The 60,948-nt window shown below is 34.0% G+C and overlaps 4 protein-coding genes across 10 annotated transcripts; 2 read left to right on the top strand and 2 right to left on the bottom strand.

Annotated features, from left to right (window-relative positions):
* Positions 1–220: 220 nt before the first annotated feature.
* Positions 221–6,726, bottom strand: LOC131661576 (calcium sensing receptor, chloroplastic). Of its 2 annotated transcripts, XM_058931164.1 has the most exons (14): positions 6,574–6,726; positions 6,348–6,470; positions 5,431–6,234; positions 5,056–5,156; positions 4,838–4,952; positions 4,505–4,582; positions 4,247–4,339; positions 3,700–3,783; positions 2,749–2,847; positions 2,329–2,391; positions 1,924–1,954; positions 1,649–1,695; positions 1,391–1,449; positions 221–797 (listed from the first exon to the last, which is right to left on the bottom strand). In XM_058931164.1, the coding sequence occupies exons 2-14, from the start codon at positions 6,393–6,395 to the stop codon at positions 578–580; spliced, it is 1,842 nt and encodes a 613-aa protein (XP_058787147.1). In that variant the 5' UTR covers positions 6,396–6,470; positions 6,574–6,726; the 3' UTR covers positions 221–577. The 2 variants fall into 2 exon arrangements, with proteins under 2 accessions (XP_058787147.1, XP_058787146.1); XM_058931163.1 differs by lacking the exon at positions 6,574–6,726 and having other exon boundaries at positions 6,348–6,567.
* A 513-nt stretch (positions 6,727–7,239) lies between these two features.
* On the bottom strand, positions 7,240–14,054 carry LOC131661575 (uncharacterized). 6 transcript variants are annotated; one of them, XM_058931161.1, is made up of 5 exons: positions 13,769–14,054; positions 13,535–13,655; positions 12,927–13,152; positions 8,794–10,387; positions 7,240–8,577 (listed from the first exon to the last, which is right to left on the bottom strand). In XM_058931161.1, the coding sequence occupies exons 3-5, from the start codon at positions 13,002–13,004 to the stop codon at positions 7,886–7,888; spliced, it is 2,364 nt and encodes a 787-aa protein (XP_058787144.1). In that variant the 5' UTR covers positions 13,005–13,152; positions 13,535–13,655; positions 13,769–14,054; the 3' UTR covers positions 7,240–7,885. The 6 variants fall into 6 exon arrangements, with proteins under 6 accessions (XP_058787144.1, XP_058787143.1, XP_058787142.1 ...); XM_058931160.1 differs by having other exon boundaries at positions 13,561–13,655; XM_058931159.1 differs by having other exon boundaries at positions 13,303–14,054.
* Positions 14,055–38,109: 24,055 nt separating this feature from the next.
* Positions 38,110–39,495, top strand: LOC131658146 (uncharacterized). The gene is made up of 3 exons (XM_058927476.1): positions 38,110–38,303; positions 38,430–38,577; positions 38,686–39,495. Exons 1-3 carry the CDS (start codon positions 38,110–38,112, stop codon positions 39,493–39,495), a joined length of 1,152 nt encoding a protein of 383 aa, XP_058783459.1.
* Positions 39,496–41,286: 1,791 nt separating this feature from the next.
* LOC131655845 (glycine-rich RNA-binding protein 4, mitochondrial-like) lies at positions 41,287–43,152 on the top strand. Its single transcript, XM_058925652.1, has 5 exons — positions 41,287–41,437; positions 41,842–41,999; positions 42,105–42,173; positions 42,614–42,720; positions 42,803–43,152. Exons 2-5 carry the CDS (start codon positions 41,876–41,878, stop codon positions 42,944–42,946), a joined length of 444 nt encoding a protein of 147 aa, XP_058781635.1. The 5' UTR covers positions 41,287–41,437; positions 41,842–41,875; the 3' UTR covers positions 42,947–43,152.
* The last annotated feature ends 17,796 nt before the right edge of the window (positions 43,153–60,948 follow it).

The raw sequence follows: 60,948 nt of genomic DNA, 5'->3' as shown, positions 1-60,948 counted from the left end.
TTCTTACTTGAGCTTCAAACTGCTTACAGGTACACCCCATACTTCATTGATTCAGCCAACTCCACGACGTCCGCCGGCCACTCTTTTATTCTTATCCCGGTAACACAAATATATTACGTGTCATTTCTTAACAAAAACTTGTTCACTAATTATTTTAGATTAACCATTAGGATAATAATGGGTGCTTGCTATTCTAACTCATTTTGCATTAGCAAACGGATTGTATTTGTAGAAGACCTAAACATCAAAGGAATTTTTTGAAGGGTATATAGTTTAGAAAACTATTAGTTGCAACACCACAAATTGTTAGTACAATTTTCATCATGCAAATAATAACTTATTTAACAATTACACTTATTATTTAGATGGTGGAAATTGTGCTAAACACCTGTGGCATTCTTGCAACGTGCGGCACTAAAAATAATGAAATACAATTATCCTTGTGTTGGCTGCATAGTGTTTAGAAATGGTTGGATACTGTCAACTTGCAAACTTCAAGTCATGTGAGTTAACGTGTTACCGTACTAATCTCTGCTCTTGTTTCCATGTTAGCACATGACAATCTGGAACAATATTCTCAAGCATTTTGGTTGAGAGTAACAGTGGATTCAGGATTTGGGTCTTGGTTACCTTCAGTATCAGATGGTTGGGATTCATGTTTGGCAGCAGCCTGTAGTACCCGGTTCTGAACATCCAATGATGAAGGTGATGTAGGTAACCCTATGCCATTTGATTCCAATTTTCCAGCAGCCCATGAAAATGCCTGGCCTCCAAGTTTAACAGGTGCAAGCAACAACCTTTAAAGAATAGAAAAAGACAGAAGTTAAATTTCATAATATATTCTCGAGTAAAAATGCCAAGAAAGGGTACACAAACTGATCGTTTTGTTAGTTGCTATTTGCTAATTGAAGAAATCATTTTTTTTTTCTTCTATGTATTGATAGGTTGTGATGTTTGTAACACTCAGTGAAGAAAATTCAAGATAACAAATGTTATGTCATAAGAGTTGGTTTATCTTGTATTCGCAAAAAAGACAGAGTTGGTTTAGCTTTTGGATGACACCCTGTTTTAGCAAACGTAAAAGTGTCACCAAAACGAAAAATTGAAACTGCATGTAGATTTGGATGACACTCTTTATGTCCACTTAAATCTTCTATTGATACACACAATTTTTTTATCCTTTTGCGCATCAAAATGATGAATTTTGTGTCTATGCAATGTCAAGTTTAGCACACACAATCACAGAAATGAAAAGCTTGTGTATAGCTACCATGACTTGAATATTAAGATAACTGAAGACATAAATAGCTATTGGATAATAACTAAATTATTCAAACATTGTCTAATTTAATGATTATATGACCAAATATCAATCAACGTGTATACTTACCTCACATCTTGCCTTAAATCTTCTGACTTTTCATATGAAGAAACCCGCAGATATATGGTCTGGTGATATACGTTAGGAGAAATATAAGGAAATAAAACATCACCAATACCTTAAAGCTAGTAAGAATATGAGAATTTCCCGGTATACAAAAGCTATGGACCCATCATGCTATTCCCAACATTAGTTAATATATTAACCATATTCTTTTAAAGAAACAATAATCAATTGAAGCTCTTGCTGAAAGGAAAATATACGTACCAAACTGAGGCCAAAAACACCAATTAACTGCAATGTTTTCTCCCACTCTGGCATAGTAATGATTGCACTTTGTCAGATCAGGACAGTCAAATAAGAGAATGGTTAACAAGTGGTTGAAACCATTAGGTTTTCATTAAAAAAACATAGAAAACCTCCAGTCACTCACGTGTGATGTTAAATGGAATAAGCCTTCTTTTTAAGCTACGTAATCAAAATAAATTTGCAAACACGATATAAGTTCTTAAAACATTTGGTGGAAGAGAACATGCACGCACCTACTAATGCATATGATCCCGCAAGTAGTGCCTGAATCAAAAGTATTTGCGATTATTATTAGATAATAACAATCAAATAAAATAATGTAAGCATTTCTAAATCAAAACAAAAGATGACAAGAATGGATGTTTTGGTGGTATCAAGGAAGAGAACAAGATATTTATGTAAGATAATTGTTGACGATAAAATAAATTTAATAGTTCGAAAGTGCTATCAATTCATTTTTTCTGCTTTACTTTTCTCAATATAAGTTGCTTGAGCGAAACCCTGATTTTTTTACCCTATGAAGTATACTCCATGCCATGTTATGAAATGACATGAACCTTATAAAATATAATTAGCCATTAGCATCTTGAGAATCCAACCAAAATGACAAATTAAAAAACTTGACAGTTGATACGTACCGTACCATAACCTAAAAGTTGCCAAGGAGAAGGTATAATATCTGCTAGAATTGCTTCAGCTTCCTGTGAAAGTACAAATGCACATTCATTGATGAAAAGACCAATATATATTCATTTGTGTGAGCTTAAAAATCAGTGGTCCAACAATGCAACGGTTTTTAGAGCTATTTTTTCAGAAGCCGCTATTTTGAACCTCTAAGAATCCCCCTCTAGCTATTACAAATTTTATTAATCATGTCTTTCGAATAAAATTGGATTTTTTTGAGAAAAAAAACAAGTTTCTCCTTACTCTTTTTTGCATGCATTAAAAATAAAGAACTGATAAGGTAGGAGGGGTAAGAAGAGGTATCATCCCAAATTGTTAGCAATGAAGAACCGAGGTTCATATTCATATAAATACACAAATAGTTTGACAAATACCTCATTAAGTATGGTAAGTGCTGTTTCAGGTTTGAGTTCCTTGATGCGGAGATTTTGTTTCACCCAAGACTGAAAGCCACCTTCAACCAAGTATGGATTCTGTAAAATATTGATATTGTTAGATTTTATTCAACTTCCATATATGAATCGAATTTCAAAGGTTGATGAATAAGTTGATTGTGCAGAGGGTAGAGTGTCTATTATTAGTGAACCACCACTGAAGCAAATGCACTCTAATATAAAGGATGTGTCTTAGAGTTTAAATCGAACTTCTTTGGCACTGATGTTGACACAAAAGGACTAAGTGCTGGTTTGAACATGAGTTAGGGGATCTAGAATTCCTCAAATTCTAGTTTTTGCCTTTTTCATTTATAATCCAAAATTCAAAGCATCAAAGTGTTTTGTCTAGTGCTGGGGAATTATGAACTGCAACTCGACATATATTAACATTTTTGCATGACTACAATGCATTCACACTCGTAACTGAGGTGAACATGTGCAATGCTTATCAGATAATATGATTAAGATACTGCTTGTAGAAAATCAAGACTTGATTCATAGAAATAGTAGGAGTAACGTTGCCTGGATTTTTCTCTAATATTAATATATTATCCTACTACTTTTTCACCATGTCAAAGCTTTTCAACCCTAACCTTAAAATACAATTACAAGTCTCAATGGTCCTATATCAGATATAGAAGCAGTACAAGTATTCTTTGCTATTTAGATACCATATCTCCTACTATAAAGCTAAACATTTTGCTATGCAGTCTTCAGGAAGAAAATAAGGTTTGGAAAGTGTTTAGAGTTTAGACGAATGAGTAAACAGTAGGACATGCAGCAGGTTCGATGGTTAACACAATGAGTTGCAGCAGTATATTTATGTTTTATAATATCACTATCACATCAAAAATTTGCAACAAATATCTCATTAGTTATTAACAGACTTGCCTTAATCCCAATTTTCTTCAAGGATCTTGCTATGCCTTTAGAACGAGTACCATCAGCATCCAACACAATAACCTTGGAACTGTCCTATAGACCATAGAAAATAAATATCTGATACATCATTTCTCATGCAAATAATCAGGTAAAAATAAAAAGGTATTCATAGACAAGCTTCAAATCATTGAATATATATTTCAATCTTAACACGGACTTTCACCTATCATGCAGGGTACAAAATAAAAATGCACTTTATAAAGCCAATAAATGTTCTCCCAAAATTAAAATAAAATGAGGAAACAGCCAAAGGACAATGTGGTGTTTTATAAAAACCACATAACTTTTAACATGCAGTTATCTTTCGAGGTTCAATAGCTTAATGTTATAAGATCAAAGTAAAAGGAATGAAATTGAAGGGCTTGTATAAAATACTGTTTATCCAAGAGTATCACATGGAAGAAAATTTTACTAAGTGTCTATGGGTTACTCCATACATTTCCAAGTAACTTTATTCGGTACAAAAGACCCTGTTTCGAGTTGCAAGGCTAAATACCTTAACAATTTTCAAATTTTGAATAACAACAGCAACCAAGGAGTCATCCAGGTCTCTACCACCCTTCAACAACTTGCGTATGGAGCCATCAACCTGAAAAGGACATAACATGTTTTTTATCAGTAGATAGATAACAAATTAATTACTAATCAATAGAACAGATGACCATGATTCTCGACCTGTTCCATTTAACATAGTTAAGGTATACCATAAACATACTCGTCACATTTTTTAAGTTTTATCATGTTTTAAACCAACCTCAATTGGAGTTACACTTGCATAGCGAAAGCGAGCTGCTCGTCGAATATCAGGAACACCATCTTTTTCTCGCAACTCCTGCATAAAGGAAAGAAGCAGCAACTTCATTGGTCAACATTGATGAGAAAATAGTAAGCCAAACAAATGCAAATACATTGGATACATCCATAATACCAAAAGACCATAACTTGAGTTTGAAAGGAGCGTGGAACAAACATAGAATGAGCATCAAAAGATTCAAAACACAATATTTATTGACTTAACTTTCATAAATTGTATGACTGTTTCTCCTGTTTCGAATTAAAAATGCCTGAAAAATTGACCATAACTTGCCTCAGAGCGGACATCTATGAGTACAGCATTTGAGTCCCCAGCCAAGAGCTCAAAAGCTGATTTGGAGGATAAATCTCCTGAGTAACCTCCATATTTCCACAACCAATAAATAGCCCTGCATATATCTGACATCTATTACAGATGGAATTGTGATGGAAATTCATTCTTCAATGCAGATAAATAACAATTTTTACTTTTGAGGAAACATAAATTCATACCATAATGTTGCTGAAGAGCCCACAAAAACAACAAATGGAATAATTGGGTCGTTTGGATCAAAGCCGAGACTCTTCTCCAATGAATAGAAAGCTGTGTATATCTGCTTATGGGGAATAATTTATCAACATATGCTAGCAAATTTAGGATAGTTGTGAAATGAAACACCATACTCCATACATCAAGAACAAGAACACATGATTTAATACATGAATCAAAGGAAACAACTTCTTATACTAGAGCTAAAGAAGAGCCACCCATATAGAAAATGTTTTTGACTCATTTGACAATTCTTATACAAGTCAAGTTTCAGAAAAACTAAACAAAATTGAAACCTGAGAGTAAAGAATTCTGTTGAATCTCAATTAATAGATTACCTGTTGAGTTCCAGATCCAACAGGCCTCAAGAATTGTGTCGCTTTATCTTCATATACTCCGACCGTATCCCTAATCTCTGCAGGAAGGAACTCCTTGGCCGACCCATATAGGTAAACAATATATGAAGCCCCAGTTGATAAAGAATTCTCTACCGCAACAATAGAGCGTCGCAACACATCAATAACCAAACCAGGTGCCTTACCTGTGGCTCCATTTATCTCACTTGAAAAGCCAGTAATTTTCTTATTCGCTAATCCCCCTGTTTGATCAACAGCAGAAAACACCTTGCTAAAAGCATTATCAGCAGACGTAGTAGCATTTTTAACAACGGAATCAACAAAATTAGTGACCGTATCCACCGAGCTTCGGAAAGCATTTTCTCCCTTATTAATAGAGGCACTGAATGAGTCATTGATTCCAGAAACAAGGTCACCGACACTTTCTTTTGTACCTTGAATCAAACTAGGCACAGATTCAAGCTTCCCCGGCGTTATATCAGTAGTACTTGATGGTATTAATGCATCAGAACCTTGAGCTGACTGTTTTGCAAAGTCTAGGAGATCATCCGGGACGGTAGATAAAGTATACCTTTGTTCACTATTACTAAGTAAATAGTCTCCATTTACTGTTAGTGGTGAATTTTCCAATGCTGAGACAGTTTTGATAGCTTGTGTTGCAAATGAATTTCTAAGTGAAGGTGTTCCATAATGCAAACCTAAATGTAGACTTTCTTCCAAAACACATCTAGTCTCAAGATCTTTTCGAATTGGATACAAGGATTGAAGTCCCCCAAATAACGGAATCTAGAATAACAACAAAAATTAACTATTCTAAGTGTTGTACCAATTTCAGCAAAGAACAACAAATTCATGGATATATATATGGTAAAGAAAGAGTGATGGAAAATTGAAAAGACCTGAGAAGAAGGGGAATAACACGGAGTGGCTGAGCAAAAAGGCAACATTCTGAAATTGAATTGAAGACGGTGATGAATGGATGAATCAATCAAACATTATCAAGCTCTCGCGTCAATCATCCTCTGCTTAAAATCAATACATGCAATTAAACTTAACTTACTACTTTAATCTATGTTTAGTTTAATTTAATTTTAATTTTAATGTTTAACAAAGCCACTCTCTCACCTTAGCTTCTTTGAGTGTGTGATGATGATGGTTGTTTTGGTTTGTAATTTTTTTATTTATTTATGTATTTTTAATTTAAAAAATTTATGTGGAACGTTTTTGGTAGATTATCCAGAAGGAAATAGAGGGTATGGTTCAACGCATTTTGCTCATCCTATTCGCTACCACAATTTTGTCTCAAATCACACATGGATCACTCGTTTTAATTTTCTGTGATTCTAATAAGACTTTTGAAAGACCGAATCGTTTCAACCACGATCAAATAAATCTTGACAAACTTTATGAAACCACATTCTGTTTGAAGCAATAGTGTTTTTTTTAAATAAGTCTTAATCGGACCACTAACTATACATCTAAGCCTCTCAAGTAGAGGACTTAATTAGGCTTACTTTAATTTTATTTTATTATATATGAACCAATCCAACTTAATTAGGCTTAGTTTAATTTTATTTTTTTATATATGAACCAATGACCAATCCAACTTTGATTCGCAACTCCCATATCATTGAATTTGGTAATCAACCCTACTTTATACAAAAATTACTATGTGCACCCTCTTTACAGACATTACTTATAGATGAAAAATGATGAATTAATCGAGATTATTCCGTGAGTAAATTTTGACATTAACCACCAAGAAACAAGTCAACCTGTATCATGTAATAATTTCAACTCAAACTTGACTTTTCTTATAGCCCAAGCTAAATAACGAATAAAATTTACAGAAAGCAAGAAGTCCGACTAATACTTTTCCCCTCTATCATACATATTCTTGTAAATAAAAGTTCTATGTTACAAATCAAAATTGTGTTGGGGTTGCATAAACCATATCTAATTTCTCTCAAATTCTCATTCTCAATTAGAAAAAAGCTAGCTGCCCAGGCTCAGCTCTAGGCAAAAATAATTTTTTAAGGAACAAAACAAAAGTTGCACAAGCTTGTACATCCCTTTTCCACAACCTCTGGTTACCTTTAGGAAGTCAACTTTGTGAATGAATTATTGCTATAATGCATCAAGTGAGAACTGTCACCCTCAACTTGGTCTGCAGCAATGCACCAAGCATGCAAATTATGCAATCACTTTTGTAGCATAAGTTTCCCTTCAAGTCAATTCAAGATCAAGGCAGTCTCGGCCAGAAATAAGTGCCCATCCAAGGAGCTTACGGCAGATGCTAGTTTGCACGTAAATGATAAAAGAATGAATCAGCAAGTGTGGAATAAATGTCTAGCCCATAGGCTGCTGTTCCTCCCAAATAGGTTAGGCAGGAGGTTTTGGGCAGATATTTTTCAAGTTTGGTATGCCGTGTGGCTGATCAATATGGAATGACATATGGTAGAGCAAAAACATCTGCAGTCTCTATATGCACAGCTTCTGCCCATACCTGCAGTGTATCCGCAACCTCTGAAGATTTCACCACGGGTTTTTTTTCTTGTGATTGATTGCTGTCAAACAGCCACTCTTGGTCAACAAAATCAGACCACTCATTTGCTTTTGGTACGGAATATACCTGACTTATGTACTTGGTATCTGGATGGGGTGGTTTGGTTGATACTTTAGTCACGGGGTCAGCTGGCACAGTAGCAGCGGGGATCTTGTTCGGGGAAACCACAGATGTTGATACTTTGGTGGAAGGATCAGCTGGCACAGTAGCAATGGGAATCTTGTTTGGGGAAACAACAGATGTCAATACTTTGGTGGAGGGAGCAGCTGGCACAGTAGCAGTGGGAATCTTGTTTGGGGAAACCACAGATGTCGTTACTTTAGTGGCGGGATCAGCTGGCACAACGGTGGTGGGAATCTTGTTTGGGAAAACCACAGATGTTGGAGCTTCAATGATGCCATTTTTCTTCCGTTCCTTGTTTTCTAGTTTACCATTAATGGGGCCTCTTGGCCCATCTGAAATACTTTGAAGGGAAATTTGGCAAGGTTCCAATGTCCTCCCATTTTCAGAGAAAGGGTGAGAAGAAGAGGGTCTTGGCAACTTAATGGGCCTACTGTCATTGGCTGAAAGAAAATTCGAAGAATAATAAAATCGTTAGCCAACCACAAAATAATGAGCATACAAACTCAAGAAAATTGAATACTGTAATTGAAAAAATTCCCCACTATAAATATCAAAATATTACTCTAGATGCAATAAGAAAAATATGTATCTACCGGCAACCTATTGGGATTCACTGACCAGCAACAAGAACATGATTCATTACATATGACACTCACCATGTAGAGCTCCATTTGAATCAATTTCCTTCCGTTTCTTGAGATTTTCCTCAAAGATAGAATTCTCATGGTAGTTCTTGGATACTTGTGTGGAAGAATTTGGGCCCACAGGGCTGGCTTTGTTGCTGTCTTTTAATTTATTCTGCTCTCCATTTCTATATTCAATCTTCTGCTTCGCTTTCTCCTCCTTTTTTTTCTCTTTATCCCTGTCTTTGTCCTTCCCGTGCCCTTTCTTCTCCTTATCTTTTTCTTTCCTTTTATCACCCTTTCTATCATCTTTCTTTTTATCTCTTCGTTTATCATCTTTTTTTTCCTTTGCCCGTTCTGTTCCTTCCAAATTTTTATCAAAATTATTCTCCAAAGGTCTGGGCTTTTCATCAACCCTAGGAAGACAGTTTCCAGCATGATTCTGAACTGTTGCATTCCCAATTGGTCGGGCCTCAGTCCAGATGCCTCTCCCATCAATCTTATTAGAATTGACACCCTTATCCTGGAACTTCTCCTTACCATCAGGCCAGGACCCAATCTTCTTACCATCAACATGATTCGGAACTGTTGTATTCCCAATTGGCCGGGCCTCAAACCGGATGCCTCTCCCATCATTCTTTTTGGATTCGGCACCCTTATCCTGGAACTTCTCCTTACCATCAGGCCAGGTGCCAATCTTTTTACCATCAACATGATTCTGAACTGTTGCATTCCCAATTGATCGGGCATCAATCCGGATGCCTCTCCCATCAAGCCTTTTACTGTCGACACCCTTATCCTGGAACTTCTCCTTACCATCAGGCCAGGTGCCAATCTTCTTACCGTCAACATGATTCTGAACTGTTGCATTACCAATTGGCCGGGCCTCAATCCGGATGCCTCTGCCATCAATCTTTTTAGTATCGACACCCTTATCCTGGAACTTCTCCTTACCATCAGGCCAGGTGTCAATCTTATTACCATCAACAATATGATTCTGAACTGTTGCATTTCCAATTGTTCGGGTCTCAGCCTGAATTCCTCTCCCAACAATCTTTTTAGCATTGACACCCCTGTCCTGGAACTTCTCCTTTCCATCAGGCCAGGTGCTACTGCTAGCGCCAATACTCTTAGCAACCAGCATAACAGTCTCCTCGTCCTTGCCACAGTATGCAGTTGAAAACTTTTGAGCCAAAGAATTCCCAGCTCCTCCATCACTGTCCCTAATCCTCCTGTCCAACTCCATGCGGAATTTAGAATCCCTATTCTCGTCAACCTGATGATTATTCTCTCTGGCCTTCTCTCCATTGTAACTGGCATACTGTTTGGTAAGTCTATCATCAAATAACAAAGCCTTGTCATTTTGTTTGATTTCCTTTTGATGTAGATTATCATCATTAAGACCTTGAGCTTGAGCTGGAAATCCTTTTCCATCTGTAGCACTGATTTTACTTTTATCCTTACCGCTGTCCTTGTCCTTGTCTTTATCCCTTTTTCTCTTTTTTTCTTTTTTGTCCTTTTTATCCTTATGTTTTCCATCCCTTCCTTCTTTCTCTCCATTTTCCTTTCTTTCTTTCTTCTCCTTTTCCTTTTCCTCTTTTTTACGTTTTTTTTCTCTGCGTCTTTCCTGGAAGTTTATAGTGAAAAATATATTAGGAATACTAATTAAATATATAAAAAAAAACAAAGAAAATGACTTCACATCCCCACTCCTTTCTTAAAACAGCATAAGAGAATAATATCCATATGATGCCCACTCAACATGATCCTTGAAGATCCAGCAAAAATAACAAAAAATTAAGACCTTTTAACTTCCACCCTATCAATATAACATTCAGTATGCAAAATTAATTGCTAGTTTATAACAAAACAAAAACAAAAAGTAATAATGAAAATGATTGCCAATATGCTTCTATGCTGCCAAAAAATTATACTGTGACAGACAAGGTTCTCCCCAAACAGATAATAAGTTTACTTGCAATAAAAAAAAAAAAACTGGCATAAAAATCCCATATCCAGTTGAACAATAGGATAACCAACAGTTTTATATCGGAGGCGAAATTTCATACAATACAACGGTTCTAATATGCAAGTAAATAATCCTACCAAATAAATGGAAGGGGCATTAATTCCGACAAAGAATTACCCGAATATTTTAGGAGCAGCTTAAAGCAAAATAGCAATAAGATGTTTGTGCAAGGATAATCATTTTTAAGATTAGCGTAGCCACAGTTCCAAATAGTGCTAGTGCACTTATAGTGACGTCTACTCCCAGACAGCATATCATAAGTATAATATCTTACCCTCAAGGTTTTAACTTTTATTCTGAATGAGAAGGCACGCCCATAAAGGCCAAATGTTATTATTTTACTTCAAAATCATGTTTTGTCCAACTGCCCGGGTAAGTTTAGCATCCATAAAGAGATGGCACACCACCATAACCAAATTTCCCAATGTCCAACAATATATATGTTGAATTTTCCACACATTCTCAACTCATACAAGACAATGGCACTAATATGCAAGTAAACAATGTCCACCAGCTTGTATATCAATTTTAAAATAACCCTACCAAAAAAATGGACAGGGCATTAATTCCAACAAAGAATTACCCGAATATTTTAGGAGCAACTTAATGCAAAATAGCACTAAGATGTTTGTGCAAGGATAACCATTTTAAAGATTAGCATAGCCAAACAGCTCCAAATAGTGCTAGTGCACTTATAGTGACATCTACTCCAGACAGCATACCATAAGTATAATATCTTATCCTCGAGGTTTCAACTTTTATTCTGAATGGGAAGGCACACCATAAAGCCCAAATGTTACTATTTTACATCAAAATCATGTTTAGTCCAACTGTCCGGGTGAGTTTATCAGCCATAAAGAGATGGCACACCACCATAACCAGATTTCCCAATGTCCAACAATATATATGTTGAATTTTCCACACATTCTCAACTCAGCATAACATATCCCCCATACTTGAATATGTGAATTATTTCTTTTTCCATCTATAGGGCTTATACTTTTATGACTACTAATTACTTATATATCTAATCATACACTATGTTTTGAACTTCCCCTATCCTACACCAGGCATGTCAGCACCACCGTTAGAAGGAAGAATGTAAGACCGACAAACAGGGCTTTAGTAATTTGTATTTTTCTTTTCCAAGGTTTCTATGCTATTACAAATTACTTTGAAATAAATGATAGATCAGTACTTTGACCATGTACCATTCTCAAATGACTGAAAACACTGATACCCCAATTGAGTGAAAAGATGGTTTGTTGGTTTGGGAGAAGGAACATTAAAGGTTAGAGAGATAAGGCAGTATTGATGTGGGTTTGGATCCTCCCACTAACATCACTAACATTTTTTGACAAAAAAAAATTAATATCCCAGAAAGTGGAGAAAAACTTTAGGGATCAAACCTAAATGGATGCGACCCATACAGACGTAGATTTTATTTAAATCTTAGAGGAAAGTGAAAAAAACAAGAAATCATATGAACTTATAATCAGTATCTCTTCACCAGAAAATGTAGAATTTCCCTCCAATTGTTCAGCACTAGTAAACTCGTCAGTTCAAAATCCAAAATTCGGCGATAAACAACAAACACTAACATGAATCCTGATACTGGCAACAGTAGGTAAGTGTGCGCATGAGTGTACTGATATAAGTAACAAGAACAAAATTCCATCAATCAGGAATCCAGAATCACAAGTGATCAACTGCACCCAAACCCCAATCAAACACTATGACATGCTTATGTTTTTTTTTGTGTGTGTGGGTGTGTGAAATATCGAAGTGACCATTATGTTAACAGTTTATAAAGACCTTTAACTAAATTGGACTTATATTTAGAAGAAATAGAAGAAGACAAGAATCTAGTCAATGATTAAATCAGACCACAAGTGCATCGCTGACATTTTTAAAAGCCATTTCAATGTCAGGACAGACCGGTATTTCGTAGCTTAAGCCGTAATGGATTCCAATGAAAGGTCGGAGTCATAGGCAACCCCGCCTTAAATTTTGCAACATGAAAAATGAACCTTATTCATGCACATTTAACACTAAGCTCACAAAGAAATCCAGATTTGGATTCCAGATAATAATAGGTCAAACAATTTACAGTGTAATACAAGAAAATTGTATTAACCTTTCTTAGTAAATCCACATCATCTGTTCTAGATTTCCCTTCATATCCTGGTGGCGGAAACGGAAAGCACCGCGACATTGCACAAAATCCAGATATGCCAAACTGAGAATGCTTCAATCACTTTCCAGTAGTACTTTTCCAGAAAGCAATCGAACCGGCAACTATTCTCCTGTCCATGCACCATGTCATTTCAAGCTTTAATATTCCTCCATAAGCCTCTTACTCACTACAAACACAAATCACGGAAACCACTAGGGTTTACTTCCTTTCACCAAATATACAAATACCCTAAACTAATACTAGTGAAAATTGAATCACTCAATGAAGCTAACTAGTAGTACAAATCTAAATGATTGCTTAGGATTAAAATCTTTACAGTAGTAGAGAGTATGTATTAAGCAGGGTGGTATGAGATTTTCCTTATAGTGATGGCCCTAAACCAGAAAGATGTCCCAACAAAGATTGAAAAGACCAAGAGATGAAAAAACTCAGGCTTTGCACGGTATCTAATATTGGTTTAATATAAACAATCCTCTTCCATGCTCAAATAAGCAATGTTAAAGAGCATCTTAAGAATAAACAATCTCCAAGTACAAATGGTGAATCACCGTAATTCGAAATCCACAATTCGAACCTCTAAATCGATCGGAGCATGTGCCCATTTCACGCAACCCTAATCAGTCCGAAATTCCGAATTCAGCAAGTATTAAGTAACGATCCAATGAAACCCTAGAAAATCCAGCAACAGAAACAAGCTGAGTATCGGTAACAAAAAACCTAACCCTAATTTTAAAAAACAGTAAAATCGATTGGAAATTAGAGAATCAAAGGGGTGTTGATACCTAGAAAAGAATAGGTATCGATGAAAAGGGGAAAAGGAAGGTCTGAGATTGATAGTTGTGGACTAGAAAGTGGGCATTGGAGAAGAACAAGATCTCGAAGAAGACGAAGAAGAAGAATAGAGAAAAATAAACGTGGTTATTGTTGTATATGGGAAAAAATAAAGAGGGTTTTGGTTTTGGTGATTGTTTCTAGATTCCGGGTTTTCTTTCTTTTCCCCGCTGCTTATTCTCTTCGATTGTGTGTTGTGTTGTTTCTCAATTATATCTATATGTGATGCTTAAAGCTTCTTGTATGGGTGTTTGTTTTTTGTTTTTTATTTATTTTTTATTTATATGTTTTGGGAACCAATACTATAAATACATGATCTCCTAGTTGGAAAAAAATATATATATTTGTAAACAAAAGGAACTTGTTTGGGTCATCGGCTTCATGGTCTATACTATTGTACTTAGACAAGTACTTTGATGGGCTCGAAAAACCAAAATGGATCTGAGTTCAATTTGTTGTTGGTGGTGGTGGCGACGAGTGTGGTGATATTGTCGATGGCAATTGCGATGACGAAGATGGTGATGATGTCAGCAATGAGGATGACGAGAAGGAAGATTTTGTTATATAATTTGTTTGTGTTTTCGATTTATATGATTTTTTGAAGAAAATTGGGATTGGAAGCCGCAAAATTCGTGAAATATAAATTGTTGTCAGAGGCGGAGATAGAAATCGGTAGTTTTCTATGATGGATTTTGTCAATCAACAACGTTCAATGATTCATAAGTCGTTAGGGTATAACTTTCTCTATAGTTAAATTCAATTAAACTATCATTTATCATTGGCGTGGATGTTAGTTTTATACGGATTATTTCATTCATTGTTAATATTGTCTTCTTCTCGTTGTTAATCGCTTTGATATGATTTTGTTAATTAAAAAACTGAGACATTGACTTTGTCATGTACTTCAAGAGTTGAAAGAGAAATAGGTTTTGTGATTGAATGCTATTTGTTGTTATTTTTATTTTTATTTTTTTTATGGTTTAATTTGATTACTAAAATAATGAAATGAAAAAACTTCGAGGAGAACTCATCGCTAAATTTGCAAAATGCACTTTGAATGTAGATATTTATTGTAATGTCATTTTAAAAATATGATAGAATCATAGTTAGGTTAGGGTATTTATTGGCGAGTAAATAGGCTAAAGATTAAGTAATTATGTCGTTGAATGGAAGATTTTTTAATAAAATATTTATAATTAAATAAAAAAAGGCGATTGGGTTTGTCTTTTGTATCGGTCAAGAAAATTTTGAAAAAAAGATAATAATCATGTGCAATAAAATTTGGTTGTTGCATAGAAAAGTTTGACATCCATTAATTGACATAACGCAAAATGGTGGTTGTTTGAGGTTTTTGCTGACTCTTTGGTTACAACTATATTTTTTGCAAAATCGACATTGAGAATGATTAGGATTGAAAGTTAATGTTTTATCTTTGGCGGGGGATGGGCTTGAGCTCAACTAGGAAGGAGGATTACTTTGTGGAATAATATGAAGTGTGAGGGTTAATGATTTGATGTGATGAGAGAGTCGTAAATTTAAAAGAGGGACATTTGGTTTGTTCATTTTGTTGAGTTTATTGGGATTGTTAAGATGACGCTAAGAGAGGTTGTCGCTAATTGAAGAAGGTGGATGAGTTTGAGAAGGGATCGATAAAAAGAAATAAAGGGTATATTTATAAAAGGTATGTAGGACTCGACAATAGAATCATTGAGTCATCAGGAAGCCACCGAGTCGTCATGTTGCGCCTCCTCGAACGAGTTGCCTATGTTGAGAACTCAGAGTGTTGCTCCTACCTAGGTTTATTCGTGATCCCTCATTTCTACATGCTTATTGTTAAACTGGACATGGTGGTAGTTGAGAAAGTTTGTTTCGATTAATTTTTCGATTTCTAATGGTATTTCAAGGAGTGTGGTATGGTTTATTAAGTAGTAGAGTAATGTGGTGTTTATTATAGAGCGAAATAAATTCAAATTCTTTGGTATTGTAAGATTCATTCATTAATAAAACTAAGGGTCTTGCTAACCAGTGCCCTCAGGGCACTTTTTAAGCATACTAAATAAAGAAAATATTATTTATAAAAATTAATATTTCAATTTCCAATACACTTTTAATGTATTAAATACACGCATTTTAATAAAAACTTACCATTTTAATCACTTAAAGAATGTCTCAAGGGCACTGGTTAGCATTTCCCTAAAACTAAAAATGTTGGTATTATTTTAGTGTCAAAAAGAAGAAGAAAACATTATTTTGTGTGCTTCACCCACTTACTAATTGTCGTTTATGCTGTAACAAGTGTAGTTAGTTATTAAGTTGTAATGGCAAGTGAGATAAAGAGTGTGTTGGAACAATAATAATAATTTACATGATTGTTAGTAGCTTCTAATTATTTTGGGAGACACACTAGATTCATTTGGAAGGTTAAAAGATAATAATAGATAATAAGGAAGTTTTAAAGAACATGTTAATGTTTCTAGGATTGAATATAACAACGAGGTTTTGCGTAAGTGATGATTTTTCCTATCATAAATTATAGTCGCTCTTATATTGGGATTATTATTTGTGGGTTCAAGTTGTTTTGTATTTTTTTTTCTAAGTATTGCGGGAGAAATGTGTATAGTCTTGATTCTCTTGATGTTAGAACGTGGGATTCAATCGTTTTCATTTTTTAGATTATTTTATTATTGGAGAAGGAATATTTTATATGTGTGTTTTCTCGTCCCCAAAAGTAAATACAGTAATGAAGATGCAAGTGGTAAATACATGTGTGAATATGGCTATTGTACTCTTACAATCATCAAGCGCTTTACTGTATGGTCGTGTCATTGTGTAAAATTATGTCATTTCTAAGTGTAGATTTTGTTTGTGTAAAGATCCTGGGTGGCATCAAATAAAAGACTTTGTTTGACAAAGATACTCTAAACTGGATGAGAATTGAAAAATGAAATGGGAAGTGGAATTATAAAGTAGACAAAAAGGAAATGCTATTGAAAAAGATCAAGAAGGCGAGAATGTTCTACTAGAAGGTGAAAATGTTCAACAAATGGATCATGTTAGATTATCATGCATCGATGACTTCTTTTTCTCAAAACTTTTTACGCATTTGATTGATAACGCCTTTGAGGTGATGTCATTGATTCATGTCATTTTGGTTGGTGTTCAAAGAAAGACCGAGGCTGCTGCAAAAAATACAAAGGACTTTAAACAATTATTTTAGAAGGATGACATGTATGGAGCATTTTTTGCTTCAAAGGATATTATTTTTTACAATCCACTTCGACCATAAATTACTAGTGCTAAAGAAGATGGTCAGGATGATGATGAGGATGATAGTGAGAAATAAATTTCTTTTATTTTTGTTTTATCTCATTTTGCTTTACCTTTATTTATTTTGTTATTTATTACCCATGTTAGACAATTTACATCTTTGGTGGTTGTATGTTATATAAGTTTTTATTTAGTACCGGTATATTTGCAAATGATACTCAAGAGGTGACACAAGACTCACCAAAACTATAAGAATATAATTCATCAAAATAAATCTTAGATCAATATATTTATAATTATGTAATGAATAAAATTAGACGAAATTTAAAATTGATTATACTTTTGTAGTTATTAATCAAAGTCTAAGTTCATAGTATTAATAAAAAAATAAAGGCTTAAATAGTTTTCTGGTCCCTGTAAGTTAGCGAGTTTTTGCGTTTAGTTCTTAAATCTTTTTTTGTAGGTTTGAGTCCCTATATCTCACCTTTTTTTTGGTGTTGGTCCCTGACGTTAAAATTCTGTTAAAAAACGCATATGTGGCTAACGGTGCTGACGTGGCAAGCTAAGTTGAACCCATGCACATTAATTATGATACCAAGATATGTTTCTTCCACTAAGCCACCTTACCATCTTGTTTACAAAATTACAATAGTAATATATATATATATATATATATATATATATATATATATATATATATATATATATATATATATATATATATATATATATATATATATATATATATATATATATATATATATATATATATATATATTACATAAATGCTTTAATGTTAACAAAATAGTTTATTAAATAATTTAATTTTTTTATATCACTAAATACATTATTAATTAATGAAATAATTTAATAATTAGTTTATTTTATCACTATTTTATTAAATAGTAAAAATTACATAAACGATGTTAATACTTTATAAACTATTTAGTAAACTAAATAATTTATTTACAGTTGAAACTAAATAAATTATTTAATAAGCAAATATTTCAATGATTTAATATTTCTACTATTAATATTTTAGCTATTAAATAATTTCATAGCTATTAATATTTCAATTAGTATTAAATAATTATTTTATATTATTTCAACTATTTAATATTTGAACTAATAATATTTTAACTAAAATTTTAAATGATAAATTTAAATATAAATAATTTAAAAAACAAAATATTGATACTGATATTTTAACTCTAAAATAATTAAAAAATTAAATATTTTAACTATAAAAAGATAATTTTAATAAATTAAATATTGATATTGATATTTCAAATATTAATAAATTATAAAATATTGATATTTGAAATTTTAAAAAGTGAAAATATTAAATAGTTAAAATATTTAATAATCTAAATAGTTGAAATACATGAGTCATTAAATATTATATAGTTTATTTCAACTATTAGTCTAATAAATAGTTTATATATTACATAAATAATTAAATATGTGATTAATATGAGTCATTAAATATTATATAGTTTATTTCAACTATTAGTCTAATAAATTGTTTATTAAATTGTTTACATATTAAATAAATGTCTAAACAACTAAATATAGTTAATTAATAATTAAAATGTTTCAAACTATTTAATATATAAAAACTACTGTATATTATTATTTTTTTAGAAGAAAAAAATTTTAACACTCAAAACAAAATTTATTTAAAATCAAATTATTGCATTATGTAATATATACATTTGCATTGTTGTTATTAAAGATAAAACTCAAGTGGTGTAGTGGAAACGCCTCCTTGTCTCAACCAATTTAGCAGCTTAAGCTTAAGTCAACAATGAATAGAACTATATCAGTTTTGAAATACAAAATAAATAAAATCATTTTGATGAAAAATAGTTTAATATTTTAATATATTGATTAAACTATAAAATAAATATATTATAAATAAAATCATTTTTATTTTTTTGAATATTCTTATATTGTGACCATTTTAAGTAAAAACACATTATTGATTTATCACTTATATTTTTATTAGCCTAAAAATATTAAATAATTTGAAATTATTATCTATATTTTAATTTGGTTGATTTATTTATTTGCAATTTAAGAAGTATTTTATTTTTGCAACTTTTACTATTGTGACTATTTTAACTTAAAATACAGTATTCATTTATTACCTATATTTTAGCTTGATTAAAAATATTAATGAATGTGAATTATTATCTATATTTTAATTTTATTTATTTATTTACACATTTGGAAATTTTTTATTTTACAAATTCTACCATTGTTACCATTTTAAATAAATTTTACTATATTGTGACAATATTATAATAATTATGAAATTAAATCTTATTATTTATATAATTTTTCAAATAAAATAAATGGAAAAAATGTTAATCTTTAATTTATACTAAATATTAGTATAATAAATAAAAAAATATTTATGGTAAGATTTTCTTATAGAATTTTTAAATATCACATATAATAGAAAAAAAAATTGTAAAGTGCTATTTATAGATAATAAAAATAGTCTTGAGCGGACCAATCGTTAGTTGGTCAGTGGTGATTGACGTTGAACTTGGTAGGGAGAACCACGGTTCGATCCCCCGCAACTGTGATCGGAATTCGGGAGGGGGCTGGACTCACTTGATGTCAGAACTGACCCCCGAACCGGACTATACCGGTAATGATAAACCAAAAAAAAAAATAGTCTTGATATATATATATATATATATATATATATATATATATATATATATATATATATATATATATATATATATATATATATATATATAATGGTTTACTAACATAAACGCGCTTATTTTTATGAAGGTCTATTTTAGCAAACATTAATTAGAAAATGGTTAAATGCACTTTAAGGTGCATGTTGCTAAAACACACCTTCATAAAAATAAGTCGGTGTACTTTAGCAAACCCATATATATATATATATATATATATATATATATATATATATATATATATATATATATATATATATATATATATATATTTGTGTGTGTGGGGGAGAGAGAGAGAGAGAGAGAGAGAGAGAGAGAGAGAGAGAGAGAGAGAGAGAGAGAGAGAGAGAGATTGGATCGAACTCTAGTATGGTTGAAATCTATTTACATATTGTAGTCGAAATCCTGCAATGTTGTAGTCGAAGTATGCTCAAGTATGCACTAGTCAAAATGTTAAAATTATTAGCATGTTGAATATGGCATGTTTGTTATGCTTAATTGTTTAAGTTAGTATGTTCCCTAAGCTAACTTGTGCAATGAGTCTGCGTGAAAAATCCCATTAGTTTAATGTGTTAGTTTTCTTATAAATAACATACTAGTCTCTCATCATTGTATAGTGTAAATTCTAATTAGTGTGTGAGGAGTTATTTGTTATTTTGTAACACTTGTAATAATGTTTTAAAGAGAAAGTAAAGAATGTCACTTTATAACCAATTCATTGTGTTATTCTTATTTCCTTATTTTCTACCCTTGTGTGTTTCTTGCCGATAAAGAAATTAATTATACTTTGTTATTTCTGCATCATTTTCACAATAAATTGGTGCAGTGAGCGTGGAGAATAATGTCGTCAACAAAGTATGAGATTGAAAAGTAGTGAATGGTTTCGGTCTGTGGCATTTGAATATGGAAGCCCTATTGGTTCAGCAAGGTTGGTTAGAAACGTTGAAGGGAGTCGCAACCATGGACGTTGCGTTAACAGAGAAGGAGAAAAGGATTATGGTGGAGAAAACCCACAACGCCATCTTATTGAGTCTTGGTGATAAGGTTCTTCTTCAGGTTTCGAAAGAGATGGCGGCGGCGAGTTTATGGTCGAAACTCGAAAGTTTGTACATGATCAAATTATCGGTCAATCGATTTTACCTAAAGCAAACTTTGTATTCATTCAAGATGAGTGAAGACAGAGTCTTGGCTAAGTAGTTAGATATGTTCAACATCCTGATTCTTGATTTTGAAAATATTGATGATAAGATCGATGATGAAGAAACCCTATTGTTGCTGTGTGCTTTGCCCGTATCACCTGCTCACTTCAAAGAAACTATATTGTATGGAAGAGAGTTTGTGACCTTTAAATAAGTTTAATCATCCTTGTATTCTAAGGATTTGAATGAACGAAAGGAGCACAAACCATCTTCGATTGGTGAAGGCCTGTCGGTTAAGGTGAAATTCACAAAGAGAGATGGTAAGTTTGATAAGAAGAAGGGTAAATGTCAACATAGGTCTTATAATGGTGATTCATCTGGTATTTGATGTTATCATCCTAAGAGACAGTGTCATACAAGAAAAGTGTGCCTTGAACGCCTGAAAGATCATGTAGGTAAGGATAATGATAACTCAACCATTATTCGAGATGATTTCAGTAGTTTTAAGTAGTGACTTGAGTAAGGATTGGATTATGGATTCAGATTGCACTTGGCACATGACTCCAAACAAAGACTTGTTCGAGGAACTATGTGATCAAGATGGTGGATCTATATTGCTGGGAAATAACAAAGCTTACAAGATTGCATGTGTTAAATATGTGAGATTCAAGATCCACTATGAGTCAATAAAGTTGTTGAGTGAAGTCAAGTATGTTCATGATTTGAAGATAAATTGTATTTCTATTGGTGAATTTGACAAGAAAATATATGTTTTCCAAGGAGGGAAAGTATCCTAAGAGTCATGAAGGGGTCGAAGGAAGTCTTGAGAGGCATGAAGAAACAAGGCTTCCATACCCTTGAGGTTGAAGTTGTAAGTGGTTCTGTAAATGTTGAATTCGTAGAATCTTTGTCGAAGATAGAAATTTGGCACATGATATTGGGCCATGTCAGCAAAAGGGGTCTGTTCGAATCGGGGGGAAATTTTGCTTGGTAGAGACAAAGTATAAAAGTTGAAGCTTTTTTAACCCCGTGTACTTGGAAAATCTTGCAGAGTGAAATTTAATATAGGCAAATGAAGAACACATGGATCCATTGATTACATCCATGCTGATCTTTGGGGGCCTGAAAGGTGTCCATCACATTCAGGAGCAAGGTATTTTGTATCCATAGTTGATGACTTTTCCAAAAATTTATGGATATTCATCCAAAAGACTAAAGATGAAACTTTTGGAAATTTCAAAAGTTGGAAGACTCTGGTCGAAAATCAGACTGGCAGAAAGGTTAAGAGGTTGAGAATCAACGATGGCCTTCAATTTTGCAACGAGGTGTTCGACAGTTTTTGTGCAGACTCTGGTATATCAAGGCACAAAACTACTACAGGTAATCCCCAATAAAATGGTTTGCCTGAAAGATTTAATTGAACCATTTTAGAAAGAGTTAGATGCATGTTAGCTAGTGTTGGGCTAAATTGGTTATTTTGGGCAAAGGATGTTTCGACAACAACATATCTGATAAATAAATGTCCTTGAATATATGGATGTGAAGACTGCTTTCTTGTATGATGATCTAGATGAAACAATCCTAATGAGGCGACCTGAAGGTTGTGAAAAAAAAAGGAATGTAAGATTATGTGTGCAAACTAAATATATCTTTATATGGCCTAAAATAATCTCCTCAACAGTGGAATAGGATATTCGACAAGTTCATGGCACACATAGGTTTCATTAGAAGTCATTCCGACCATTGCGTTTACTTCAAATTGCGACCTAGAAATTCATTTGTTATTTTGTTGCTATATATGGATGATATTCTCATAGCAAGCAACAATGTTGAGGATGTAATGAAGGCGAAGTTTGAACTCAACAAGGAGTTTGACATGAAGGATCTGGGAGTTGCATCCAGGATTCTTGGGATTGACATTCGGAGATATAGAAGGCAGTCGAGATTATGCTTGTCCCGAGAGACATACGTGAAGAGGATTCTCGACAAATTTGTTATTCGAATTCAAAGCATGTTGTGACACCAACAAATTCTTAGTTCAAGTTGAGTATAAATCAGTGTCCTTGTACTAAGTTCGAAAGAGCTTATATGAATGGCATATCATATGCTAACATAATAGGTTCTTTGATGTATGTTATTGTATGTACTAGACCCGACATAGCATAAGTGGTAAGTCTTATAAACAGGTACGTGGCAAATCTTGAAAAAGCTCACTAGAAAGCATTGAAGTGGATACTGAGGTACATAAATGGGTCTCTAATTAGATTCCTAATTTATGGTGAAGATAGTAAAGCAATAATCGAAGGGTATGTCAACTCTGATTATGTAAGTTATATAGATTATAGGAAATCAATTCCTGGATATGTGTTCACTATGTTTGGCACAACAATCAGTTGGAAAGCAAAACTTCAGAAGGTTGTTGCCTTATTAACCACTGAAGTGGAATAATATATCGCCCTCACTGAAGTTGTGAAAGAATTAGTATGGCTTGAAGGTTTTGCAAAAGAGCTAAAATTTCAAGGTCAAGTTATCATTGTTAAATGTGATAGTCAAAGTGCAATACACATGTCGGAGAATTTAGTCTATCATGAGCGAACCAAGCAAATCAACGTGAGGCTCCATTTCGTCAGAGGGGTAATCGAGCATGGAAAAGTCCAAATGTTGAAGGTTTCAACAAATCAGAATGATGTTGATATGATCACCATGGCATTTCCAAGTTGCAAGTATTTCCACTGTATGCAGTTGATAAAGTTGCACAAAGAATGCTAGTTTATTCGTTGATGTTATAGAGTTTATTCCAAGATGGAGATTTGTGAGATATTGGATCTACGCTAGTATTGTCGCATGATAGCTTCTTGGTTCGATAATTTCATAGGATCTTAGCATGTTGTCGAAGTATGTTCACATATTGTAGTTGAAACTCTGCAATGTTATAGTCGAAGTACGCTAAAGTATGCAGTAGTCGAAATGCTAGAATTGTATCTCATCATTGTATAGAGTAAATCCTAATTAGGGTGAGATGAGTTATTTGTTATTTTGTAACACTTGTAATCTTGTTTCAAAGAGAAAGTAAATAATAATAGTTTATAACTAGTTCATTGTGTTATTCTTCTTCCCCTGTGTGTTTCTTGCCGATTAAGAAACTGATTATACTTTGTTATTCCGACATAGTTTTCACACACATACACACACACATATAACTCCCAGAACTCCCAGTAGTCCATGAAGTAGTGAGAGGTGAATCAAGGTCACAGAAGCAACAAACTTCCCTTATTCGTGATGCACAACTATTACTCGACATATAACTCGCTTGTGACATTGATGAAGATGGGCAAAACGAGGTTCGTGAAAAATGTTTCTGCTTAAAAACGAGGATGGGAATGGAAACGAGGATTGGATAAAAACGTACACAAGCTTTTTCTGAAATAAAGTATGGATTATGGTTATTTATGATTTTTCAGTTTTTTTCAGTTTTTTTTTCAAATAATAAAAATAAATTTTAAAATGTGATTATCCATATAAGCAATGCCACATATAACTTTTTTTGACACATCAGTGTTTCTGAAGGGAGAAAGTGGGGGTAAAGATCAATTTCGTTGATTTGGAAAATATAAGACCATTTTCATGAGTTGATTAAAACACGAGGACCAAAAGCGAATTTAAGAAGAAAAAAAATGTTTAAAAAACCGGACTGAACCGACCGGTCGGACTGGGAAGTGGCCAGGTTCGCTTGTTCGATCGCCCACATCTTTGAACCTGATGGAACCGGTGTGAACCGGGAAAACCGGTGGTTCAACAACTTTTTTTATTAAAAAAACAACGTCGTTTTGAGGTTTTTAAATTTTAAAAAAATGAAAATAGTTTTGTTAACTAGTTTCACAGAGCCACACACCAATTTCCAGAAACAGAAGAAGAGAAGTGGAATACGAACAACTGCAACCTTGCACTGTCGTTCTATTTTCATAACAACACCGGACCTTTCCTTTCCCGTCACTGCGCCTCCATCTTCAATCTCGCTGCACCACTGATGTTTATTTATTTTTTATTCTGATATGTGTTAAAAATTAGAGTTAGTTCAAGTTGAAATTGAAATTACTGATTTTATTGTTGTTGTCTGAGAGTTGTTGTTCTTGGTGACTTATTTTAGATTTTTATTGAAATCGTTGAAACACAAACTATGCTGGTGTTTTTTTAACAAAGTACAGTAGAGAGCGAGTGATGAAATTGAACTCCAGCGAATAAGTAATATGACTTCACTTCTTATAGGCGGCATAGTTTTTGAGTAAACTAGTATTTTGAGGTTATGATTGAGCTGGAACCCATTAGTGATTTTTGATTCCGGTGTAGTCTTATTCTATATCAAGTAATTAGAAATTTATCATAAATAATAATTATACGTTCATTATTTAATTATGAGTTAGCAACCAGACTTAGAAATGAATAAATTTTAGTATCTTTATTGTATTGTAAATACTGGTTAATCTTCTAGAAATTTAAATATGTTAATAACCTTTTTATGCTCTTTTTTTATTTCATCAAATGAGGTAGGAGGATGAAAAATTAATAGATTCCATTAGCAGCACAACAATTCTGTTATAATTGGGTATAAATGTGAATGGATCCTATAGTCATAATTTCCTTTAAACATGATTGATTTATTAGAAGTTGTCTAATGTCTATGCATTCCAACAATACCTAGTGTATTTCAATTCTGATTCATCTTATATTAAGTTTTTGTTGCAGTTTGATGACTTTAAGAGTATACTGAAATGCTATAGTATTTTTAAGATCCATTAACAAGATATACTTTATTTTCATATGAAACAATATTTATATGCACTTGGCAATTTTTAACTGTTTTTCAGGAACATGGAATCTTTTAAAACACCGTCATCACAACCACCATCACAAGAAGCATCTTTAGCTCAAAGTTTAGTTCAAAATAATGTTAGAGAAAAGACTGATATAGCTTGGGCACATTGTACTAAAAGTCCTAATGGAAAATCTCTTGTTTGATGGAAAATCTTTTGGTGGAGGTGGAATTCATAGGGTAAAGCAACACTTGGCTGACATAGTAGGAAATATTGAAATTTGTAAGAAAGTGTCTGCTGAAATTTGTTTTCAGATGAAACAACATTTCAATGAGCGGAGCAAGAAAAGAAAAGCTTCAGATATGGCTGAAAGTGAGTCATTTGCTGCGGAGGGAGGTGAATTTCAAACTGGTGCATCTAAAAAGAATGATGCTCGCATTGGTACTTATTTTTTTTACCAAGAACAACTCCGGGAGCTCAACCTACTTTAAAAAGTGTGGTGCAAAGTAAAGAAGTGGTAGAAAAGTGTGATCTTGCTATTGTCAAGTGGTTTATTAATGCATCTATTCATTTCAATGCTGCAAATTCACCGTATTTTCAACCTGCAGCTGATGCTCTTTGTTGTATGGGTGATGGATATAAAGTTCCTACCATGCATGCTCTTCGTGGTAATTTGATAAATAAGTGGGTTGATGACGTGAAGATATAGATAGAGTAATATCGTGCTATTTGAAAGGATACGGGTTGTAATCTTATGGCAGATGTGTGGACTGATAGTTGTAGGAGAACTCTTATCAACTTTTTAGTTTATTGCCCTAAAGAAACTGTTTTCATAAAGTCTGTTGATGCCTCAGGTGTTTCTAAAACTGCAAAAACACTACTTAAGCTTTCCAAGGAAATAGTGTTGTATGTTAGCCAATAAAATGTTGTTCAAATTGTTACAGATAATGCTGCGGATTATGTTGCTGCTGGAAAGTTGTTGGAAAAAGGAGTTTCCTAAGTTGTTTTAGCCTCCTTGTGCAACATACTGTATTAATTTAATGTTGCAATACATGGGGAAATCAGAGGAAGTAAGTGAGGCAGTGTCAGATGTTTCAAAAATTACCAAATACATATATAATCATTGTTTTGCATTGTATTTGATGAGACAAAATACATGTGGAAGAGAAATACTTCGTCCTGCTCCAACCCATTTTGCTACTAATTTCATTGCATTGCAAAGTATTCTGTCTCATAAAGATGAACTAAGAGCCATGGTAACATCCAAAGAGTGGACAACCACAACTTATTCCAAATATGTCAAGGCAAAGCAATTTGTGGAACAAGTCTTAGACTCAAGCTTTTGGTCTACATGTGCTGGCATAGTGAAAATTACAGAACCTCTTGTACGTGTGTTACGTTACGTGTTATTGATAGTGAAGATGAATAGACTATCCTATCGAGCTATGTATAAAGAAATAAAGGAGATTGAGAAGAGGTTTAGAAGAAATAAGCTGAAAGTAAAGCCTTATTTGAAGATCTTGGATAATCGTTGGGATGCACAACTTCGGAAAAATCTTTATGTTGCTGGTTATTGGTTAAATCCATCTTGTATATTTAGTCTGGAATATGAAAAAAACAAGTCCACCACCCAAGGCCTTTTGGATGTCATTGAAAAGTATGCTTATGATAGTAAAGAATTGCGATCTAAATTAACTGTTGAAATGACTTCATTCAAAAATTGTGAAGGTAGTTTTGGAAGGTTAGCAGCCGTAAAAAACTGAGATGAAGTTTTGGGAGGTAAAAATATATGATAAACTTTAAGCATTTTAATACAATGTCAATATGTATTTTAAAACGTTTTCTAATTTTTTTCACATGCATTATTCTAGATCAATGGTGAGACACTTATGGAACCAAAACGCCCAATTTGCAAAAGCTGGCTATTCAGATTTTAAGTCAAACTTGTAGTGCATCTGGTTATGAATGAAATTGGAGTGTGTTTGAACATATTCATTCAAAAACGAGAAATAGGTTGGAGCATCAAGAACTTAATGATCTCGTTTATGTTCGTTACAATTTACGGCTACAAAATAGGTATTGTACTTAGTATGCTTTATATGTTATTGTTTCGATACTTGATAAACAAGGCTATTTTGTTTTTGTCTTGATGACGTGATAATATTGGTTCTATAGTTAAGAAATATGATATTGTTTGGTTTATAAACAAGGCTATTTTGTTTTTGTCTTGATGACATGAGAATATTGGTTATTTAGTTAAGAATATATGATATTGTTTGGTTTATTAAGAAAATTATATAGTTCTATAGTTAATAATATGTGATATTTCTTGGTTTGTTAAGAATGTATATTATTGTTTGATTTGTTAAGTTTGTTTAGTTCTATATTTGACATTATCGTTAATGATTTATATAATCAAGAAAAAACAAAATTATGATCCTATCAGTTTTGAAACACTTGGTGATCATTCTAATTGGGTGTTGGAGGATTCACCACCATTCCTGACCATTGAGGAGGTGGAAACACTACACAAAGATCTTGCTAGTATAACAATCAAACCTATTTCAAATGATATTGGTATGGTATTAGTTATTGTGATTACAATTATGTTATTTTAATTTATTATATGTCAATTGCGAAACTCTTTAAATTGATGTTGTTATAGATGAATTACATTTGGATGAACTTGACGTTGAGGGAGATACACAATTTTTTTTTTTTTGATAACTATGAGGACCAAGGCCCAAAAGAAAAAACAACTACACTACACAATTTACTTTCGGAGAAAACAACCAAAGTAATGGTATCATTGATGGAGAAGATGTTGCAAATGCGATTGATTTTATTGCAAATGGTTTTGATATTGAAGGAGATCCCAACATTAAATAATTTTTTTTTAATAACCAACAATTGAAAAAAAAATACATAACTAACCACGTTTCATAAAAAATTACGCAAATAACTAGGTTTTAGAAAAAGTTATTAAGGAGGAGCCATATGGGATGGCGTGTACAATAGGAAGGCGCCAATTGGACTGACGCCTCCTTTATTTTGTTCAAATTTTTCCAATTTCCTGCGGATTTACTTGCGGATTATTTTGCGTAGGTAACTCCGTACGAAAATCCGCAGGTAATGTTGTTAAATCAACAGAAAAATTGGAAAATTTTGAAAAAAAATAAAGGAGACGTCAGTCCAAATGGCGCCTTCCTAGTGTACACGCTATCCAAGATGGCGCCTCCATGCATTTTTAGGAGGATGAGCCATTTGAGATGACTCCTCCTTAGTAACTTTTTCTAAAACTGTTTATATGCGTAATTTTTTCTAAAACGTGGTTTCAATAGTTGGTTATTCAAAAACAAAAATCGAAATAATTTTACCTCTTTGAAACTAAACTTAATATATATTGGAGTATTTCTATTCAAAAGTACTCAATTATATTATATATTGAAGTATTTTTGTTCAAAAGTTCAAATTTGAATATAACTTATGAACTAGTATTGAATTTATGATATGGTATTTTCTAAAAATTTAAGTGCTATTTATAATTTTTTTTTTAGAAATTGAATGATTTGGTTCGACTAATTTTATACTATATAGTTTTTTTACAATGACTGATCTATTAAATCGAGTTATCCGGTTTAATTTAATTTGCTCATGTGGTTCCACCAGTGATCTAGTGGTTTGACTGATGAACAAGTGATCTAATACATTTATTGGTTTGACTACGGGTCCGGTTTTTGAAACATTGAAATTGAAAAGAAAAAAAAAGTAAAAACTCCCCGCCTTTGCTACTATGTGACTGCCGACTGCGACGATGGAGGCTGAGAGTCGTTGTTGCTAGCATAGTTGTGCCACTTAGAAGTTGTTCTGACCGCGCTTGTTGCAACCATGGTTTCAAAACTCTCCCTCAACTTGTAAATAACAAGTGTTCTCAGTTACTTGAATCGCAGTGATGATCTTCAAAAGCAAAATAACATTATCTAATTTCCAATATTTTAGCTCTTAAGAAAAATTATTGTTCTATATTCTTCATTAATATGTCTTTTTTATTAGATTCAGTTGTTTTCTTCTCAGGCTGTTTGATTTGCAGAACAACTAAAACATATTAGTTATTTATGGTTTCAATCCTCAAATTTTGTAGAATCTTCTACACAATAGAACCATATGGTGCTTTGAGACACTGTCATTTTGAGAAGCTATGTAGGGTAGGGCTTTTATGGGATTTGGATAACAAACCACCCAATTCAATTCAACCTTATGAAGTTGCCAATAAGCTCAGAATTGTTGCAGCTTCTTTCGGGGTTGTTCGCCATATGGTGGCTTATGCGAATACTCACACTTTTAGCATTGTCCCTCGTGTTGTTCGAGAGAGTCGGAAAGAGAGAGAATTGTTGTATAGTTTGGAGAATAAGGGTGTGATAAAGCGAAATGAGCCTCGTCTCTGTCGTGTTTGTGGGAGAAAAATTTATACGAATGAAAAGCTTGTTAACCATTTCAAGCAGTTGCATGAGTGTGAGCATGCGAAAAGGGTAAATCAGATAGAGTCGGCTAGAGGGAGTAGGAAAGTGAAGCTGGTGGGGAAATATTCTATGAAAATGGAAAAGTATAAGAAGGTTGTTAGAGTTGTTCTGACTCCTAAAGTTGGGTATGGTTTGGCGGATGAGCTGAAACGGGTAGGGTTTTGGGTTCAGACTGTGTTGGATAGGCCGCAAGCTGCAGATGTTGCGCTGCAAAAGCATATGGTGGATATGATGGATCATAGGCGAGTTGAGTGTATGGTGCTTGTATCATATGATTCTGATTTTGTTGATGTGATAAAGGAAGCAAAGCTGCGATGTCTCGAGACTGTTGTTATTAGGGATATTAGTAGTGACGGGGTCTTGAAAAGGACGGCTGACACAACATTTTCTTGGGAGGAAATTTTGACGGGGAAGGCTAAGAAGGAGGCTGTATCGGTTGTGGAAAATTGGAAAGATCGTGATATATTGAAAAGGTTGGAGTGGACATACAACCCGGATGTCGATAAAAAGAAACTCAACCTGGACGATGATACAGTTTCTGAAACATCTGGAGATGATGATGATATTGAAGATATTTGTGATGAAATTGATAATGACTACAAGGATGATAGAGGTTCTTGGTGGAAATTAGACTTCGATGATAATAATGTTATAAATTGATAATCACTGAAACCTATAAATCTTACATGTGAAGCTCACCAAGAAAGCTACTGATATTGTAGATTTTAAGTATATCGCAAGATTTGTTAAAAGAAAGATAGTCATTGTCAATAGCTCCTGTGATCTACGTTGAGTTGGTGGATCAAGCTGAGTCTTTTATAACTGATGCCTCAGTTTGCCCTGTCGAGCAGGCTCGTAGATCCACCCTCGTGTTGTGTATCGCCATTGCTGCATTTTTAGGGTTCACTCAATGTAATTTCACCAGGTAATGTTCCTTTTCATCTTAAAAGAAACCCTTACTATTCCTATTTCTATTTGCTACTTTGGTTTATGAGGCAGTAGTTTTTAATTGCAGGCATTTGAAGGAAAAAGTGCTACCGAGATTCCCTCTGCCTCTGGTTGAAATTGAATGTGCTGAGTGGGACATTTGGATGTTTAATAATCTTATGTCTAATGGTTATGATTTGCTTGGGAAGTTCTCAAACCTTCAGGTACTCCATTCATGCGAACATGGCATTGCATTTTTATTTAACAATTCATTATTGATGTATTACTGGCCTGTTTGATTGATATATTTTAACTTATCTAACTTATTTTATGACATAGACCTTTCCGAGACTATTTGAGAGAGTTTATGGAAACATCATATGAATTGTCCATAAGTTGTTTTAGTTTGACTTTATTATATTTTTTCTTATGGCTTATACTTAAACACTTAATGATAAGCGATTATCCTATACACACTTAATTATGTTGTTTATTTAATTAAGTTGTTTATCTAAATATGGTCTATACAAAAATAATTGAAAGAATTATTTTAATTATTTTGATTTAACTTATACTTGATTCAACTCAAGCAACTAATTAGTCATCATTCTTCTCTAGTATATAGTTTTTGCTAAGATGTTACTTATGAGGATGAAAAACTTATCAGTTGATATTAGAAGTCTTACTTGGTGGCTTGGAAGGGCTTTGCTTCTTGAACAAAGAATTTTGAATGAGCGATCTTCTACCCTTTTTGATCTCTTGCATGCTTATATGGGCGAAGCCTTACAATAATTTGGCATTTCATAACAAGTTCAGAGTTATTGGAAAGTTGATTTGCTTGACGGAGAGAGCTCGGCCATTGTCTCCTTGCTTCATTAAAATTAAAAAATATTCTGACTTTGCCATGCAAGTAAATTACTTAATGTCTGCTTCTGCCAACAAGCTACTATGAACAAAGAACCATACTAAATTATGTCATAACTTGCACCATAATTGGTATCCTGTCCTGAATGAATTCTTGGACTTTCCTGGCTCTCTGGAAATGCAATGTATAAAAGCATCAAAAGTTAATATTTATTTTTTGATTATTTGGGAAAATTATTAGTGGTGTCTCATCTTTAATAAACATATTTTAGAATATTGTATCATGTCTCATTACCTCTTTTAATGACTTTGTTATTTCTGCCTGGATATTAGCAACATACAAATGACAATATTTGTACAGTAAAAAATTTGTGAGGTTACTTTTTCTGGTTCCTTTGTGTGTTCCAACTGCTTTGCGTAGCCACGTTGTAGGTGAATCCTTTTTTAGGATTTACTAATCTGTTACATAATTAAGTGAGAAACCGGAATAGAAACTAACTAAAATAATTCCCTGAGGAAAGAAAGCGGAGTTGGTCAGGGAAAAAGTTATGTTTTTCTTTCCATGGTTTATGGGCTTGAATTACATAAATTATCATATCTTTTCTTTCTTACATTTACTTATATTAAGCAAAAAGTAGTTGTCAAATACAAGGTTAAGCACGGCCCGTGTTTGCTTAGTTTATTCACATGCATTTGCTTCTTGCTTCTCACCAAAAATACTAACTATAAATGATGTTTCCAATTTGTATTTCCTATCCAGTTGTGAGGATTACCTTTGAAGTGTACGAGTACATGTTGGAAGCATGATGGACTTGGATATTTTAAATAATTGTGCTTTTGGTATTAGTAGAAAAATAATTTTATAGTAAATATTTCCTGTAGAATACCACTTGAGTGTTGAAACTTGAAATGATGGTTAACTTTGATTTCTCTCGATGTTCTTTATGATGAAGTACCTTACTGTAACAGGACGCATTTTGAGTCAGCTGAGATGACGGCTGGGTTTCAGCTATCACTGACCAGGCTCTTGGTTTCTGTACCGTACATCAGGTAAATAATAAACTTCATTGTTGGCGTGTTTCATTCATGGAATTTACCTTTTTGTACGTCATTCTTTGACATAGGTTGAACCAAAGGCACAAATGGTACTTGTTGCATGCTCAAGTTCGTCAAACAGTGAGGAGAACCGCTCCTTAGCAGAACTGACATCCAAACATGTTATGGCATCAATGGTGGAAGTAAATTATGTCAGCATCAAGCTTCAGAAGCATCTGACATACTTGTAACTTAACAGGAACAAAACAGGCTGTAGTTCTAGCATTCCGCCTTCTAATTGAGAAGAGTTTCCAACACGATGAATTGCAACGTCAGTTACCCTATTTTGTATGCAGTTCTAATATTATTTCTAGCATCTGTATATTTCTTACAATTTCTTCTATCAATCTTCAAGATGAGCTTGAAGTGAATGAAAGATAGAAATGGAATCAAATCAAACGAATGGTGATCATGGTTTACCTTTACTCAACAATTGTTCTTCTAGGTTACTACTGTAGTCTGTAGACATGCAATTGAATTTTCAATTAATGTTGCTAAATTTATACATAATAATTTGAAGTGATCATTTTATCAGCCACATATTGAAAGTTTCAGTATGTTGATTGTCAAATGACAAATCTGAAGCTACAGGGCTTAAAATTAGCATAAATTGCTACAGTTTAATCAACTCTCATGTTAAGCATATGATCTCTTTAACTATTTTTGAGTCTGATGAAATGAGAGATTTGTTTAAAGTGAAATTAAAATCAATTTCGATAATCTTATTTTCTTTTCAAAGTGAATTGATGTCTATTTAAAATAGTGCACATTACTTAAGACACCATCTTATAATTTAGGTTGGTCCTAACTCGTCTAATGTGGAGAAATGAATTAATTTGGGACTTATGCTGAAGTTATACACGAATTACACAATAGCAAGCATAATTCAAAGTCAAAGGATACAATAAGGTTGCATATGTTTTAACATTTAATTTAATATAAATATAATACATTGAAGTTTTTTTTAAATCTTTGCACCTGTAAATACTACAATGGTTTCAATTTGGCTATTATGTGATTGTGAGTTGTCTTAATTTGTTTATTGCACCTAATAATAATGCATACATATTATGGTGTTTATATGCCTAGTATTCGTGCTTTGAGAAAGTATGAACTTTGCTATGTAGATTCTAGACATGACCTCCCTCACCCCAATTTATTTTTTGTCCATTAATTTTTGTTGCTTTCTCTTATAATTTCAGGGAATATGGTGAAATTTTGGTGCATTGTGGCTTGATAGGGGAGGCAATAAAAGGAGTTTGATGATTTAGAATTAAGGGATAATCTTATACACTGCTACTGGTATGATATGGTGTGAAATCAATGAATCAATTTTCTCTCTCAATACTCACGCCATATTGCTTAATTTGATGTTTGCTATGGAAATCGGTCTCTTAGAAAAGAAAGCATTAGATGTTGATCTCATTAAGAAATGTTTTTTATAAAGGCCAAATGACCCCAGGTTATGGTACGTTACTTGCCTGTCTTGCTTTTGGTTTTCTTTATCAGGCTGTGGTTGCACTTGAGCAATAACTAATTAGCTATCAGTGTTATTACTGAAGAGAATGATAAAATGTTGGTATATTTATTCTCAGCTTAAGGCTGGTTTATAAAGAAGGAATACCATAAATTACAATCAATTTCTCCATGATGGAAAATAAAGGAGAATAAACGAATATAATAGAAAACAATAAAAAAGGAAATAAAATATTAAGACATTTTCCAACACCCCATCAAGTTAGTGCATAGATATTGTTGAGTTGTGGTTTTAGAGAGAAATCTTTGAGTATGAGTCGAATTGTTCATAGAGAACTGTCGTGTTGGCCTTGCGTTGGAAAATTTATGGTTCACAGAGAACCTTGTTTTGAGGTAGTTTAGAGAGAACTTCTCCAAGGAGGTCAAAACCACTTCTAAAATACAAGTTCCCAGACAAAAACACATCCCCATTTCTAAGTCCCTTCACACTTTCTTATATTCATTTCCAACAACACTTTCTTCTTTTGTCACCCGCAACAACACTTTCTTCAATTCACACTTTCTTATATTCATTTCCAACAACAACACTTTCTTCATGCTGAACACAAAACCATCTTAGAGGAAATGTGTTCTGATTATCACCTCACCAATTCACACCAAACTCAGGATGACCACCCTCTTGTACCCAATGAGGACATTTCAAGCTATGCCAATAATGGGAACGGGAATGTCTATCAGGAGAACATGCAACAGCAACTTCAACCACAAAACTCTATGCTTTTCGATTATGCTCTCAACCTCGAAACTCTTTTGCGTTCTCTCGACCCAACTCCCAACAACGATTATGACAGGGGGGTCCAGGTTTGTTTGTTCCTTTCTAATTAATTTGCTTCTTTCAATTCAATTGTTGCTCTTAGAGATCGATTGAATCTACAATTGTGTTATTATGGTGCAATTGGATTTATTGAGTGAAGAGTGAGAGAATTGGTGATATTATTTTGCCAGCTAATGCATTCTCCAGGCGCACTCATAATGTTATGATGTGCCAATATTTTCGTCAGCCAAAGTAGCATTTGATCTTAATAGAAAGTCCCACGTCGAGTTTTTAATAACAAATGGAAGTGTTTATAAAGCTTTTTTAAACAATACTTGCTAAATGTCAAGGTGTTGGGCTGTTGGGTAAGATAATTTGGGCTTAAGGTCCAATATTATCTTTATATTTTGATACTTTAAAATAATAAAACACAAAAAATATTAATAAAAATGAAAATAATATTTCTGAAAAAATATTAATTGTAAGAAAATATAATATGTGATTAAAAAAATAATAATAATAAAAATTCTACGTAGGTTTAAAAAACTAATTAAAAATTTAAAAATGCCATAATGGACTGTCACGTAGGAAAAATGAAAGAATCTTTGATGCAATCTGACAATCAGAGGCTTATTTGACAGAATCTGAAAATTACGACGGCCTTTTAAAAAAAATCTTTTACAGGGGATTAAACCAAATCTCGCTAATATTACAGGGAGGGTTTGTATATTTAACCCATTATTATATATAGTATTGAATGGAAAAAATATAAATAACCATGTTTTAAAAAAAATAAAAAGCACATTTTTCAGAAAATTTACCTGGATAATCAGGTTTGCAGGGTGCCCATACACATAGGCGTCATCTCTCATGGCGCCATAATGTATTTTTTAGGATACGTGTCATTCCATATGGCGTATTAGTTCAAGCCTATTTAGGACTGGCAAGTGGTGTAACGCCTATGTGCATATGTATTTTTTTTTTGTAATTAATAAAATAAAATTAAGGGAATGAAAAAAATTTGAAAAATGAAATAGCATTATAAAAGAGTGGGGTTTTAGGGGGCCATGGAGGGTGGCGACATAAGGAAAATATAGTTTTTTTTTAAGTTTTCTTTAAATAATATATATATATATATATATATATATATATATATATATATATATATTTGGCTTATCACCACCGGTATAGTCCGATTCGGGGGATCAACTCTGGCATCAAGTGGGTCAAGCCCCCTCCCGATTGCAGTTGCAGAGAATCAAATCGTGGTTCTCCCTACCAAGTCCAGCGCCAATCACCACTAAACCAACTAACGATTGGTATAATATTAAATATTTCAAAAATTCGAAAATATATATTACTCATCAATGATAAAAACAAGATTACAAATGTAAAAAAAAAAAGAGAAGAAGAATACAAATATTTTAATGGTCATTATCACCGTAACGACCCTCGGTTCCGCACTTAGGCGTTCTCTAAACACGTTGACCCTTAACCCTTTGAGGTTCATGTTGTGTTTGGGTAGATGACCCTTGTAATAGCCCCTCAATGCACTTGTTGTCCATGTATTCCGTCAAGCCACTAAATTGTCTCAGGTATCTACGGTCAAATAGTCGTTTGCCTATGCCATCAAAATTTTGTCGTGGTGGTGGAGGTGATGGGGATACGATTTCTGGTTGGTAGCACTCAACACTTGAATTGCCTTGGTAAAAAAACATTATTGCTTGGGGTGATTTGTAGCCATATGTTTGTTGTTAGGTGCTACGGTAATGTGATGTTTGTGGGATTAATGGGTCGCTTGGGTTGTATTCCTCTAGTTGGTCCAAGTCGGGCCAAGGTTGAGATGTGGAGGGGACCGCCTCTGGGTGTTGGGAGTATTGTCTTTATTGTTGGTATGAAGTTTGATAATTTTCTTGGTAATGGTATTGGTCTTGGTGTTGGTATTGATGTTGGTGTTGGCGTTGTTCTTGGTACTGAGTTTGGTGTTGGTGATGTTGTCGTTGTTGGGTTGGTTGTTGGTTGTAGGTTTGTTGGCTGGGGTCGTGTAAATAGTACGGGTCAGACACAAACGGAAAAGGTGTGGTAATCGATCTGTTCCAACTCATATATTCTTCAGTTGGTTTCATGGGAAATGGGGCAACGGGGAACCGTAGAACATGTTGGTGACGCCTCTTCCACATCTCATGCCACTCTGGAGTGAATTCTTTCCAACTCACAACATTCCATTGGTGGTTCCCTCTGCGGAGATGCCAATTGCCCATAGACGTCGGGAGAGCCGGGATTTCTTGACGCATGCTGAACTGGAGTTTCACATGGTCACTGTGGTGCATCTCTACAATGTTGTACCGTAAGATAGCTGTTTTTGCAGTTCAGACAACTTCATCATCAGAGTTGGGTTCATGTTGGAGACCCATGTATGGTTTCCAATAAAATTGCATATAATTTTCTTTATATTATTTAGAAGATGGTTTATATTAAAATTATAATTCTTAGAATATGAATAGTTTAGTGGTAATACATTCTCCTGTCGAAGGTGATCCAAGAAACACAACAATCATAATTTGTTGAGTCACTAGTTATTGATTCACTAGTCGATGAGCAAGTAGAGGTCGATGTCATGGACGAAGAAGAAGAAGAACCGTAAATAGAAGTTGATCACATGGTCAATAAGGAATCTAAAGACGAACAAGACGTTGTTGTGCCTCCAACTCATGCGTACACACCTCATGCAAACATGAGTAACTTGAACTTGGATGGGGATGAACCATCATCTGATATTTTCTTCGACCTGTACATACAATCCGATGAACTGTTAAAAGTTGGAGATAAATTTCGTTCAAAGGAGGCTTACGTGTGAGCCAATAAAAAGTTTCATATGGTACAAAATGTTGATTTAAAAGTAGATCGCACCAACGCAAAGAGGTACATAATTCTATGTGTAAACCTTGATTATGCACCCAGTCTCTCTGTATCATACAGGAAGAGAAGTGATTCCTGGGTGATAGGATCTATTTCTCAAGAACACACATGCGTTAACACCAATTCGTCTCAAGATCATCGAAAGCTAAGTTATGATCTTATATGTCAAGAAATCTTACCTCATGCAAGCAATGATCCATCATTGAAGGTGAAAACGATAATCTCTTATATCGTTACAACATAAAACTATACTCCATCTTATATAAAAGTGTGGTTAACAAAAACCAAGGCAATTGAAATTGTGTATGGAAACTAGGAGGACTCCTACAAACAACTTGCACGTTTCTTGACCGCACTTCAGATTTATGCTCCTGACACCGTTTCTATTTTAGAAACACTACCGATGCATGATCCCGAAGGAACGTGTGTCCAAGGAAATGGGATATTCCATAGACTATTCTACATTTTTCAACCTTGCATAAGAGGATTTGCATATTGCAAACCAGTTCTTCAAATAGGTGGAGCATGGTTATACGGTAAATATAAAAGAACCCTATTGATGGTTATTGCACAATATGGAAACAACAATATTTTTCCAATTGCATTAACTCTTGTGGAAGGTGAAACTGCTGGGGGTTGGAGTTTCTTTCTTAAGAATCTTCAAACATACATTTCTCCCCAACCTGATCTCTGTTTGATTTCCGATAGGCATGCTTCCATTGAGAGTGCATACAACAATCCAGCTAACGGTTGGCACAAACCACCTTCAAAGCATGTCCACTATATTCGATATATTACACAAAATTTCATGCGGGAGGTCAAGGATAAGTTTCTTCAGAAGACTTTTGTCAATGCGGGATATCCATTAACTCAACAAATATTCCAACATTATCGCCGTGAAATAGTATTGTCAAATTTGAATGTAGGCATGTGGATTGATAATCTTGCCAAAGAGATATGGACTAGTGCTTACGATAACAAGCAACGATGGAGCCACATAACAAACAATCTTGTGGAATCGATGAACGGTGTTTTTAAGGGAATCCAAAACCTTCCAATTACTGCGTTGATAAGATCAACCTACTTTAGGATGGCTTCGCTATTCGCAACAAGAGATGAACGATGAAGTGCAGTTACAGAACTAGGGCAATTGTTATGGGAAAGCTGCATGAAATTTATGAAAGAACAAACTGCCAAAGCCAACAACCATCATGTTACAACTTTCGTCTGATTCAACCAAACCTTTAGTGTCAAAGAAACGATTGACCATAATGAGGGGATGTCGAGACAAGAGTATTGGGTTCTACTATAAGAAGGTTGGTGGGATTGCTGAAAGTTTTAAGCCTTTCGCATGCCTTGCCCCCATGTCATAGCATCATGTTCATATACGTACCGAGATGCCTTAACACTCATATCTCCCATTTACAAGACTGAGCCCTTGCTCGACGTATACAACAACATATTTCCAGAGATAGCAAAAGAGGATTGCTGGCATGTGTATGAGGGGAAGTAGTTTGGCATAATGATATGATGCATAAAAGGAAAAAAGGTCGCCCCAACAGCACGCGTATTAGAACCAATATGAATGCTCATGAAAAAATGGAAAGAAGGTGTAACATATGTCGCCAAGTCGGACACAATACAACTAACTGTCCTAATCGTGGAACAACCTCCACCAACCAATAATTATACGTCCTATTTGTAATATCTTTTGTAGAAATCAATTGGACTTTTATTTATTCCTGAAACATATTTATTACAACTAAACAAACACAAACAACACTGAAACAACAACAACACAAACAACACTGAAACAACAACAACACAGACATAAAATAACATCATTAATACAACAACGTTTTTAGGATATCACAATTGTCAAACTAATGTCTTCTGATCCATGCATCATGACACAAACATCATTGTCATTCTTAACTTCATCCCACCAACGTTCTGTTTCTCCCGTAATAATTGACGTGCTCGTTAGCCTCTGAATTCTTTTGATGCTTTCACCAGCTTCGTACTCCCCGTCTAACTAGAGCATCAACGACCTCTTCAGATGATCCATGAATGAATGTTCAAAAATTTCATTTTAATCAAAGGTTTCACAGCTGAGAACAGAGAGAATGTTAGAAAACGATGGAGAAAATATGTGAAAAATGTAGGGTGAATGAGGGTACATTTATAGGGAAAACCCTAATACATAAGAGCTATCCTATATGGCTCATATGTATAAACTCTGTACATAGGCGTCATCTAAGATGACAGCCCTAAATGAACTTGAACTTATACACATATGGAGTGACGCACCCCAGATAAATTTTCTGAAAAAAAGACTTTTTTTAATGGTTATTTATATTTTTTCCTTGAATGGAGAAGATTGCACTAGAGTCTCGAGTGATAAATTTATCTTCAATATATATGTTGTTGATTTTGTAATTTGTTGATAAGACATTTTTAATTAGACTTAAATTTTGTTGGAAAACATGTTACAAATATATTATATGCTACTCCGACTCTTTATAAGTGATAGATTTATTGCATATGATAAAATCTAAATTATAACCGCTAAGCTTGTTAATTTTCTTGTTAAGGAAGCTAATTGTTTAGAATTAATCTCTAGTAGTCTTATATGAATGTCGTCATATTTTCTTAGCAAGAAGACAATACTTGACATCTTGAATGTTTTATTTTTTAAAAAATAATTATTTTTCATTTACTTTTTCCACCTCTTGTATCATGTATGCAACACTTTATTCAAGATTAACATTTTACATTTTGAATTAAATCCAATAAAATAAATATATTATATTACAATATTAGATTAATATATTATTTGTATATATAAGTAGGCCATATAGAAAAGGCCCATCAAGTTTGAAATAATCAACGAATAGACACCGTACATCATCTGCAGTTGCAATTTATAAACGTACACTCACCCGCAGAGGATCTGACCTCCCGAAACCACTTGCACTATAAAACCGAAGATATTTCCAAGCTGAAATCATTTTCAAGTGTGAGTGAGATTTTCTGCTTAAACCCTAGCCGCTTCACTCATTTCTCAGGTAATTTTATTCCTTCAACTCTAAAACCCTAATTCTTGCTCCATAAACAAATTATGCATGAATTTGACGCAGTTTCACATATCTTTCTGTTGATTTATTGTTTGATTTCTTTGTCCATGATTCTCTGCGCATTTTAGGGTTTATCAGGTTTTCATTTCTTGCGATTTATCGGTACTGTAAATCATAATTATACGATTTTCTCTCGTGGTTGATGCTTTCTTGTGTTGATATTACATGCTGTTAATTTCTCGCGTTATTTATTCCACTTCCAATTTACGATGTCAGTGATTTGAAAAAGCAGTGTAAATTTTGTTTTGTTTAGTTATTTATGGTAAATTAAGTATGCAGATTGGGTTTTTATTCATGTTGTTGTGTTAATACTGGTTTTGTTGTTTATGTATCAGTAACTTTGAAGGCTTAACTCAGTCTTCAATCAAAATGGCTTTCTGCAACAAGCTTGGAAACCTCTTGAGACAGGGTGCTACTCAGAGCAGCCATGCTCCTGTTTCATCCATGCTTAACTATCTTCGTCACATGTCTTCAAGCAAGCTCTTCATTGGAGGTGTGACTTTGGTTTTAAACCCTTGTTTATGTTATTGTTAAATTGATATTTATATTATTTTTGTGTTGTTAATGAGTCTTATATTTCTGGCTTTTGTAATCGCAGGCCTTTCATATGGAGTTGATGACCAGTCTCTTAAGGATGCATTTCAAAGCTATGGGGAGGTCATCGAGGGTGAGTTCATCTACATTTATTGTTTATAAGTTGTTTGATTTAGCTTAATTATCCTGTGTATTAACCAATAATCCCATTTCAATTGTTTGCTGAAGAATTATAGAAATTGTAATTTGTCTAGGAATTTCACTTGTTTATGATATTTGCATTGTGGGTTATAAATGTGAAGATTTAAAATGATTTTTTCATGTAATTCATGCATTTAAGTGAGCGTGTCTTTGACTCTTTAGCACCAACATCTCTGATAAAAGACGTGTCCGTGCTTCATAGTCTTTGATAATGTTTAATTTATTCATTTTTTTCAAATTATTACTGCTGTGTTGGTGTCGAGGTGTCCGGGCTTCATAGTCATTGGTTTCATGATTTTTATTATATGAATTGATATCTCCCTTTATGGATATTGATGTTGCTTCAATCCTCTATTTGGCTCCTTTTTCCAGCAAGAGTTATCACCGATAGAGACACTGGAAGATCGAGGGGATTTGGATTTGTTAACTTCACCAGTGATGAGTCTGCAACTTCAGCACTCTCTGCTATGGACGGGCAGGTTGTAATAATATGCTGTTAAATATCGATCATTGTTTAATTGCATCCGTTAGTTAGTTGACTGACATTCTTTTGTTTATCAGGATTTGAACGGCAGAAACATTCGTGTGTCCTATGCTAATGACAGACCTTCTGCACCTCGTGGTGGCGGCGGTGGTTATGGCGGCGGCTATGGGGACGGTGGTTTTTCAAACCGTGGTGGCGGTGGAGGAGGTGGCGGTTGGTGATGCATCTTCTCAATTGATGTGTTTTCTGGTTATATTGAGTTCTTGTGTCTAAAATTTCTATGAACTTGTTACAATCCAAGTGGAAAATCACTAATTAGTAAAATGTTATGGATTTTTTTTTTCAAATTTTGGTGGTTATGTTTTTCTAGGTTCAATGTGTTTTAACTCCTAAAATAATATAGTACAATATGATGTGGTTTTCTATAGTGTGCATTTGACATTGGATAAAATGTTCTGTTGCATTTTGACATTTGCTCATTAGCATGACCAAGCACAGCTGTAAAATTAAAATCTTCACCCAACTCCTTTTAATGATTATGTCACCCTAAAACTACTGGGCTTGCAAATGCTTATTCGGTTACAATATGTCTGTTTGTAATCGCAAATGTGAAAGTTCAAACTAACATTTGGGATCATTATGATTTTAAGTTTTCATGGGAATTGCTTCTCTCATCCCTAGTGGTGGAGAACCATATTATGGAAACTCAAATTTACCCCTCAAATATGAAAATGCATTTTCAAAGGTATTTCATATACATCACATCTCTTTGTAAGTAAGTCACAGCTTCAGAAATTTCTTGTTAACAGTTGGCTCTTAAAACTGTTGCAGTTACTCCTCTTAAAAAATGAATAATCTAAAAAGTAAAGGGGTCTTTTGTTCACTACCCTTGTAAATCTCTAAAACTAAATGCTTCTACCAATGATGACTTACCTGTAAGATCACTTGTTTGGGAAGTTGTATTCGTGGAGTCTTTTCTATGAAATATGCATGGTTTTTGATGAAGTGCAAGTTTGGTCTTTCAACACTCGTATTCTATTTATATTAATTGGCTTAAACGCCTTTTCTGAAATTGGCAACTGTTCTTGCATGCTTAATAACACTAAACATTACTATTTTTGTCTAGATATTTTACAAAAGTGTTTTTTATAGGCTCTTACAAAAATGTTACACGGTAAGAACAGATGAGCTTGGTGTTTCCTGGCTGTTGTCGTCGATTCAACAACATCGGTGGACAGAAAGGATAGGAAAGTATCTCAACGCCAAGAGGACTCGGGAAAGTGTGGGAGGCATTGAAGTTGTGGGTTTACGAAAGCATTCTTCTAGATTTATTTTGGAATTATATTTTTGGATAATTTCTTTTGATAAAATAAGGGGGTGATTTACTTAAAAAAAAAGTGTGGTGCATATAAGGTGCGTCCGAAAATATATTTATAAATTTTAGAGACATTTTAGATTTTTCTTAAGGGTGTGAAAGCAATCTTTAGAGTGGCAAGAGCAATCTCCATTTTCATTGGGTACTACTATTTTCCTGCCCAAACACAAGTTTGCACGAACATTCAAGTATATTTTGGATCCACTTAAAGTTTTTGTTGAAAGGAAATCTAAATGTCTTTAGAACAAACCGAGAATTTAACTTGCCATCTCCAATTATACCTAACACCTCCATATTTTTTTAATGATAAAAATGTCCTTAATAGTATTTACCATTAAAAAATTTAGTAATTTACAATTATTAAAAAAATTGACTATGATCTATGACCTTACAATAAAAAGAAATTGATGGTAGTGAAATTGAAATTTCTGGTACGAGGTTTTCTCATTTCCGGGCAAATTCGCATTTTACCGGAAATAGTGTGAGAAAAACAAAATTGTTGGGGACAAGTTATCGGAAACTTTGAAAACTCTGGTGTTTACAAAAAACATACAATTTTTTTTTGGTATGTAACAAAAACTTTCGAATTTTTAGATTCCAGGATACCCAATATTTTGCATATATACATAATTTTTGGTAGTGTAGAAAAATGTTTTACTATTATGGTCCAGAACTAACAACTTCTACTATGGATTCCTGTCTAAATTTTACGCAGTTCTTCACCACTGACGCAATATGTTTTCTATGTAACAGATTCATTTTTTATAGGTTTTCTGGTCTCTATGATGTTGATAGTTGTAATTTACAAATATTTAAGTACCGATCTTAAGTTTCAACATAGGCACAGACTACTAGTAAACGACATGGTATTATTGTTGTCACTGTTCGTTCGGAGTTTGCTAATGAAAAGCGAGAGAGGAAAGATAAATTGATTATGGGTCGTGAGAGAGAGGAGAAAATTACAAAATGAAGAATGCATCTGAAAGCAATAATTTCGCAGAAGGCATTTATAGTATGAAAGTTAAATGTTCTTTTAGGCTTAGATTTGTACCAAGTGGTATCGGTTGGAAGGTGATTGTTAGGTGCAGGATGCACAATCATAAACTATCTAAGGATTTAGAAGACCATGATATATTGGACCATCTAAAAGATCATGAAAGACAATTTGTGAATGACATAAAGAAGTACAATATGTCTCTAAGGTACATAGTTGCTGCTTTGAAAGACAAAGATTCAGAAAACCTCACGAGTGTTACCCAAGTGTATAAAGCTAGAGCTACATACAATACAATCAAGAGAGACTTATTGAAAGAAAATGTTGAGACTGTATGTGCTGATATTTCTTTATTTGTTAACTACGTGAGTAAAACATGGTTGACACCTTATAAAGAAATGTTTGTTGATGCTTGGACTAACAAAGTCACCTATTTAGGGAACACAACAACAAACAGGTACACAGATATATGTCAGCTTGATGTTATTACATTACTAATAATAATAATTTAACATATATTTATTTATGGTTTTTAGGGTGGAGTCTGCTCATTGGAGACTAACAAACATGTTAACTACAAGCCGGAGAGATTTATGCCGAAATTGGGATGTTGTGAACACCATGTTGAAGTTGCAACTCGGTTCAATTAGAATGTCGTTTGAAAAAAACCATCAATATTGAACATCGGTATAACACTTAATTATCTGTCAACTTGAACGATTTTGTAAAAGTGTAAAAGTGTTCACCTTACATTATTTTGTTGTTTTCATTCCATTTTTATTAAAAACAAGATTACTTTTCTAAAATAATAAAACCAAAATAAATTGATTTATATGATTCAACTATTTAAATCTTTCCAGTATTCGATTTCGTATTTTACTTTTTTTTTTACCGAAGTTTCATATTTTACTTTATTAAATACGGGATAATAAAACTAGTGAGAAATATGTGTAAGGTAGTTCGAGGTTTTTTGTTTTAAATAGAGAAGGCCAAATTATATTATCACGAGAGTTGGAATATTTAACATTAGTCATTATAGAATTAAATTAGAAGAAAGACTCTTTGTAATTCTAAAATTATCCTTCAAAAACTCGAAATGCATTTCTGATTCGCATCATATATTTCACAAAAACAAGCCAAATGTAGTTTCACCCTTCAAAAGGTAAAAACAAAATCGGAGATATATTTCCGGTTCTATACCGATATTATGTTTCCGGTTTTAAGAGCGGAAATATTGATTTTTTCTGCCACCTTGTCATTTCATATATAATCGGAAATATACTTCCGGTATTATGGAAAATTCATAATGTTTAAAACAATAACCAACATAGTCAATTTTGATCAAACCATTTCTTATTCTTTCCATAAAACCTCTCAAAAATCCTTCCATTCTCAATCCATTTTTCCATTCTAAATCTTCATTTTTGTGGATCATCATATCAAAATAAGCTCAAGGAAGTGAAATTTAAGATAAAATTTATTCATTTCAATCCTCACTCCTTACATTAATCTGTTTATTATTGTAGAAAAAGGTTACGCGAAAATCAAATGTATACTTTCAGTTGATAGTTGAACATAACCAGAAATGTAATTTCGATTTCTGTCTGTGTTTATTTAACAACACCTTCTGCCATGTTTTATGTAAGTGTTAATAAGTTATATGTTTTTTTAATAATGTTTGGGTTGAACTTTTTTTCAGTTCGGACAAAAACCGAACCAAACCAACTAAATCCAATGAAATTTGCTTCGAGCATAAGATTTTCTACCCATAAAAATTACTACCAAACATTAAACTTCAAGAAGTAAAAAATAAAATGTCGTATGTGGACAAGTTATGATATTCTAATTTGTTATTAAAAAATTATTAGTGTAATGTGGTTAGTGAGTATAGAGCTACCAAACACATTCATTATCATACTAACTCGAGTAGTTATAGATTCAAAAACTTTATGTTAGATAATTTTTTTGTTAAATATTTTTTAATCTATTAAAAAAAAATTGCTAGTCTAATATTTAAATTTGAACACTATTAATACTGTATTTTTTATATTATTATAAAAAATTAATTTATATAAATAAGTTATTTTTTAAAATAATTTTTTGTATTTTTGTATTTTTTCAATCAAACCAATTCGTTGTTTCTTGATTCAGTTCGGTTTGGGTTTTGTTACAAAAATGTGCAAGTCCAATCCAAATTAATCTATTTAATTTTAATCAATTTAAATCTCAGATTCTCTCAAAATTGAATTAAATCGATCCGCAAACATCCCGACATTATCCTACTAAAACTACAAATTTTTTCAATTTGATAGGGGTGTTCGCGGGTCGGTTTGGTTCGGTTTTGAGAGAATCTTATACCCAAACCGATTAAAATTAAATGGATTGGTTTGGATTGAATTTGCAAATTTTTGTAATAAAGTCCAAACCGAACCGAACCGAGAAACAACAAGTTGGTTTGGGTTGGATTGATCGGGTTGATAAAAAAATGCAAAAATATTTGGAAAAAAAACTTATTTATGGAAATTAATTTTTCATAATTATATAAAAAATATAGTATTAATAGTGCTCAATTGTAAATATTAGACTAATAATTTTTCTCTAATAGATTCAAAAATATCTAACAAGAAAAATATCTAAATAAAGGCTTTTGAATCTATAATTAGTCACTTGAGTTAGTATGATAATGAATATTTTCAAGCTCTATGATCAATGACCACATTACACTAACAATTTTCTTATAAAAAATTAAAATAGCATAACTTGTCCACATACGACATTTCACTTTTTTCTTCTTGAAGTTGAATGCTTGACAGTAATTTTAGTGATAGTTAATTATGGTTGGTTTGAGTTGGGTTTGCGGGTACATAGTTGAAAATCCGGTGCCCAAACCAATTGTCATTGAATTTCATTGATTTGGTTCAATTCTTGTCCAAACTAACAAAATGTCCAACCCAAACACTATGGTTTGGTTCGAATTCTGGTTTGGTTCGGATTTACCCGAATCAATGAACACCCCTACAATTTGATTTAAAATTTTAGACCAAAAAATAGAGTTCATATTTAATTGCTACGGGAATTTCTTTCGGAAATAATTATTAGCAACTCTAAGAATGAGATCCATACAGTAATGATATCCATATTTTAGTTTTCTTTGACCTCACATTTCGAAATCCATGACTCTAAGAATGAGATTCATACAGTAATGATATCCATATTTGATTTCATATAATAAATATTTAACAAATTTAGTTATTATTTTTAGTGATTATATTTAATAATGTTACCGTTTAATGATTCCTTTTGTATAGAAAAATTCATGGAATATTTGTATGTAAAGTACATGATGAGCAGTTATTTACTTTTGAACGAATGATGCTATTACACCAACGAATGATATTCTGACATCCAAACACCCATAAAGAAAACGCCAAGCGCAAGGAATTTCTCAACATATGCATGGCAGTTTAACCCGTTTTCCCCTTTTTGTCTACTCAAAATAATTTGGAATGTGTAACATCATTCGTTTGTTTTTTATGTTATTATTTTGTGGTGTTTGTGAGTTTGAAGGCCTTCTCTAATCGTCGGTGAGCACTGAGGAGTCATGGATTTCGAAATGTAAGGTCAAAGAAAACAATATGGCAAATCTTGTCAAAGAGTTTTCAAGTGACATGCCACATTAATGTGGCTGCATGTGCTTATGTACCCCAGTGACAACGAAATCTATAGTTGAATCAATTTTGTTTCACGGATATTGCACTTTCTTTAACGTGGTGGCTGCCTTGTCTTTGTCCCTCTAAATTTTCTAATTTCTACATATGTGTGGACATGAAAAACGAATAAACCGTTAAATTAATTATTTTTTTAGGTGCTTTCAAATACATTTAATAATTGTGTTCTTTAAACAAATTCAATTGTTAAACAAATTCAATTGATAGTTATGTAGAGATATTAAATATAAGAATATGACTTTGAATTCACGACATCCTATTTACTGTAGTATTTTAAAATATTTACACTATTCTCATAATGTTTATAATAAAATTGTATTAATTAAGGAATCTACAATATAAGAAAAAAAAACTGTTTTGAAAAATACCAACATACTCCTCTGCTTCAATATACTGCCACGTGGATATTTTCTCCTACCAGCACTCATTTGTCTTGCTTTTTTCTCCTTCTTTTAACGTTTCATTTTATGATGATACATACATTGCTTCCAATGTATAGTTTGGCTACAATATAATATAGTATCTAATATTTTAAATCTTTCTTTGAAAACACAAATATTTTATCTCAATTTTCTCTTTCTTCATAAATTTCAAATTCAAATAATATTCTTCTATTCTAATGAATTAATATATCTTTCTATCTTTTATTTTTATTTTCATATATTATTTTCTTTTTTATATTCACAAGATTTTTCTTTAATTTTTCTCATACTTTTTTCATTCATAATTTTTTTAGCTTCTATTTATTTATTACATTTTTTTAGCTTCTATTATTCACATATTTTATAACAAAATTATATTTTGTATTAAAAAAAATCTTATTGAGCTGAATGTTTTTACAGGTACCAGACATTTTTCTATACATTCAATTATTTTTTTTACGGGTACCAGACATTTTTCTATACATTTAATTAATATTTTTTTCACGGGTATCAGACACTATTTTATACATTCAATTATTATTTTTTTACAGGTACTAGATATTTTACTATACATTTAATTATTATTTTTTAACGGATATCAAACATTTTTTTTGTTAAAAATATACATCTAAAACAAATACGCATCCTGTACCAAAATCTGTACAAACACACGGGTTTGTTTCTAGTTATGATGTTTCTAGTTATGATCAAAGACTTATGGCATAGTTTCCTTGTTTTTCTTCTTTCGCATAGACATGTTGAGAGAGAGCGTGTTGAAAGTGAGTAATACAGAATTAGATATGCAGGGTAGACTCATGAAACTCCTAGTTTCAACATTTCTCTCTTATTTTTGTTTCTTCTATCTTATCAATTATTATTTGTTTTGAAATTTTCCAATAGTTGGTGGGATCAAATGAGAAAGTAGTTTATAGTTTTTTCTTTTTTAATGAAGTGATAATAGTTATTAAAATCCATTTAAAAACTTGATATTATCATTTTTATATTTTTACTATTTTTTACAAGAAAGTGATAAATTGTATCCACATTCAAGATGTAGATTTTTGTTAGGGTCTTTGTGGATATTCTTCTCTGGTTGATAATGGTAGTACACCACATTGAATTTCACATTACTTACAAACATGAAAAAAAAACAGGAAAGAAGACTATTATTAATCAAACTTAATTCTACTAATGACATAAGACTTAGGGTTAAATAATATATTATATTTATCTAAGTCTCACTTCAGATAATAGAAAAACAAAATTAAATTTGAGAGGAAAAAAATTAAATTTGAGTAGTCATGCATGTAGTCTTTTAGGTGTGCTAAAAATTTGAGTAGTTTTGTATCTAGAGAGTTTTTTATTTTCCGTTCAAAAATAATTTGTTAAGAGAGTTTCATATTTTTATGTTAAAAAATAATTTGTCGAGAGAGTTTGTAATTTTTTCGTCAAAAAATTGTAGTTGATAGAGGTTTTGTAATTTTTCCAAAAATTGTAGTTAAGAGAGAGATTGTAATTTTTCCGTCAAAAAAATTATAGTTGAGATAAAGTTTGCAATTTTTCCGTCCAAAAATTATAATTGAAAGAGTTTGCAATTTTTCCTTCCAAAAATTATAATTGAGAGAAAATTTATAATTTTCAGCTCAAAATTATAATTTAGAGGTTTGCAATTGTATACTTAAAAATGCAATTGTGTTTATAATTTTGTATGATTTTGTGAGGTTTATTTTTTGAATTTTTTGTTTCTTTTTCTTTTTGTGGGTATGTTTCTGTGCGTAGAAATTTATTTATTTTTGTTAGAAATATATTATACAATTAATGAATACCAAAATTGCAGCAAAGCTGCAAGTACATAGCTGATCAATGCATATCAAATACAACAAGGCCAATAAAATTGTTATCAATTATATTAATAGATTTTTATTATAAGCAAAATATAGGCAAGACTTTCAAGGCATATATTCTTGTATCCATTTTTAGTTTATAAAATTTGTGTATATCACATGAAATCATGTATATATGTAATGCAAATCACAAGAAATAAAAAATACAACATTTTGATACAACAATTATTCCTCCTTTACTATATTTTTTTTATATAATTTTTGTTATTTACCAAGAAATGTAAGAGTGACTATAATCAATTGTGCTTATTCTTCAATGCTATATTAGAGATGTTTTCCCTCCATCAATCTTTGACATTATGGTTCACTTAGTTGTTCAACTAGTAAGGGAGATTAAAATTTGTGGTCCAGTTTATTTGCGGTGGATGTATCCGATAGAGCGTTACATGAAGATTTTCAAAGGGTATACAAAGAATCATCAACGTCCAAAAGTTTCGATCTAGAAAGGTACATCACATAAGAAGCTATTGAGTTTTTGTACAAACTATTTGTCAGATGCGAACTTTATAGGAGTTCTCGAGACTCGTCATGATGGATTTTATAATGGTAGAGGTATTCAAGGTTTAAATGTTAATACATTTAGTCGAGAAGTAGTTCTTCAAGCACATTTGTATATATTGAATAACCTTAGTGAAGTTGATCCTTATTTGACCGCGCACAAAGCTCTTATAAAGGAAAAATACTCCCGGATGAAGGAAAAACGGTTGTTGACGGAGCATAACAGAACTTTCTTAGATTGGTTTAATAAGAGTATTTCTAAATAGAGTGGTGCATTGTATAATTGAAAATGGTTGTCACATATGCTTAAGTTTAATGTAATTACTTGGAGTGCATACGACATTAGAAAATATTTGGTTTGTACAAAATCAAAGGATGATCGTAGCACCATGCAAAATAGCGGTGTTATGGTTGAGGCTGAATCCATGTACTTTTCTAGTTCCAAAGATAACAATCTCGTACTAGCATCTAGGGTGTACTTTGGGATCATTGAGGAGATTTTGGAGATTGACTATGTTTCTTTTAAAGTGCCTTTATTTAAGTGCAGGTGAATTGACAATAAAATTGATGTAGAAACCAATGAATTAGGATTCACAAGGGTTGATATTTGAAACACAACTTACAAGAACGAATCATTTATCATGGCAAACCAAGCAAAACAAGTTTTTTATGTCACAAATCAATCTAACACTAGATGGTCAATTGTTCTTCACGGAAAACATCTTCCCGATAGTACTGATGAAAATCGAGATTTTAACTATGAGACTCCTTGTTTAGCAACACGTGTAAGTCAATCATCTGAAGAAAATGATTTAGATGATGTATATGTTATTCATTGTGATCATGAAGAGGGCATATCGAAAAACTAGTAAGTAATTTTGGTTATTTGCTTCTATTTCTTAATCATTTGTTTTAGTTTTGATGTAGAATTATAGAGTGTGCGTCATATTGAGTTTGCATTTGGTGTTAATCAATGAATATTTCTGTTTTAGATTGAGGAATGATCAAAATGTACAATGTCTCTATGGAAGATGTTCAAATAACCCACATCCACCTAGACAATGCTATGAACCAAATCCAACATCACTTACAAAATATATATAGCTAGGTTCTAAAATTCTAATGGACCGTGGGCCTCTTAATTTTAAAACAGCAAAACATAACTATATATCATAGGTGCTAAATACACCCTCTAGTTAGTAATAAAATCCTTTAACCAAACTTTTTCTTTTTCTCTCTAATGGGCCTTGAACACGTCGTAACAATCCTCAACTACAATTAACCAATATTTACGAGTAAGGACCCCATACGTCTATGTGAATTAATTCAAAACATCAAACAAAGTATGTATTGTTAGGAGAAAAAGGCAGACATTTATGCTTAGCAGAAAAAACACGAACGGTAAGAGTACTAATGTTTAGTAAAATCATTCAAGGGAAAAGTTTATTAATTAGGGATGCAGTGTGATGAGAAGTGTGACAAAGGAGATAGAACCACATATTACATTTATCAATATTATGAAGATCATAATCAATATGAAAAGTCTAGCTGCACCAACCGTCCTTAAATTAAAGTTCACATGTATGGTACAAGAATTGCAATTAAAATTAATAATGCAGTCAAGGGATTTAAATGAGCCTTGGGAGATATATCAAATTAGTGAAAAATGGAATATATAGAACATTGGATAGATAGAATATGAATGCCTATTTAACTGTTACTACTATTTTAAATTTTGTAAATTGGACACTATGAATAAATAAAAAGTTGTTTGCTGTATGAACTTTTTTTTTTTTTTTGAAAAAGCTTAGCTGTTTTTATTGTAAAATACCAATTCTTTAAAAGCAGCAAAGTTTAGCAAATTAGCACGATGGCAGTTAATTTTCAACCCTCAAATTATTATTATGATTATGTACTACTAGTATTTTATTAATGTAGACCGTTTGGTGACTCCTATCCTATGCTGGGTGGTTATGCAACTAACTTAGTTTCTAGTTTATACCAACATTAAGTTTAATCTTTACTAATTTCCTTTGAATAAAACTATGTTAAATGTCATCATCGTTAATCTTCCAGAAATCATGTGATATTTAAGTGAAATGAATATAAAAGATCTTTGTAGTCTAATGTTAGAAATATAATACCTCCGTTCATTTTTATAAGAGACCACTAATTTTTTAAATTTATTGAATAATTAATGTATTTAGACTATAAACAGACCAAATATATTAATTATTCAATGAATCTAAAAAGTGACTTGTCAATAAGATAGTACTTGTTTTTGGACCATAGTAGAAGACTCAATAGCAAATATCGTAGGAAATATGTGAGGTTTCATTCCAGTTGAGGGCAGTTGATTTCGGTCTCCAATATATTTTTCACTGTTTTTTTTTTATAAGAAAAAATGGATTAAAAAGCACTAGGGGTGCTTAACCCAAAAGATACAAAAAACACAATGAAAACAAAAGCAACCAACCCAAAAACCAACCCGCCGCTCTACACAAAAAAAGCTCTCGGGTCTCGGAACCAATCCTCCTTCGAGCCATTACAAAAGTTCCTAAAATAAGTTCCCATCCAATCCCATGACAAAGATTTCATAACCAATAAACCATCAAAAGAGTCTACCACTAAGCCATTAAAAATAACATCATTCCTACATTTCCAAATAGTCCAACAAAAAAGTAATCCAAAGAACCATCTTAAACCAACACCAAACTTCTCTTCAAATTTTTTATCCAACCAACACAAGCGAGTTAAAAGCGAGTCGGCCAAAGAATCATCATACAAATTTAACCACCGAATCAATTTCTTCCACCAAAAATTTGAAAAAGAACAACCAAAGAAAATGTGATTAACATCCTCCTCCGAAAGCAAACAAAGCGGACACAAAAAGTCATTTGCATTAAACAAAATCCCTCGCTTTGCTAACTCAACCTTTGTTGGAAGCCTATCCCAAATTAATCTCCAACCAAAAATTAAAATTCTACAAGGGACTTTAGTCTTCCATAGACAATCAAAAGCCATCCTTAGATTCGATTCTAACGGAGAAAGCAAAGGATCCAACGAAGAGATAGAAACATAAGCATTACTAACCGTGAATCCGGAGGCATCTCGCCACCACTTGAAACCATCCTCTACCATTCTACGGGGCTGCACCGGCAAAAGAAGATCTATGAGATTCTCCAATTGCAAATCGACTACCCGAAGCAATGGACGCCTCCAAGACAAGAAGTTCCACCGCCAAGATTCTCCGACCCAACTACCCATTTCCGCCACTTTTCCGTGTGGGTTTTCCTCCAATTGGAAAACATCCGGAAATAAAATGCGAAATGGAGTGCTGCCTATCCAAGCATCATACCAAAATTCTACAAAAGACCCCGAACCAAGCTTTAGAGAAATAGAAGAAAAGAACCAATTCGCCAATGTCGATGAAGTATCTACACCCAAAGCACAAAGATCCTTCCACCAAAGAGATACTTTGCTCCGAGAGTGAAAAGATGGAGCTTGAATCATAGCTCTTTTTATATCACCGTACCTACAAAAAAGAAAGTTAGTCCAAAAAAAGTTGCCACCATTTAAAATCCTCCATTTCCATTTGGCAAGAAGAGCCAAATTGAATCTACCACAATGCTTCACTCCTAAACCACCATCTTTTTTATCCCGACACACCTTGTCCCAACTAATCCAACACACCTTCTTCCTCTCCTCATTTCCACCCCAAAGAAAATCACGTTGAATGGATATAATCTCATCAATAATAGCCTTAGGAGCCTTATAAAAGGAAAAAAAGAAGATCGGGAGACTAGTCAAAACCGAATTCAAAAGCACCACCCTTCCACCTATAGACAAATGCTTGTGATGCCATCCACATAATCTTCTTCGAAACTTCTCCACAATCGGCCTCCACACCGAACACCTCCTCGGATTCACACCAATCGGAATCCCAAGAAAAGTAAAGGACGACGGACCGATCACACAATTGAGAAAAGAGGAGGCGGCTTGCCTAAAGTTCGAATCAAGATTCACTCCAAAAAGCCTACTCTTGGTCAAGTTTACTCTTAAACCGGATGCAAGCTCAAAACCCCTTAAAATCGATTTGAAAGACCAAAGATTAGACCAAGAATCCTCACCCACAAGAACGGTATCATCCGCAAATTGGAGGATTTCCAATTTAGCATTGGCATTTACAGCAAACCCTCTAAACTCTCCCAAATCCGATGCCACCTTGACCATACCCGCTAAACCTTCTGCCACTAACAAAAAGAGAAAAGGTGAGAGAGGGTCACCTTGTCTCAAACCTCTCGAAACCGCAAACTCCCTCGTCGGACTCCCGTTCACCAGAATAGACATAGAACTGTTAAAAACCAAAGCCTCAATCCAACTTCTCCACTTCACCCCGAAACCCATCCTTATAAGTAGGTATCTAAGAAAATCCCATGACACACAATCATAAGCCTTCTCAAAATCCACCTTCACCATCATACAACTCTTTTTAAATCTCTTAGCATAATCCAATGATTCGTTCAAAACAAGAACCCCATCCAACATGTTACGGTCAGGAATGAAAGCGGATTGGCAAGACGAGATAAGATTACCGATCACCCCCTTTAATCTTGACGCCAACAACTTTGATAGAATCCGGTACATACTACTAATAAGACAAATTGGACGGTAATCATCCAAAGAGATAGGATTATCCACCTTTGGAATTAGCGCCAAAAAAGAAGCCGTAACCGCTTTAGGAACCACCGAAAAGGCATGAAATTCGTTAATGAAATTCAGCATCTCCCTCTTAAGGAAAGGCCATCCCACTTTGTAAAAACCCATAGTAAAACCATCGGGACCGGGGCTCTTATACCCATCGCTATTTACCAACACATCCCAAACCCCCTCCTCCGTAAAAGGACACTCTAATAAAGAAGCTTCCTCTAACGAAAGGGAACCGAACTCAACTCCATCCAACCGCGGCCTTGAAAACAAACTCTCCTTAAACCTTAATTCAAAGTGACTCCTCACCTCCTCCTTGACCAAATCTACTTTATCAACCCACCCATTTGGAGTATTTAACCCCAAAATCGCATTCCTCCTCACTCTATGCCTCACCATCTTATGGAAAAATTTTGAATTTGAATCCCCCTCCTCAAGCCACAAAGTTCTAGCCTTTTTCCTAAGAATACTTTCCTTATACTTCGACACCTCCCATATTTTATGCGTCGCTTCCGACCTTTTAAGAGCCAAAGTCACCGTATCCACCATATTACCATCAGAAGCTAACTCATCAAGCACATTTAAATCCTTAATCGCATCCTCCACTTCAAGATTAACCAACCCAAAGACCTCCACATTCCACTTTCTCAGCGCCCCCCTTAATAACTTCAGTTTTTCTTTAAAGACATACAACGCCTTTCCCCGAACTTCCAAACCCCTCCAAGTATTTTCAACAAAAGGGAAAAAAGCTTCATGCTTCGTCCAACAAGAGAAGAATTTGAAGGGTTTTGGTCCCCAATTCAAGGAATCTAATTTAAGCCATATCGGACAATGGTCTGAATAGTCCCTCACACCTACCACTTGACCACCCACCTTCCACTCCTTCGTCAAAGTTTCCGACAACAAGAATCTATCTAAACGACTCATAGCCATACCATCCAAACTATACCAAGTGAATCTCTTACCAATCGTAGGTAAATCAACCAACTCCATACTCACAATAAAACTATTAAATTCATCTATCTCCCTTCTGTTGATCACCCCACACCTACTCTTCCTCTCGGACTCCACCCTAATGGAATTAAAATCCCCCCCAACAACCACTCACCCGCCGGAAATTTATCCTTCAACGTCAACAACTCGCACCACAACCCTCTCTTCTTATCAAAGCAACAAGAAGAATAGATGTTAACAATGTAAATCATCACCTCCTTCCACAAGCCACAAACCCCCACATAACCCTCCCCCTCAAAACTGTACAAAGCAGAGAATAAGCCTTTCTTCCATAACATTAATAAACCACCCGAATTACCTACAGCCGATTTAGATGACCACTCCACCTCCGTACCTCCCCACAATTCAAAAATAGCCCTTTCTGAAAACGAACCCATCTTTGTCTCTTGGAGAAGACAGAATTCAAAATTCTCTTTACGAATCAGATTACACACAGCACGCCTCTTGATATTACTGCCCAACCCACGCACATTAAAGGAAACAATATTCATGATTTACCTGATAAATATACCACCTTCTGAGCTTTTAAAGTTCTGTCCCTCAACTCCATGGCTTTAATTTCTTCAACCATGACAGCGTGAGAAACTCCCCCGTTTGCCCCAAACAAAGCAGCTTTCTCCCACAATTTTTCAGCCACCTCCTCCCTGTCTTTCTCCAGAAATCTGTCATTGCCCCTAATAACATCTGAGTCTGGAACCTCCCCGAAACGTGAATCCGTCTCACTGCCAGCTTCTTCCAGATAGTTCTTGCGAGATCCATCACAGAAAACCTTCTTCTTACCCATTTCCTTCTTTGATCCCTTCACCCCTTTGCAACCCACGCCCAGCTGTTTACGAAGGGGAAGAAAAGAATTTCGGACCGCCACAGGTGTTGGTGAGAAACCTTTCCCGGCTAAAGAATCAGCTTCGGATTCCATTGAATCGGCACAGAACGAAGAAGAAGATCCATGGGGTATAGAAGCGCCCTCCGGAGATGTTTGAAACTCGACATTTGGGACCTCACCTACAGCCAACATAGACCCAAAGGAAGAGGAAGAAATTGAGTCTGTCCCCAGTTCCTTGAAAGATCCAGATTCATGGCGAGAGTTTTCTTTACGTGACCCAACCAACAACTCCTTCTGGGCCTTACGCCCCACAACCCCAAGGCCCAATAAAGCCTCATTAGAAAGACTCCTATCCACCGAATTTGTCAAACTAAAAAACTCCACGTCACCCTTGTGACTAACCCCAACTCCCTCTCGTAAAAAAGGTTCAGAAAGGATGGAATTGTGGACAACCCAAGTGGGCCCCTGCTCCGTAACCTTGGGATCCAAAACCACATGGACTTCGGATATCCCACCCACCTTTCCAACTTCCACGCCTCCTCTGCCAGATAGACTTTCCTCTGCTTTACCTGCTTCCACTTGGCAAGTCCCTTTCACCTGGTCAACATTCTCAACAAAGGAAGTAACAACGTCCCTTTTGTTACCCAAATCATCAGATACCGGTTTCATGCAACATGCAGAAAGTCTGACACCAAGACCACCCTCCTCCTCCCCAAACGTCGCCGGAAACACCCCTTGTCTCTCCGAATCAGAACCACCTCCTACCGCACTACCATCAACGGACCCATCCTCCGACACCGAAAGTGACAAACCCGACAGCGCATCTACCACTCGAAGAGGCCCTTGAGAATCTTCCACCATCTTCAACCTTACCACTGTTCCATTGATGTCTACGTTAAAACATTCATCTATTCCAGCCATACACCGATTGCGAATCAGAAAACGAGCCACATCCAATCGAGTCTGATTAAGCGTATCTGAATAGAGCCTAATAAAAGAGCCCACTGGTTTAGAGATGAACTCGAAGAACAGGTTATTCCAGCAGTGACAAGGAAGTCCAAACAGTCTCACCCAAACCACCCTCTCCCCGTCAAAGATCTCCTGTTTCCATTTGAACACTTCCACAAACCATCTATCCAACCATGGTTTATCATTCTCCAGCAACCTCTCCACCGCTCCATCCTCTCTATCCTCCAAAAGACACAAGTTTGCACCCAGCGCCGTTACCTTCACCCCAAAGAAACCCTCCATGTCGAACAAATCTTGAATGTTATACGTCATGCCCACCTCTGCCACCTTACCCACAAACGCTTTACTGAATCTACGCAACGCCACCGAATCATCAAACTTGAACTCTAAGGTCCTAGCCGGCTTGGTCCCCGACGGAGGAAGATTCCGCGTTACCGCGGCAAAGGATCTACCTGGCACCACCTGCTGATAGACCCTCCGATCAGCATGTACAACCTTCAAATTCCTTCTATCGAACCGCACCTCATCCTCCCCACCGTTTACCTTCAGCCCCTGAACCAACCCCTTACCTCTCTGAAACCGAGGGACATTGACAAACAGCTTCATATTTTCTATGAAGATGTTATCGAGTTTCGTCGCCAAACTTTCCACGTCCAAGACGTCAAAGAAACGGACAAAACCAAACCTCTTACCAGCCTTATCCCTCCTCCCTGGAATGATGACTTCATCCACATCTCCATATTCTTTAAACACCTCATACAAATCCCTCGCTCTCTTCATCTCCGGAAAAGATTTGAAAAAGAACGTCGATGAAAGACGCTTGAGATTCCGCTTATTTCCCCCTAAATGATCCCACCGAACCCTAGTCCTAGAAGAACTCCGTCCCCCCACCTCCAACCACCTACCTCCGTCTTCATGCACCGCAGGCTCTGGAAGAACCTCACCATACTCACGAACCCTCTCCGTGTTTCGCTCCCTCACCGTGTTTCGCCCCCTCTCAGTGTTTCGCTCCATGTAAAATTGTATGTGTTTGATAGGATGATAACTGGCATAGGTGTCGTATTTCACATAGACACTTTTAATCGTCAGTATTGTATAAAGTTCAACACACATCATTCCAAATATTCTCATTCATACACTCTTACTACTTTCTCGCTCATTCACTGACTTGAACGTTAGAGAGTTCTAACCTTTCAAGTCCACCCCCGCTTCACTCCACCACATCACCTTCCTGAAAGCTCACTCCACTGCATCAGAATTCTACTATAATCAACTCCTCTTATTCCTGGTTCCAGTTCAGAATAATAACGTCGTATATGGAATCCGAGTTTTGATTCTCTTCAATTTCTATGAAGAACCACCTTCTCTTCACCACGATTCCAGACTGTCGATCTTTTCTATTTTAGATCACCAATTTTTCCTCTGTCAAAACGACAATCTCTTCATCGCATAGATCGCTGATCTAGTTCCTACTATCATGGCATTAGCAAAAGCCACTCATTCAACCATTCCATGCAACACTAACGAAACGACTACTGCAATAACCAATGTTCTCGGTCGGGTGAGGGAGGTCTCACTTCCTTTATCGATTTAAGATATTCTGATCTTAGTTACTCCTTTTATAGTTCCAATGTTGCAAAATCTTGCACCACTAGCAGTTGGACAAAGAACCTTCCAAGATCTTCAAAGCTTTCAAGCTCATCTAAAGTCATTCCAATGTCAAACATCGAAACAAAATTCATCGCTACCTATGATTCCTAGAAAATAAATGCTCCATAGTATCCAACAA

The sequence above is a fragment of the Vicia villosa genome, linkage group LG3, assembly GCF_029867415.1.
Source record: "Vicia villosa cultivar HV-30 ecotype Madison, WI linkage group LG3, Vvil1.0, whole genome shotgun sequence".
Lineage (NCBI taxonomy): Eukaryota > Viridiplantae > Streptophyta > Magnoliopsida > Fabales > Fabaceae > Vicia > Vicia villosa.
This window is presented reverse-complemented; position numbering and strand designations above follow the sequence as displayed.

Bases quoted from the DNA above. Each gene is read 5' to 3' on its own strand.
- LOC131661575 (XM_058931157.1), bottom strand. From the start codon at position 13,004: ATGTCGCGGTGCTTTCCGTTTCCGCCACCAGGATATGAAGGGAAATCT. The intron at 10,388-12,926 runs GTTAATACAATT...ATAAACTTCCAG, and splicing joins ATGTGGATTTACTAAGAAAG to GAAAGACGCAGAGAAAAAAA. The intron at 8,578-8,793 runs GTGAGTGTCATA...ATTTTCTTTCAG, and splicing joins TTCAAATGGAGCTCTACATG to CCAATGACAGTAGGCCCATT.
- LOC131655845 (XM_058925652.1), top strand. From the start codon at position 41,876: ATGGCTTTCTGCAACAAGCTTGGAAACCTCTTGAGACAGGGTGCTACT. The intron at 42,174-42,613 runs GTGAGTTCATCT...TCCTTTTTCCAG, and splicing joins CTATGGGGAGGTCATCGAGG to CAAGAGTTATCACCGATAGA. The intron at 42,721-42,802 runs GTTGTAATAATA...TTTGTTTATCAG, and splicing joins TCTCTGCTATGGACGGGCAG to GATTTGAACGGCAGAAACAT.
- LOC131661576 (XM_058931164.1), bottom strand. From the start codon at position 6,395: ATGTTGCCTTTTTGCTCAGCCACTCCGTGTTATTCCCCTTCTTCTCAG. The intron at 6,235-6,347 runs GTCTTTTCAATT...TTGTTATTCTAG, and splicing joins GTTATTCCCCTTCTTCTCAG to ATTCCGTTATTTGGGGGACT. The intron at 1,955-2,328 runs GTACGTATCAAC...CTTTTGATTCAG, and splicing joins AACTTTTAGGTTATGGTACG to GCACTACTTGCGGGATCATA.
- LOC131658146 (XM_058927476.1), top strand. From the start codon at position 38,110: ATGGTCAATAAGGAATCTAAAGACGAACAAGACGTTGTTGTGCCTCCA. The intron at 38,304-38,429 runs GTGAGCCAATAA...TGTATCATACAG, and splicing joins CGTTCAAAGGAGGCTTACGT to GAAGAGAAGTGATTCCTGGG. The intron at 38,578-38,685 runs GTGAAAACGATA...TATGGAAACTAG, and splicing joins GCAATGATCCATCATTGAAG to GAGGACTCCTACAAACAACT.